The sequence below is a fragment of the Coffea arabica genome, chromosome 2e, assembly GCF_036785885.1.
Source record: "Coffea arabica cultivar ET-39 chromosome 2e, Coffea Arabica ET-39 HiFi, whole genome shotgun sequence".
NCBI classification, from domain to species: Eukaryota; Viridiplantae; Streptophyta; class Magnoliopsida; order Gentianales; family Rubiaceae; genus Coffea; species Coffea arabica.
In genome coordinates this window covers 53,310,095-53,382,183 of record NC_092313.1, presented here as the reverse complement: position 1 = coordinate 53,382,183, position 72,089 = coordinate 53,310,095, and the positions used below count along the sequence as shown (strand labels likewise).

Below are 72,089 nucleotides of genomic sequence, written 5' to 3'. Positions count from 1 at the left end.
AGAGCTCACGTATCCTTATTGATTGTGCTTTACTGTTATTTGTGAATTTCTTGAACTTTCTAGCTATATTTCTTGTACAAGTATATTGTTACTTGAACCTATGTATTTGCATGCTTTTCTTGGTCTCACAAAGCGTTAGCTCACCCCCGTAGTTTATTTTTCTTAACAGGGATTCGGAATGGAAAGATTTTGGCGAAGCTGACTTAATAGTATTTTGATTTGACTTGGATGTAAATGGTTTAGTCAATTTTTGGTTGGTTGTATTTTTGGGGAAAATTGATGCCTCTTTTGGAAACTTATGATGTAAGACTTGAATGATTATATAATGAAGCAACTTTTCTTTATATGGACCTTTATTATTGGTTGATAACCTTTAAGTTTAAATTTGACTTGTATTGAACCCTGGCGAGAGTTAGGCAGGCGGCCTGCCGATACCCTAGGGTTCGCTTGAAGGAGAAGTGGGGTCGTCACATCAACCTTTGGCCTTAATCTTGCTCAAAGATCCACACCCAACCCTCAAAACCTTTGGATATTGCTCTAGCTAGAGGAAAGTTGCAATTTTGTGGTGGGTTTGGTGGATTGTTGGTGAATGTGATGCCCCCACTTCTCCCAAACTTCTCCCAAGGGCGAACCCTAGGGTATCGGCGGGACGCCTGCCTAACTCGCGCCAGGACTCAGAACACAAAGCTAATAAAACTATATAAATCAAAAGAGTACTATTACAAACCAAACTTAACTATACTAGTGATGGTGCCAAAATTTCCCCGCGTCGGCCCCTGTTAAGGAAAACAAAAGGAAAGGGGGTAAGCTATAAACTTAATGACTAACCAGGGGTAAAAATATAATTTTTACATGCCAACATTTGCCCAGTGAGAGCAAAGCAAAAGAAGAAAAGTAACACCACATGGTAAGGATACGGGTGGCTCCAAAACCAACTCATTTGTCGAGCTTGATCACTGGTTGACCTTTGAGATCCTAAGCCACACAACTCGCTTCTCTTAAAGGATCCCACATAGAGAGACCATGAGCCTCAGCTCAAGTCACGAGCAATAAATGCTCTAAAATATTTTTCAAGCAATAAATGCTCTAAAATCGTGGTTCAAGCAATAAATGCTCTGGTTCAAGCAATAAATGCTCGAGTTCAAGCAATAAATGCTCCCAAATTGCGTCACAAGCAATAATTGCTCCGTAAATGTTTCACAAGCAATAAATGCTCCATAACAAATCACAAAATCATATTTCACAGATATCAATAGCAACTAATGGGGTTTAGGTCGAGTGCGATAAAGTACACCCTCGCCTAAGTGCCCATTTTTCATAGTAAACTCATATTAGTATTGAGTTACACAGAAACCCGGATTACTCACCTAAAGAGCAAGTATAACGAGAGAAAGTACAGAAATGAATTCAAGTCATCAGTTAGTAGGCCCCACCGGCTCCGTCTAACCCGTCACTGCCCATAGCAGAAGGTTGAGCCATGCGTAAATTAAGCAAAATGGCAAAATTGGCACATGCATGTGCGGAATCGGCAAACGGAAATAGAAACGGGCGGCAAACGGAAATGGGCATAGTTACTGTCCCAAATTGTTTTGACCATACGTTGGGCTAGGAATGTCATATTAAAATGTATGAGATACCGTTGCGAAGCTAAGAGGAAGGACTACAATTTTCATGAAGACACCTTAATCTCGATCTGAATGGAAGCAGGTCGAAATTATGGAAAACAGTACCAGAAGTTTGCACTTTAGGGTGACGGACAGGGTCTGTTTGCCGGACCATAACTCACATCTCGTAAATCCAAATCAAGAAATTCCAAAGGCGTTAGAAAGCTATGTCATAATGCTAAAACTTTTATGTTTTGGCCAAAACCTGAATCCATACAGAGTAGGGTAAAACATGGGTCCAATGTTCCTGTCAGAATTGTCCAAATTCAAAGGCAGTTCTGACAACCGATCTTGTTTTGGTTATAACTGGAGCTACGGAACTCGGATTTGGACACACTTTATACTGTTTCTTTTGGCTATAACTCGGGTTACACTGATCCGTTTAACTTGAAATTTTGTAGGAACATTAAGGACTTAAGAAACTACAACTTTCATGTTTTGAGAAACCTCTGAATCCACACGCAGCATAAAGAAAAATAGAACCCAAGTTCGGATTTGTGGACTGCCCTGTTTCTAGTTTTGCCGGTTTCGAACGTCGCAAACGCATGGTCTGTTTCCAAGGTTTCCATGCAAGTCTTCCAACCACTTTCATACCAAATAAACACACATATACTAACTTCTAAATGACCTACAAATGGTCTGAAACTTTTCCTCTAAGTCACTACAAAATTGCCAAGACTAACCATAATCCTTAACCTAACTTTATTTGCATCAATAAAATCTAACAACCTACTAACCAAACCCTAACTAACTAAACATTAGCCAAGCTAAACTAACCTAAGGAAGCCTAGGGTTTCATGGTCAAATCTGATTTTGCTAAAAGCTAACCATACAAGAACAAGTAATACATCAAAAATTCCATTTACAAGCCAACAACTAACCCAATCAATTTAATGAACCATGAAGCAACAACTCTAACCTTTCATAGTCTTGACCGAAATTTAGGCAACTACATCTCAACAAAATAAACCATGAAACTTCAATATAAACATCACATCCACCATACAAGTCCATAATCACAACAAAATACATCACTTCCATGGTTTCCAAAAGTTAATCACCCAACTTAAACCTCCAAGAGAGATGATTTACCTTTCAAATAAGCTTTGTCGTTGATCAAACTTCAACAATCAAGTACCCAAGTTGTTCCCTTAAGCTCCAAAAGCAAGATGGAAGCTAGAAGTTGAAGAATTTTGAAGGAAATCTCTCCCCCTCTCTTGCTCTCTCTCTCTTGCTCTCTCTCTCTCTCTTTCTCTTTAGTTTTTGTTTTGTTGATTTCTTATGATTATCTTGCAAGTCTAAGGTAATAAATAAGTCAAAGACCATAGAAGATATTTATCACTTCCACCAATCAAATAAAAGCTTGGTTATTGCCTCCTAGCCCTTACAACCTTTACTTTCTCTTTCTTACTCCTTTTCCCTCAAACATTGATAATCTTTCAATTAACTCCATAAATGATAACTTAATCTAGTCTAAAGCACTTTGTCACACTTAATCATGTCACTAATCACCTTCCTATCTTAACCTCCCATACTTAATCATACTTTCTTCATAATAAAAATAATGAAACAACAACCTTTATAATATTGGTAAAATTAGGGTTTTAAACCCAACTTAAGCTTTCTAATGGATTGTAACACTAGAGGTTTGACTAGTTTAGGATTTTCTAGCTCTCAAACCTACCTAACCTTTACTAAAAGAATCGAATCCTATACTTACTTGCACGATAACATATATTAGCATGCCTATTAATATAATAGAACAAACTTGCAATTCATTACAAAAACTAGGGTTTTAGTAATAACCCAAATTAGGGTTTTCATAGTATATAGACGAAATAACCTTTTTAAGCATTACCACCAACCTTAAAATCAAATTTTATTACAAAATAACGATAATACTCCTTATTCAAATAATATCAAAATTAAGCACTAACCGGGGTCTCACAGTGAAAAACCTTTGTGACAGCCCCACCTCCCCCTAAGGCGAACCAGAGGGTTCGACGGACCGCCTGCCCAACTCTCGCGGGACTCAGTCGAATCTCAATCAAATCCGAAATAAAACCACAAGATCAAATGAAATAACAATCCAAAACTTAAAGCGAAACTTATATACATTTCTATCTCAAAAGGAAGTACAAATATCGAATATACAAAAGTTCTCAATTCATCATACATCCAGCCCGTGCCAAGCACTAGGGCGAGAACCATTACAAAACACAAAACTAGACTAGGCTAACCTACACTGGGCTCTTGTCCTTGCTCGCATCCCCCTGTTAAGGAAAATAAAACTAAAGGGGTGAGCTAAAAGCTTAGTGAGCTTCCGAACACATATTCAACAACAAAGCCAATACATTAACCATCGATAATCAATAATTCAAGAAACATTTACAATGGAAAGCGATAATAACACATACATTAAAAGGATACGGGCTCACAGGGAGCCATTTGTTCGTTCGTTCGTTCGTTCTCCTGCCATTCCCCTTATTCCTCCAATCATTTGAAAATGCATTTTTGTAAGTAAACCCCTCGTTCGATCGTTCATTTCATTCACCCCCTCCTGGACGTTGGCCAGGCTCCACCAACCTACAAGGTAATACTCGAGTATACCAAACGTTCACACCCAGGGTCACCATATCGCTCGACCTAGTCCGCTTCTGGCTCGAGTCGATCGGTAACGAAGGGCAAGACCCAATTCAGCCAAAAGGCTTACATCATGCACAACTAACGTTTCAATCATTAAATCATTGAAAATTTCACATTCATTTAGGTCGAGTGCGATAAAGTACACACGCGCCTAGAAAGCTCGTTTTGATAATCATTAAAAGCACTTAACACGTTATCAAACAATAACACAAGTCATGAAGTCAAGAAAAATATAGCAAATAAGGAACACTCACCTATTTAAGCAAAATAATGTCCAAAGTATTCTCCCGGATAACACTCTCAATCGCCAAGAAACCCTAATAATAGCCATGAGAAAATATTACAGTTAAACCCCTCTAAAGTTTAAGGGAACCCAAGAAAATCCGAATAACTACTAGTACAAAATATAAGTATAGTTTTGGAAGTGAAAAGAGTACATTTAAACCAAAGGCTATGAGTAAAATATTTGTAAAACTTATGCTTGCTCGTCAAACTTTGAAATCTCCATTTAAGTCGAAGTGACAAAGAAAACGTACTCCGAGCAGTCATTATTTTATTTCTCAAGGGTATAAGTTCGACCAAGTCCTTACTTATATACCTCGGTAAAAGAAGGTGCAAACATCCTAGATGGTTCAAGTGATATTCACTCTTAACCCTTACTCAAGTTGCAAGTATAGTTCTCTAGTTCTTGAGCATAAATTTGGGCAGCACGCCCTTTGTGTTTACCTAATTTTCCAGCCATTTATGGCTTCATTATTTTCCTCAGCCAATCCCAAAGTTATACACAATATAAATTCATCACAATAGCCATTCAATAGGCTCAAAGTCATATGAGTACAAAATCAAGTTAACAACATGTGCGGAAATGAGCTTTAGTAAAAGACAGATTTGATAGGGTTTTGCGGAATGGACACATCCGAAGCTACGCTTATCGGATTGGGATGTAATTTATACCGTTTCGAAGCTAAGACAGAGGGCTACAATTTTGATGAAGACCACTTAGTCCAAATTCCAGTGTAACCTAGTCAAATTCCCAATTCCCAGAACCAAGTTCCAACTAATCGGCTAATTAACCATACTACCTTTAAATGGCCATATCGCAGGCTACCAAAGTCCGTTTAAGGCGTTGTTGGAGGCGTTGAAAAGATAAGACAAAGTAATAAAACTTTCATGAAGACCACTCTGTCCAGTTCTCACCCTAACTAGGTCAAATTTACCAAAATAACTCCAGATTTTCCAGTTCGAAATTCACTGCAGAAATCAACTAGCAGTCCTGCTTTATTCACTCATATCTCAGAACACACAACTCCAATTCAGGTAATTCCAAAGCCATTTGAAAGCTAAGATATAAGGCTATAATTCTTAAGAAGACATAATCAACCAATTCGGTAATATTCCTGGTCAAACTAACCACTTACATAGGCTGATTTTCATTTTCGGACAGAAGCAGGGCAGCAGGGGTATTTTGGTCTTTTCACAGGCTACGTTGCTCCGATTGAGCTGAAATTTTGTAGGTACCTATAAATATTCATTCTCTAAAACTTTTATGTTTTATACGAAGTCTAATTCGGCCTCTATCATGATGAAACATAAAACAGGCAAAATGGTGTTTTGTGAGAATTTAAACCTGGAATTAGAACTTTGTTGCTAGAATTTCATGTTTGTTAGGTTTAAATCATCAAAACCTCCAACTAGCAAGTTCATAAAATCAATTAAAGGATCTTTGATCATAATCAAAGCTGAAAATGAAACCCTAGCTAATCATCCCCCCAACTCCAACAAAACCCACTAATTAACCGTTGTAACTCAAAATTAAAAGCTTCTAGCCATATTTAACCAAAATTGGGAAACAAAAAAGGGTGAAAAGCCATGATACCTTCCTAGGATGCTTGTAGGAGAAGACCACAACCTTTCCTTCAAAATCTTGCCATACAAAGCTCTAATCTTCCCTAAAGAGTAGTTTTGGTGAAGTGATTCACAAGATTTATGGTTGGAGTTTAAGATTAGGCAAGAAATTTAGTTGATGAAGATGAAGTTTCTCTCCCCTTTTTCTCTTTCTATTTTCAGCCAAGGTGGTGAAGAAATGGAGAAGATTTGGTTAAATTCTTGTTTTATGATGGTTGATACAAATTAGTCAAAGCTCCTTCCAATAAGGGCTTGATATGTGTCCTTTCTAGAGTTTTCTTCCTTCTTCCTTTGGCCCACCATGGTGACTCATGTATAAGATATTTTGAGGGCTAATTAGTCAAAATAGAATGAGGAGATTAAAGAAATAAAGTAGGGTTTAATCAGTGCACTCACTCGGTAACGAACGGTACACGTCAGTTCTAACCGTTTTCCTTAAATTACACGTACTAGGGTTTTTACTTCCTATTCACTAACTTTATATCATAGCTTCTAATCACATATTATTTCTCACCTAAAAGTCACTCTTAAGCACCAAATTTGATCCTTACTCCATACCGGATAATTACACTACGGGTACACGGAAAACCCTATTTCACTTCGAATTGAAATCGGAAAGGAAAACCCTAATTTCCTATGATCATTGGCATTTTTTCTAGGGTGATTGAGTAGTAAGATGGTATAGAATAGTATTTTCCAAATAATTTTCAAATAAAAGGAAATTTTCAAGAAATATATAAGGAATTTGCAAGTCTTCACAACCTTGGCTCTACCTAGGGTTTAAGAAACCTTCAAGAGGCAACAAATTTTACTCCCTTTGATCTTTAATTTTTCAAAGATTAGTAATGGGGTAGTGGTTGTTGCATAGATTTGGAAACCCTACCCAAAAATCTAAGCTAGAGGACTTGAGGAAAACCCTTATTTCTTGCTTTATATCCTAGGTAGTGGTCTTGAGGTGAACTTTTAGGTCGAGGACTTGAGGATTCTTGCTTGTTTGATTATATTGTTGTGGATTATAGCTTGGTTGTTGGCTTGAAAGTTGAAAAGAAACTTGAAGGTGAAGGGGAAGGAGCTGCCAAAATTTTTCTGAGTTATTTCCTGGATTTAATTTCAAATTTTGATGCTTAAATTATGTTAAAATTGTTGGTATGAATGTCATACTTAAGTGTATGGGTGGTTTGAATAAAAGTCTTGTGGTTTTAAAAGAGAAAAATGAGTTTTTTCAAGTGAAAAATGAGTTTCCAGATTTTCGGATTTCACTGACCAGTCTCAGTAAAATGCTTATGTCTTGGTGTAGAAAAATCCAATTGAGGTTCAATCAGTGGAATTTGAAACTAGACTCATAGGCCTTTGTTCTGTAAAAATTTCATATTTTTCCTCCATGTGTACTGCTGTCTGTGACTCGTCAAAGTAGTCTGTCCTGCTTGAATGTCCTGTTCTTCAGGAAAATGAATTTTTGACTTGGATCGAATATTTGGCCTACTTGTGATTTGAATCTCTAAAAAGTGTCTTCTAAGATGTTATAGTACTAAAAATCTATTTTCCAACGGTCTAAAATTTCCCTGCTAATTCGTTTTGAGTGAGCTGTAACGAATCGGCAAAGTGGACTGACCTGTTTTACCTGGTTGTCCGAGAGAAACTGTGTAGCTGCATCTTGTGTCTCAATTTCGTCCCTCTTGTAAAAGGAGTTTGGAGACGATGTGTTCTGATGATTTGAAGCATTTTGAATCTAGTTTCTAACACCATAAACCATTCTTAATTTGGACTTGTGTAGAGTTAGATATGGTCTGATTTCAAACAGGTTGTGAAATCCAGCCATCTTCAAACTGTTGTATCTTGCTGTTCAAAAATCCGAATTTAGTTTCTCTTGTTGTGTTTGAAACTTTACTTGAAACTCTTTCTGTGTTATAAATTTTAGAGGTTAATTCAGTACCTGTGAATTTTACCAAATTTTCAAACTTTGCTGAAAAACAAGAACTGGTTCTGCCCTGTCTTCATGAAACAGTAACTTTGAGTTGAAATTTGAATGCTTTCTGTTTGGAATGTGGGAAAAGTGTATTCAGGAAATTTTTAGTACTTTGAATCTAGTTTCCAACGGTATAAAGTTTCCCATTTTTGAACTTGCCAAACTCGAGATATGATTTTTCAAGTATTGTCGCGTAAAGCTGAAAATTGCTGGTTTCACATGAAATGAACTTTTAAGAACTCCCAATTTCCTTTTGAGATTGATAGTCCGTTTTAAACTTGATTTCATGGATGATAGAAGTTTCCCTTGTCACTTTAAATCCTCATTTTTGAATCTCGATTTTCGATGAATTAAAACTCTTTTAAAGTGTTGTTTAAGTTTTAAGCAAGTGCATTTTCTTCCTTGAATGTAAAGCGGTCTAGAGTATATATGAGTGATAGTTGGTCGCTATTTCTTCAGGTGCTCAAGAGGGTTTCGAAAGGAATCCCGGTGCGGACAACTAAAGGGCTTTATTTACTCACTTGCTTTTGAATTGGTGAGTGTCAAGTACATGAATTGTTGCTAAATACTTGAATTGTTTCTTGTTAATTAAGTGATTTGGACTTGTCGAGACGAGTGTGTACTTTATGCACTCGTTCTCTTTTACCTGACGAGACAATTGACTTGTGTGAATGTGACTTGACAATTGAATTGCGTGAACTTGGCAAATTGTACTTGTACACCTAGGGACGCCCAAAACTCATTGACTAACCTTGCGACTCGAGCCGGCATGGGCTTGGTCAAGAAGCCTGGTGAACCATGAGAAAATTATAAGCCTGACCTTTTGAGGTCTTGCTTGGCATACTCGAGTAGTATTGCCCTCCTAGTGAGTGTTTGGTTACGGATCCGAGAGGGTGAAATGATTGATGGAGGAAGTAAGCGGGGTTGCAACGGACTTGTTACCTACCCGGTTGACGGAGTGTCATCACGTGGAGGTATTGGATCAAGTCTTGGCAAAGCAATGGGAATTTAGCTCCTGAGAGCTTCCGTATCCTTATTGATTGTGCTTAACTGTTATTTGTGAATTACATGAACTTTCTAGCTATATTTCTTGTACAAGTGTTATTGTTACTTGAACTTATGTGTTTGCATGCTTTTCTTGGCCTCACTGAGCGTTAGCTCACCCCCGTAGTTTGTTTTCCTTAACAGGAGCTCGGAATGGAAAGATTTTGGAGAAGCTGACTTGATTACTTTTTGATTAGAATTTGAATGTAAATGGTTTAGTCAACTTTGGATGGTTGTTTTTTTTTTTTGAAAAAATTTGATGTAGTTTTTGGAAACTTTGTGATGTAAGACTCGAATGATTATATAAGGAACCGACTTTTCTTTATATTGACTCTTATTATTGGTTGATTACCTTTAAGTTTAAATTTGACTCATATTGAGCCTTGGCGAGAGCTAGGCAGGCGGCCCGCCGAAACCCCAGGGTTTGCCTTAAGGAGAAGTGGGGTCATTACATGAGAGGACCTCCCACTCGAATTGAGTGTGGTACATGCTACCGCTCAGCACTTACAAGTCAAGCACAAGCACAAGTCAATCAAGTTCAAGTAAGTACATGATCATTCAAGAAGGAGAGGACGAGTGTGATAAAGTACACCCTTACCTCATCAAGTTCAATATTCAAACACATAACACGTGGCAACATGTATCATTCAAATCAAAATATCAAGAAACAAGCACTTGACACTCACCGACGAGTTACTGCTTAACAACGTCAAGGTTAGACCTTACACCTTGGTCACTCTCGAAATCTGTGAGTGAATATTATACAGCAAGTTACAATCAAACAGTGTTTCCAAATGCCTAACTTGTCTCGTCAATATCGAAGGAAAGATTTATGAAAAGAATAACCCATATAGCTTAGCAAAACAAAAATGAGGCATACTCACTATTTTGGTAGAAAACCAATTAGAGTGTTCAAGTTAACCATTGGATACAAGTTACTTGAACCCATCGTTTTTCCCTCCTTGTGAAAAGGCATAATTTTGGTACACAAAATCAATCTTATGGTTCAAACAAGGTGAATTCAAACAACCTCAAACAAGCTTAGGCCAAACCAGCCTAAATCCACACCACAACCCTCGTCTTTACTCATCTATGCTGCATGAATGAAAACGGACAGCACCTCCCCTTGTTTGGCCTTAACTTTCCCTTCCAATTCCAAGGCTAAACATCATGGTAAAACAGTCCCAACTAAAGCCACAAATGATAAGAGGCACTTGACACATATTCTAGGTTACAAGACTATCCAAGTTCACATATATATATATGTTACACAAACAACCATACCAAGCTGGAATTTTGCAACTAAGGATGGAAATTTGGTACTAAAGCTAGAAAATCCATATTTAGAAGCTAAAAAGTCATATTAAAGCAAGAAATCCTCATACCAACTCATTCAAGTCCATATCAAAACTACATATCATTATATTGTGGCTGAAAATACAAAGCAAAGCTGGAAATTTCATTTTGAGGAAAAAAAATGCATACTCTAGCTAGAAGTTCCCATGTTAAACTAAAAGAGCAAATCAAGGCTGAAAGTATCATCCCCAAGGCTGCCATGTGACGACCCCACTTCTCCCTAAAGCGAATCAGAGGGTTGGCGGGTCGTCTGCCTGGCTCTCGCCAGGACTCACGCTAGTAAACTGGCTAAACCTTCCCGACGTATAGCTTAAACCATTACAAAACTCGTTACCCGAACAAGCCAATCCTAAAAAAAAAAACCAAAATACTAGAAACACATTAACTTCAGAGATAACATTACCACTGGACGACTGAACATCCACTCTTAAGTACACCTCCAATCAGTTTACAACACAACTACATTCACACGTTACAAACCACAAAGTGAAATCATAGAATTCAAACACAATCCTACAAGCCAAACAAAACTCAGGGTTTGCACTTTTCCAGCTTCAAGTGGCAACCCAAGACGAAAGATACATAGTCTGATTCAAAACAACATTCATAAAAGGTAAAGGCAGGCTTCAGGTCTCTCAAATGCCAGAACCTGTTAAGGAAAACAAGTGACGTGGGGTGAGCTAAAGTTCAGTGGTGCCCCGAACATGCAATCATATAAACAAATAGCAAATAATAACTCCAAACTAAAATTCAACAAGTAGGAAAGCGTATAACAGCACAGGGTAGGATATAGGGCTCTCAGGAGCCATTTTCCACGAACTTGATCAAAATTAATCGCAGTTGACCCTCCGTCAACTCTCACTATCTAAAGTCCACGTAGTACTTTTTTTATCTTAACACGCTCCAACCAACTTACTCCCACCGGGCCCGTTCTTCTCACTAGAGAGTTTGGTATTACTCGAGTATACCTTTTTATAGCCTAGTCGAGGGATTCACCGAACGACGTCATAACAAGTGGTTACCAAGTCAGGATAAGAGGCCCTCCCACCCTAAGGTGTGGTACATTCCCCTGCCTGGTGGTTTAGTTGACGAGTCCACGCTCCAGTCAACAGTTGCAAGGTTTTTGGTACTTGAGTTAGGATAAGAGGCCCTCCTACCCTCAGGTGTGGTACATTCCCCCACTCAGTACTTAACTAGTGCGAGCAAGATATTCGAGCAAAACATTTCAAGCAAGTCACCACTCGAAAGGTTAGCGCGATAAAGTACACAGTGCCCATTTCGATGGATCAGGAAAACCACTATCCGATTATCACATAACAAGTCAAGAAAGCGCCTTAACAAGATAAACATAGAACAAGCAAGGACACTCACCAAAAGTGAAGCTCAAACGTCAAGCTGGAAATCGAAGTCCACGTCCTCGCTAAACCCTAAAAGACCAAGTTTTAAAACTATAAGTTTTACTATACAAGTTCTTGGTTTATATATAAAAGATTATCCGGTATATAACTAGTTTATCTTCTCAAAATAAATCCACAATTCGCTTAGAATTAAAACTAGTAAAAGTGATAAAGTATTTCATATGGTTTCTTTGAAGGTACTTTCTTTCTAGAGGTGCAAACCGGAATCAACTTACTTTAAATAAGTTTTCTTGCCAAACAAGTTTTCTCCGCCTTTCATTTAAAGTTATTAAAATCTCGTGTTTTTGACAATTTTCTTTTAAAACAACTAGCCAGGGTCAGCTTTACGAAAAATTTTAGAGTTTGAAAGTTAGTGCAATCATTTCCTAAAAGTAATAAGACTAGTTTAAGCAAAGGAAAGAATTAACTAGTTGGCAAGGTTTTTAAAGTCCCGACACTCGAATTTTAGCATTATCGCACTATACACAAATCCCATAGCTTGATACAAGGACAATATATTCCAACAAAGCTGTTAACAAGTACTCGAATTCAAAGGACCAAAACGGACTTCACGATTCCAATTCACTTGTACATTATATTCCAATTTGCAAATATAGCAAAATCACAATTCAAACATCAATTTTCACTAGGGCTTCATCAATCATTAGCCCTAGGTCTTAACAAGTTCAATTCTAATCAAAGTTAAACAAAGGAAGTCCACGACATCAAAACAATTCCAAACCACCATTCATGGACTTTTCCAAGTGCCTTTCGACCAAGTCACTTAAACAATTCCACCAAAAATGCAACTCTTGTAAAAATTACTCAAATGGCCAAGAGCTTCATCGATCATTAGCTCTTGGCATCAAACAATCACTCCTTACAACAAATCAACCAGAAATTTAACCCAAAACATAAAAGAAAGTCACGGCCAGCTTAACTCACAAGCAACTCTAGAAATTCAATTTTTTTTCTCTCATCCACGGCTCAATCAGCAACATGCATGACCAATTAATTAATTGACTATCAGTTTTAATCCAAAGCCAGGTTCGGACATCATCAAGGTCACCAACCAACCAGAATTTCATCTAAGTCTTCTCGGTTGGCTTGCATGCAAGCAGATTATGTATCACTTTGATTTTCTTGCTTAATCAAAGCTGATTAACCTCATGCAAAGCTTAATCATCCAGTTTTTATTTGGCTAAACACACATCTAGGCTCAGATCACCTCAAATTGACAAATTAAAGCTGCATTTCCCAGCTCAAGCTCTCGGCAATTCCCATCCTCTTCATAATCAGATTTCTTGTGACTTAATTCATCATCCAACTGCACAACCATCACATGCATGCTCATAACAACATCATCTACCTATAATTAACTAGTCTAAGTCCAGAATTTACCTTAACTTGAAGCTCAACACACGCGACAAGCAGCTGCAATTTTTTTCTCTCCTCTCGGCTTGCTAAGGAACTCGGGTATAGCTGGCTGAGCTCAGTTTGGGCAGGCTGTGGTGTTGGTTGTTGGGCTGATCGCAACTGGTTGAAGATGAGGAAGGAAATGAACAGCTCGGTAGTGATGGAGGAGATGAAGACAGATAGCTCGCACACTACCCCTCTCTCTCTCTCTCGGACAGTTCAGAAATGCAGCTCACCGACTCTCTCTCCCTTGTTCAAGCTTACAAACGGAATGGTGTAAGTGTTGGCTCTCGGTCCTCTTCACCAGCTCACGGATGAAATGAAGGAAGAACGGCAGTTCTTTTTTTTTTTTCTTTTTAGCTTACGGACAGAGAGAAAGGAAAGAAAATAAAGAGCTCGGCTCCCTCTCTCTCTCACTTCACTCTCGGTTCACGGCAAGAGAAGGAAATGGACATGGAGTGTTGTGGTGAATTGAAGCTGATGTAGTGGAGTGTGTGTAGTGGGGGTGAGTCGGCAAAGATGGAAGGTTGAGTGTTGATGTGGAGAATGGAACCGGCAAGATGGAAATGCTTGGATTTGAAGCTTACCCAAGGAGGTTCCATGGCTACATGGTTAATTTGATATGGAGGAAGGCTAATTTGGTCTTTTAACATCTTGTCCGACCTTCCACTTAAGTCCTCACTCGTAATCAAATTCCAAAATTTTACCCCAAATGAAATTTGATAGCCTACTAGTATACTAATCTCGCCAAAAATTCAATTATCGAGATTTTAATGTCCTAAGTGAAATTATAAAGGGTTTTGACCTAAAATCGATTTCGTCTTAATTCTAGGTTCCTGTTGACACTTAACATTATTAACACTTAATATTAGCTATCGGAATTCAAAGAATTAATATTAAAGTAATAAAAAAATCTACATCAAGAAATATTAATTTAACTTGGCAAAAATCAAATAATTTAATATTTTGCACAATTAAATTATTTGTAATCTAGAAATTATTTTTACATACTTATTTAAGAACAACTAATAATAAAATTTATTAAAAGTCTAAAATGCAGTTGCAACATGTATATATATATATATATTTTTTCAAGGTTCTCACATCCTCCCCCCCTTAAATGAATTTTGTCCTCAAAATTCTTACCTTCTAAAGAAATAAATTGCGGTATTTTCTCTGCATATCCTCTTCTAGTTCCCAAGTTGCCTTCTCTATTCCATGATTTCTCCATAGAATCTTTACCAAAGGAATTTTCTTACTTCTCAATTCTTTCATTTCTCTTTCCAAAATCTTAATTGGTCCTTCTTCATAAGTTAACGACTCATCCACCTCAATTCCTTCCAATTGCAACATATGGCTTGGGTCGGAGTGATATTTCTTGAGCATAGAAACATGAAATACATTGTGAATCTTGGCCATGCTCAAAGGCAACCTCAACTGATACGCCACTTTACCGATTCGTTTCAAAATTTCAAAAGGTCCAATATACCTCGGCTTTAGCTTCTTACCCTGTTTGGACACTACTCCGCCCTTCACGGGTTTAACTCTTAGGAAAACCTTGTCTCCTACTTCGAATTCCAAATCTTTTCTCCTTGTGTCGGCGTAGCTCTTTCGTCGACTCTGGGTAGTTTGAAGCCTTTCCCTAATTAGTTTCATTTTCTCATGAGCTTCTTCCATCCAAGGTATAGCCGTTGGGTCTAAAATTTTCTTCTCTCCCACTTCATCCCAATGAATCGGAGATCGACACCTTCTCCCATACAATGCCTCATATACTGACTCCATTTACCTCCAAAATCCAATATACACGACCTCAGCATATTCTCCAAAGTCTGAATTGTCCTTTCTGACTGCCCGTCTGTTTGGGGATGATAAGCAGTACTAAATCTTAACTTGGTCCCCAATGTCTCTTGAAATTTCTGCCAGAACCGTGAAACAAATCTTGGATCTCGATCAGACAGAATGCTTATAGGGATACCATGCAATCTCATGATCTCTTCTGTGTACAACTTGGCCAGTTTCTCCAAAGAAAAGCTCATACTCACAGGTAGAAAATGTGCGGACTTGGTAAGCCTGTCAACTATCACCCAAACCGCATCAAATCCTTTTTGACTTCGAGGCAATCCTGTTACAAAATCCATGGTTATGTGTTCCCATTTCCATTCGGAAATTTCTAGTGGCTGCAATAGACTAGAGGGTTTCTGATGTTCAGCTTTTACTTGTTGGCATTTCAGACATTTTTGTACAAATTTTGCCATGTCCTTTTTCAAACCGTCCCACCAATATAACTCTTTCACATCGTGATACATTTTGTTCACTCCTGGGTGTATAGTATACCTTGATCGATGTGATTCTTCTAGAATTTCTTTCCTTAACCCTTCATCAACTGGAACCACAATTTTCTTTCCTTAACCCTTCATCAACTGGAACCACAATTCGATCTCGCAACCTTAACACTCCTTCAGACCCTAATTTAAAGTCTAGGGTTTCTCCTTTTTTCACTTTCTCCAACTTTTTCTGGATTATAGGGTCTGTTTTCTGTGCATCCTTAATACGCTCCAATAATGGTGACTTCAATGACAAGTTCCCAAATAAAATCTTCAATCTCTCCAAGCGAGAATTCCAAATACTAACCTCTTCTAACATGTCCCATTCTTTTACCATTAACCCCGCTACTTGGGCCTTTCTACTTAGAGCGTCTGCTACCACGTTGGCTTTTCCTGGGTGGTAGTTGATAGAACAATCATCATCTTCTAAAAATTCTACCCACTGCCTCTGTCTCAAATTCAATTCCTTTTGGGAGAACAAGTACTTAAGGCTCTTGTGGTCCATATAAACTTCAAAGGTCACACCATACAAGTAATGCCTCTATTTCTTTAAGGCAAAGACCACTGCAGCCAGTTCTAGGTCATGCATTGGGTAATTTTGTTCGTGAGGCTTCAATTTTCTAGAGGCATAGGCAACTACCTTACCCTTTTGCATTAGTATGCATCTAAACATTCCCTAGAGGCATCGGAGTATACGACATAACTTTCTACTCCGTCAGGCAATGCCAAAACAGGAGCTGATGTTAAGCGCTTCTTTAACTCCTGAAAGCTTGACTGGCACTTTGGAGTCCAAATGAACTTATTATTTTTCTTTGTCAGCTCTGTCATAGGTCCATCAATCTTCGAAAAGTCCTTGATGAACCGCCTGTAATAACCTGCTAAGCCCAAGAAACTTCTAACCTCTGTTGGAGTTTCTGGCTGCTTCCACATTGTGACCGCCTCAACTTTTGCCGGATCCACGGTAATTCCATCTTTAGAAACTTTGTGCCCTAGAAAAGAAATTTCTTCCAGCCAAAACTCGCACTTGCTAAATTCAGCATACAGCTTATGCTCTCTTAGGATCTGCAGAACTAGCTCCAAGTGTTTAGCATGTTCTTCTCGAGTCTTAGAATATACTAGAATATCGTCAATAAAAACTACTACAAACTGATCCAAGTACTTTTTAAAAACTCTCTGCATTAAGTCCATGAAGGCAGCTGGTGCATTGGTTAATCCAAATGGCATGATTGCAAACTCAAAATGTCCATATATTGTATTAAAAGCAGTCTTAGGTATGTCCTCCTTCTTAATTTTCAACTGATAATACCCTTGCCTCAAATCCAGCTTGGAGAAAACTACTTATCCTTTCAACTGGTCGAATAAGCTGTCAATCAATGGTAGAGGGTATTTATTTTTAATTGTACCTTCATTTAATCCTCGATAATCAATACATAACCTCAAACTCCCATCCTATTTCTTAACAAATAGAACAGGTGCTCCCCATGGCGAATCACTTTCTCTAACAAAACCTCTCTCCAATAAATCCTGTAATTGAATTTTCAATTCTTTTAGCTATGCAGGAGCCATTCGGTACGGAGTCTTAGAAATCGGAGCCGTTCTCGGCACCAGTTCAATCTTGAACTCCACTTCTCTCTCTGGAGGTAATGTTTTTAATTCTTCGGGAAAAACATCTGGATATTCCCTTACCACTGGCACATCTTCCAACTTTACTTGGTCACAGGGAGCGTTAATCAGGAAAGCTAAGAACCCTTGCGCTCCTTTATACAACATTTTCCTTGCTCGAACTCCCGAAATCATAGCAGACGGTGCTAACCTGCCTTTCACATCCACTTTCAGGGTTGCTTCCCCGAGAATCCAAAATTCTAACACTTTTGCTCTACAATCAAGCTTAGCATGGTAATGAGCTAGAAAATCCATTCCTATAATAACATCATAACCTTTTATGTCCAAACTGACTAGATCTACTAGCATCCTACGATCTCCAATCCAGAATTCGCAGTTCTTATAGGCCAGGCTAGTGATTATGCTTTTATTACCCATGGATGTCCTAACTTCAAGATCAAAGGGTAATCTAACAGGTTTTACATCAATTCCGGACATAAAAGTTGGATTCACAAATGAATGAGTTGCGCCAGGATCAATTAGTACTCTAGCTAATCGGTGAAAGATTGGAAGAGTACCTTCCACGACTTCCGAGGAATCAGGTACGGGTTGGTCGTCTATGGCGTACACCCTGGCAGGAACTTTCGGCCTACTTCCTCCAGAAATGGCTTGTCTAGCACTCGGGGTACCACCTTCTAGGGTTTTTGGACAACTGGCAATCTGGTGCTCGCTGCTTCCGCACCTCAAGCACTTTCCTTCTTTCCTCCAGCATCCGTCCTCAGTATGACCAGCCTTCCTGCAATACCCACAAGTTGCCTGAGGGGTTGTCACACGACCTCCTTGCGAGGCGTTCCTAGGTTGACCCCTTCCACTTGGTCCTCCTCTAGCTCCGATATCTCTCCCCCCGGCACCTCTTGGCCCAGCTCCTCTCGCTAGAGCGCCTCGTGGTGCTCCAGGACTATTTACTCCACCCGTTCCTCGACCCACTTTGGCCGGTGGAGCATTTGCATAAGTCGGCTCCCGACTGCTGCTTGGGGCAAATCTTTTCTTGGCCTGGAAAGATTTTACTTGAGCTCTGGCAACTTCAACCCTTTGAGCTCTCTCTACAGCATCAGCAAATGTGTCTATCCAAACAGCAGCTAATCCCTCCTGGATCTCCACGTTTAATCCCTGCACAAACCTCCTTATACGTCTTTGCTCCGTGGCTACCAATTCAGGAGCAAAACGGGACAATTTCGTGAATTGAATCTCATATTCGGCGACACTCACCGCCCCCTGCCTACACTTGATGAAGTCATCCTCTCTTTTCTCTTGAATGAGAAGGGGAAGAAACTTGGCGCTGAACTCCCTTGTGAAGTTCGCCCAGGTCCTAGGAATATGGTTCCTGTCCCAATTAACCCTAACTAGGTTCCACCAGGAACGAGCAGCTCCCTCAAACTGGAATGCTGCGAAAGTCACTTGTCTCTCCTCCGCATAATTTAGAGCTGCAAAAATGTCAGAGATCCTCTCCCACCAACCTTCTGCTACCTCCGGTTCTGGTCCTCCATAAAACTTAGGAGGTCCAAACTTCAAGAATCTCTCTAATGCCCGATCCTCAGTATCGATTGGGCCTCCTTGGTGATGCACTGGTCCTAGGGCTCGGTGCTCAGTCATGCGCTCTAAGACATCAGTTATTCTATTGATCGCGGTGGCCACTGGGTCTCCGGCCACGCCCTCTTGACCATGGTCTTGATTGACCTCAGGTTCCCTATCACCACCAACCTCGGGGTGTTGTCTAGTTGATCTCCCACGTTCTCTACCTCTAATGTGAGGCCCCAGTCCGTTCTTAAGTTTGATATTAGGTTATATTCATTATTTGTGCGGTAACATTAGGTTTTGGGACTAATTCGAAAACCCTAAGTTGGGGTTAGGATTGAAACCCTAGTTTTTGTATTACTTATAAGTTTGAGTGGTGATTAAAGCTACTTATGCTAGTGTGTGTGTGTTTTAGTACAGGTACGTATAAGATTTGATCTATTTTAGATAGGTTAAGTGGGTTTAAAAGTTAGGAAATCCTAAACTAGAAAAGTTTCTAAGTTTAAATTCCTAATTTTGCCCTTGACAAAAAGGTTGTTATTTAATTGCTTTTATGTGAGATAAAGTATGTTTAAGGATAGGTGATTAATATAGGAGGGGGATTAGTGAAGTAATTAAGTGTGGTTAAGTATTTTAGATTAGATTAAGTTATAACCTATGGAGTTAATTGAAAGATTATCCAATGTTTAAGGGCAAGAGTGGAACAAAAGCTAAGTTGAAGGTGTAAGGGCTTGAGAGCAAATTGGGAGCTTTTATGTGATTGGTGTAGTAGAAAATATCTTCTCATGTCTTGACTAGGCTTATGACTAAGCTTATATCTAGAAGATCCAAGAGAAACTAAGCTATTAAACAACAAAAATACGAAAGAAATAGAGAGAGAGAGAGGGCCGGATTTGAGAGAAAGAAAAGGGGAGAGAAAAGCTTTTGTTTCTTGCATTTGTTTTGTGAGGACTCGTAAAAACTATTATTTTATGCCTAATTTATGGCTTAATAAACTATTTAATTGGATTTTTGCCACGAGGAATATTTTCTAGCCTTATTAGACCTAAATACATGGAAATATAACTTCGTTATATTTTTAAAGTGACTCGTTCTGAAAATTAATTTCCTGGAGTACGTTTAGTAAAAATAGTGAATAGTACTTGGAGATTTTATCCGCGTAGTAGCACAATAAGCTTGGAATATTGGAGACTTGTACTATGGTCCTAAAATAGGTAATCTTACGAATAAATACTCAAGTGATAGTTAGTAGTGCAATCGTTATAAGAATTTCTCGGAAGTTTCGCGTTATATCGTTAAAATTGACGGTACGCGTTTTCACACGCGCGACTTTATTTGAGGGACTTTAGACCCTTATTTCGGGACAATTAAGAGTGAATAATATTTACATGAATATATATGCATTGGAGGTTTAGTGCATTAGTGAACCAAACGCGCGAGAAAATCGAGCCGTAATCGCACCAAACGGCCCCTAATGAGAGTTGACTTTTGGGTGAATTTCCACCACTTATTTCACCTTCTCTTGGAAGCTAAAGGAAATCAGATTTCTCTCCATCTTCTCTCTCGTCATAGCCGACCAAACACCCTCCTCACTCTAACTCCATTGCTTCAAAATTTCTGCTCACTAATCTCACTCAAAACCACCCCAAATCATCTCCAAATTCAACCAAACTTGCACCACACCTAGCTTGACACTTGAGGAGCATTTTAAGCTGCAAACAAGGGCTGGAAATCACGGTTTTTCTGGGGTAATAGAGGGCCGAAAATTCTGCTGAACATCAACCCAAAGTAAGTGATGATCCACTCTTGAAAACTTGAAGTTTGGAAGCTATCTTACCTTGTTAAGTTCATGCATGCATTTGGTTAGCTTGATATGGATGTAAAATGTGATAGTGGGCTCTTTGTATTCCCACACTTGGGTTGTTGTTGCTGATTTGAGGATCAATGTTGGATTTAATGGTAGTTTAATGGTTATAATGATGAATTTATGGAGTGTTATTGTTGGGAACTCAAGTAGAGGTCATGACCAGAAATTGCCGAATCTGCCCCTGTTTTGTTCGGCCATGATAAGGCCCATTTTTGGTGATTTATTGGCATGATCCTGATGTGTATATGTTATATTATGTGTGTAGAAATTTTCGTTGGAAAACATTAACGATTGGATGGGCAAATGAATTTATTCATGAACTAGGCATGCTGGAAAATTATTTTCGGGTAAAACTGTCCAGTGGTCGTATTTTGGCCATAACTCTGTCCTCGGGTGTCGAAATCAAGTGCCGTCGGTGGCGTTTAAAACTAGACATTCCTAGATTTAATTTGAGATAAAATGTACGTTCTGATTCTTTGTGAGTGATCCGAACCAAACGTTTTAAGTTAGCTGTCCTGTCTCTCGGATTTGCTGGAATGGCTTGTTGAGGCAGCAACTTGAGGCTCAATTTTGAGCTGGTTGCTTGCCGAATTTCAGAACATTTCCTTCTGTGAACTTTTATTCCCGTGAATTTATTTTCTAACGCCATAAACCATGCCTCATTCCGAGTTAAATTGATTGAGTTGTGACTAAAACAAGAGGACTACCCTGTTTTGGAAAAACGTAGTATTTGGACTGATTTGGGGCAAAATTGGGAATGATTTTATTAATTGAAGTTCTTGATGCTCATCACTTACCAAAGGTATCATGGATGTGTCTTAGACCTTTGTTTCACAAATGAACCATGTTCGGATAGTTTTCTTGGTTAAACGATTTGAAATTGTGAAATGAAAGTCACAAGGCAGATTGCCTTAGAATTTTTCCTGAACTTTGGTTGACTAATTAACTACCTTCCCGAGGGTATTTTTCCCTGAAATTTGATAGAGGAATACCTTTCATATAGGAGTAAAATACTGCCAATTTTGGCACCAATTCAAGTTCGTTTCGATACCAAATTAAATTGCTAGTGTTGGAGGTTCAAAACTGGAAATTCTTCTTCAGTTTTGAATCTTCCTCAACTTTGAGCTACCGTATCTCGGTACTCGAAACTCCGATTCTTGATCCTCTTGTTTTGTTATAAACCTCACTTGTAACACTAATTGAGATGTAAATTTTAGAGGCCGGTTTGCAACATGTGAATCGTGCCGAATTTCCAAAGTTGGCCGAAATCCAACTTAATTCTGCCTTGTACGCCGAACCTGTACCTTCAAGCTCATTTTTGAATACCTTCCACTTAGATTCATGGAAAAGTATCTTTTAAGAACTTTTAGTACTTTCTAAGAGGTTTCCAACGGTACCAATTTTTATAATTTTGGACCTACTGAGTGCAAGATCTGATTTTTCTAAATTTGACGCGCAAAGCTGAAATTTGCTGATTTCTTAGAAAATGAAAATTTGAAAACTTGTTACTCCTTCTTGATGATAATTGATCGCTTTAAACTTGATTTCATGAAGGAAATCAGTTTTTCTTGTGTTAATAAAACCTCACTTTGGAACCTTTATTTTGAGTGGCTAAGGTTCTTGGTTTGAGGTATTGACTAGTCCAAATAAGCGTAACTCCTTTCTTGATTAATACGTGATTGTGAGTGAAAAATACTTGTTAATTGCTTCAGGTGCTCAAGCGAGTCTTGAAAAGAATCCCGGAGGGGACAACTAAAGATTTTCTCGCTCAATTACTTTTGAATTGGTGAGTGTCAAGTGCATGACTTGTCGTGTTTACTTGATTTACCTGCTTATATACGTGAATATCACTTGATGAGACGAGTGTGTACTTTATCGCACTCGCTCTCCTTTACTTGAACTTTACTTGTATTAACTTGGTTTTCAAAGTCGATTGAGTGAATCTCGTCGACTAAAATATACCCGTTTTCGTGTGCGTGTCGTGTTGCCAGGCATGTCGTGTATGTCGTGCATGTCTTGTTGTCGGGTGGAGTGAACCTCCTCGACTTATGGGGATGCCCAATTCTCTTAACCAATCTTACAACTCGAGCCGGCATGGGCTTGGTCGAGAAGTTTGATAAACCAAGAGAGTAACAAAACACAACTTGATCTTTTGAGATCTTGTTCGGCATACTCGTGGAGTATCGCCCTTTCCGTGCGTGTTCAAAAATCAAAACTTGATCTCTTGAGATCTCGTGTGGCATACTCGACGAGTATCGCCTTTTTCGTGCGTGTTTGGTTTCGGATCCGAGAGGGTGGAATGTTGGTCGGAGGAAGTAATAAGTGAAGTTTCTACGGATAAAATACCCACCAGGATAACGGAGTGTCATCACGAGGGGGTATCGGATCGAGCCGTGGCGAAGCAAGAGGAAAATAGCTCCTGAGAGCTCCTATATCCTTGAATTGTTTCTGTTTATTTTTCTCGCTCGAATTGTAAATTACTTGAATATTGGGATTGTTATTTGGACAACGTGCTTGCATGTGTGTTTTCTTGGGCTCACGAGCGTTTCGCTCACCCCGTAGATTTGTTTTCCTTAACAGGAATGGATGGAATGAAACTCGTTGGAACCCTTTGGATGTACTTTTGTATTAGGGTTTCAATTGTAATTGACTAGACATTTTGGCTATTGTATATATTTGGGAATTGATGTATCTTTTGGATCCTGACGTAAGAATTGGATAACGGATGTATTTTGAACACGTGGTACAAGACTTGGATATTCGTTTATGGAAGCGATTTTTCCTTATTAGACTGGTATAAATTGTTATATATTGTTAAGTTTGAATTGATTTGTCTCGAGTCCTGGCGAGAGGTAGGCAGGCGTTCCGCGGATACCCTTGGGTTCGCCCTTGGGAGAAGTGGGGGCGTCACAGTTGGTATCAGAGCTTAGGCTTTAGATCTTTGTAGTGTATCCTAGGCTTAAAAGTTTAGGATACCGGACTGTGGGACTGGTTTGAAAGTTAAGTGACTACTTGTAGAAAAAAAATCAGAGTAACTTCGCGTGGCCTCTGCACGGAGTGAGTTTGGGCCAAGACGTGATATGGTCCCAATTATGTGAATATGTATAAAAGACTAAGTACTCTTCTTGTGCGTAAGTTGTGAACTATGAAAGTGGTAAGTGTAAAACCTTTATCATGCTATTTGAGGTAGATAGATATGTACGTCAGGTAGGGATCTTAAACTTTGTTAATTTGCACTTGGGAGCGTACGGCCTGAGTTGTAAATTCTCTTAGTTCTGGATTCTTGTACTTGAGTACTAAATACTTTTTCTGAGAGAATACTTGTGACTTCGAAAGGGATATAGTCTCGTATATTATAGTGTGAATAAAAATCATAAGTGGTTTTGAGATAAATTCTGATGGCAAAGGTTAGAGCCCGGAGGATTCTTGTATTGGACTTGAGATCTCCATTATGGGAAATGAACGAGAAAAAAAAAAACTAGACCCTTTTGACTGATATAGTTAGAATTGTCAGGGGTGATGCTAAGTGTTGAGGCCATTGTATTTTGCATGACTGTATGGCCTACGTTTGGGGCACTTGTTTGACTTTAGTCTTCTGTGAGTAAAAGTACTTTTGTGGCACCTGTGTACTATATTTTTGTGATCTTCCCTGACTTGCTAATTGTATGGATTGTGACATGTTAATGAATGTAAATTATTATTATTTTCAATGTTTTCGCAATTGGTCCTTGTTTCAAGTATTTTCTCGCGTAATTGATTTATTTCTTGCACGAGGCATACTTAGGTTATGGAAGGGCTAAGAAGGGGTCGAGGCCGTGGTCGAGGTCGTGGGCGAGGGACTGGACAAACCCAACCTCAAGGGGATGAACAAGGATCGGCCACTAGACCGACCCAAGGACAAGAAAATATGGAGGTTAACCAAATGGCTACTGCCATTAATAGGATGACTGACATCCTAGAACGATTAGCTGAGAGACAGGAACCAGTGCCAGTTAACCAACCTGGGGGCCAGGATAGAGGGGAAGATAGAGCCTTAGAGAGATTCTTAAAGTTCAACCCGCCTAAGTTCATTGGTGAGCCTGATCCTGAGGTAGCGGAGAATTGGCTAGAAAGAATGACTAACATTTTCGCAGCCCTAGATTATGCGGAGGAGAGACGAGTAACTTTTGCTGTCTTTCAGTTTGAGGGTGCAGCACGTGCTTGGTGGGATATGATAAGGGGAAAGTGGGAAAGAGCACAAACCCCTTGGACTTGGGAAAATCTTTTAGGAGAATTTAATGAGAAGTTTCTCCCGCCCTTAGTTCAAGAGAAACGGGAGGACGAATTCATAAAAGTGAAGCAGGGGGCGTCTAGTGTGGCTGAGTATGAAGGAAAATTTACTAGACTTTCTAGATACGCCCCAGAATTGGTAGCCACTGAGAGGAGAAGGATAAGGCGATTTGTACAAGGACTTAACGTGGAGATTCAAGAGGGGTTAGCAGCGGCCCAAATCTCTACTTTCACTGAAGCCCTAGAGAAGGCGCAGAGAGTCGAAAGTGCAAGGCTGCAAGTTAAGGATTTTCATGCCAAGAAAAGGGGCACTTCTAGTCATCCTCTTGGACAAGCAGATAAGGGTGCCCCACCTTCTAAAAAGGAAAAAGGAACGGGAGGAGTAGAGACATCTGGTACACAAAAAAAGACTCAATCAAGAGGAGGCCACAATGGAAGGGATCAACCGAGGGAGACTCCTCCAAGTGGTCAGCCTGTGGCTCCTCAAGTTATTTGTGGTTATTGTCGCAAGCCTAACCATACAGAGAATGAGTGCTGGAAGAAATCGGGAAAGTGTTTGTATTGTGGCAGCACTGAGCATCAGATCGCGAACTGTCCAAGTATACCGAATGAAGGAGGTAGTACTCAAAGGCTTGAAAAGTCAACTGCAAAGCAGTCTAGTGCTGGAGGAAGTCGATCTAAAGCACCAGCTAGGGTTTATGCATTAGGCTATCAACAGGTTTCCAATCCCGTTAAGGTCATTGAAGGTATGATTTTTGCTTTCTATTGTTTAGTTAAGGTTCTAAGTGACTATAGTACGACGCACACTTTTACAAAATCCTAGATTCATGAGATAGAATCAAAATTTGACTACTAATTGGGTGAGTAGAAATTGTGAAATGGGTTGCAGAAGGTAAGTTATTGTTTGACCTGATAAGTGTGACTATTAAGGGGTATGACTGTTATCCTAAGTGTGAATTTCGAGGACGAAATTCTCTTAAGGGGGAGAGGATGTGAGGACTCGTAAAAACTATTATTTTATGCCTAATTTATGGTTTAATAAACTATTTAATTGGATTTTTGCCACGAGGAATATTTTCTAGCCTTATTAGACCTAAATACATGGAAATATAACTTCGTTATATTTTTAAAGTGACTCGTTCTGAAAATTAATTTCCTGGAGTACGTTTAGTAAAAATAGTGAATAGTACTTGGAGATTTTATCCGCGTAGTAGCACAATAAGCTTGGAATATTGGAGACTTGTACTATGGTCCTAAAATAGGTAATCTTATGAATAAATACTCAAGTGATAGTTAGTAGTGCAATCGTTATAAGAATTTCTCGGAAGTTTCGCGTTATATCGTTAAAATTGACGGTACGCGTTTTCACACGCACGACTTTATTTGAGGGACTTTAGACCCTTATTTCGGGACAATTAAGAGTGAATAATATTTACATGAATATATATGCATTGGAGGTTTAGTGCATTAGTGAACCAAACACGCGAGAAAATCGAGCCGTAATCGCACCAAACGGCCCCTAATGAGAGTTGACTTTTGGGTGAATTTCCACCACTTATTTCACCTTCTCTTGGAAGCTAAAGGAAATCAGATTTCTCTCCATCTTCTCTCTCCTCATAGCCGACCAAACACCCTCCTCTCTCTAACTCCATTGCTTCAAAATTTCTGCTCACTAATCTCACTCAAAACCACCCCAAATCATCTCCAAATTCAACCAAACTTGCACCACACCTAGCTTGACACTTGAGGAGCATTTTGAGCTGCAAACAAGGGCTGGAAATCACGGTTTTTCTGGGGTAATAGAGGGCCGAAAATTCTGCTGAACATCAACCCAAAGTAAGTGATGATCCACTCTTGGAAACTTGAAGTTTGGAAGCTATCTTACCTTGTTAAGTTCATGCATGCATTTGGTTAGCTTGATATGGATGTAAAATGTGATAGTGGGCTCTTTGTATTCCCACACTTGGGTTGTTGTTGCTGATTTGAGGATCAATGTTGGATTTAATGGTAGTTTAATGGTTATAATGATGAATTTATGGAGTGTTATTGTTGGGAACTCAAGTAGAGGTCATGACCAGAAATTGCCGAATCTGCCCCTGTTTTGTTCGGCCATGATAAGGCCCATTTTTGGTGATTTATTGGCATGATCCTGATGTGTATATGTTATATTATGTGTGTAGAAATTTTCGTTGGAAACCATTAACGATTGGATGGGCAAATGAATTTATTCATGAACTAGGCATGCTGGAAAATTATTTTCGGGTAAAACTGTCCAGTGGTCGTATTTTGGCCATAACTCTGTCCTCGGGTGTCGAAATCAAGTGCCGTTGGTGGCGTTTAAAACTAGATATTCCTAGCTTTAATTTGAGATAAAATGTACGTTCTGATTCTTTGTGAGTGATCCGAACCAAACGTTTTAAGTTAGCTGTCCTGTCTCTCGGATTTGCTGGAATGGCTTGTTGAGGCAGCAACTTGAGGCTCAATTTTGAGCTGGTTGCTTGCCGAATTTCAGAACATTTCCTTCTGTGAACTTTTAGTCCCGTGAATGTATTTTCTAATTCCATAAACCATGCCTCATTCCGAGTTAAATTGATTGAGTTGTGACTAAAACAAGAGGACTGCCCTGTTTTGGAAAAACGTAGTATTTGGACTGATTTGGGGCAAAACTTGGGAATGATTTTATTAATTGAAGTTCTTGATGCTCATCACTTACCAAAGGTATCATGGATGTGTCTTAGACCTTTGTTTCACAAATGAACCATGTTCGGATAGTTTTCTTGGTTAAACGATTTGAAATTGTGAAATGAAAGTCACAAGGCAGATTGCCTTAGAATTTTTCCTGAACTTTGGTTGACTAATTAACTACCTTCCCGAGGGTATTTTTCCCTGAAATTTGATAGAGGAATAACTTGCATATAGGAGTAAAATACTGCCAATTTTGGCACCAATTCAAGTTCTTTTCGATACCGAATTAAATTGCTAGTGTTGGAGGTTCAAAACTGGAAATTCTTCTTCAGTCTTGAATCTTCCTCAACTTTGAGCTACCGTATCTCGGTACTCGAAACTCCGATTCTTGATCCGCTTGTTTTTTTATAAACCTCACTTGTAACACTAATTGAGCTGTAAATTTCAGAGGCCGGTTTGCAACATGTGAATCGTGCCGAATTTCCAAAGTTGGCCGAAATCCAACTTAATTCTTCCTTGTACGCCGAACCTGTACCTTCAAGCTCATTTTTGAATACCTTCCACTTAGATTCAGGGAAAAGTATCTTTTAATAACTTTTAGTACTTTCTAATAGGTTTCCAACGGTACCAAGTTTTATAATTTTGGACCTACTGAGTGCAAGATCTGATTTTTCTAAATTTGACGCGCAAAGCTGAAATTTGCTGATTTCTTAGAAAATGAAAATTTGAAAACTTGTTACTCCTTCTTGATGATAATTGATCGCTTTAAACTTGATTTCATGAAGGAAATCAGTTATTCTTGTGTTAATAAAACCTCACTTTTGAACCTTTATTTTGAGTGGCTAAGGTTCTTGGTTTGAGGTATTGACTAGTCCAAATAAGCGTAACTCCTTTCTTGATTAATACGTGATTGTGAGTGAAAAATACTTGTTAATTGCTTCAGGTGCTCAAGCGAGTCTTGAAAAGAATCCCGGAGGGGACAACTAAAGATTTTCTCGCTCAATTACTTTTGAATTGGTGAGTGTCAAGTGCATGACTTGTCGTGTTTACTTGATTTACCTGCTTATATACGTGAATATCACTTGATGAGACGAGTGTGTACTTTATCGCACTCGCTCTCCTTTACTTGAACTTTACTTGTATTAACTTGGTTTTCAAAGTCGATTGAGTGAATCTCGTCGACTAAAATATACCCGTTTTCGTGTGCGTGTCGTGTTGCCATGCATGTCGTGTATGTCGTGCGTGTCTTGTTGTCGGGTGGAGTGAACCTCCTCGACTTATGGGGACGCCCAATTCTCTTAACCAATCTTACAACTCGAGCCGGCATGGGCTTGGTCGAGAAGTTTGATAAACCAAGAGAGTAACAAAACACAACTTGATCTTTTGAGATCTTGTTCGGCATACTCGTGGAGTATCGCCCTTTCCGTGCGTGTTCAAAAATCAAAACTTGATCTCTTGAGATCTCGTGTGGCATACTCGACGAGTATCGCCTTTTTCGTGCGTGTTTGGTTTCGGATCCGAGAGGGTGGAATGTTGGTCGGAGGAAGTAATAAGTGAAGTTTCTATGGATAAAATACCCACCAAGATAACGGAGTGTTATCACGAGGGGGTATCGGATCGAGCCGTGGCGAAGCAAGAGGAAAATAGCTCCTGAGAGCTCCTATATCCTTGAATTGTTTCTGTTTATTTTTCTCGCTCGAATTGTAAATTACTTGAATATTGGGATTGTTATTTGGACAACGTGCTTGCATGTGTGTTTTCTTGGCCTCACGAGCGTTTCGCTCACCCCGTAGATTTGTTTTCCTTAACAGGAATGGATGGAATGAAACTCGTTGGAACCCTTTGGATGTACTTTTGTATTAGGGTTTCAATTGTAATTGACTAGACATTTTGGCTATTGTATATATTTGGGAATTGATGTATCTTTTGGATCCTGACGTAAGAATTGGATAACGGATGTATTTTGAACACGTGGTACAAGACTTGGATATTCGTTTATGGAAGCGATTTTTCCTTATTAGACTGGTATAAATTGTTATATATTGTTAAGTTTGAATTGATTTGTCTCTAGTCCTGGCGAGAGCTAGGCAGGCGTTCCGCGGATACCCTTGGGTTCGCCCTTGGGAGAAGTGGGGGCGTCACATGTTTTCATTAATCTTGAGTTTGGATCTTGGAGGAACAACTTGGAGCTTGGGTTTTGGAAGATTAACCTAAGAAACTTGCAACTTGAAGGTAAGTTATCTCTTTTGAAAGTTAAATTTTGGGGGTTTTAATCATGAAGTCATGAAAGTGAAGTTTTTGTTGTAATTATGAATTTGTATCATTTATGTGGTGATTATTGAGTAGTTTAATGGTTAATTTTAGTGAGTTATTGCTGCTGGAATTTCGGTCAAGAGATGAATGAATTAGGGTTTCTTGTTAAACATTTTAGTTAGCTCTAATCTTGTGTTATTGAACTTGTAGTGGTTGTGTTTGATGATTGGTTTCATTGGTATGGTGAGTGAGTGGTAAAAACTGATTTTGGGTTAAGAAACCCTAGGCTTCCTTAGGTTGGTTTAGCTTGGCTAAGGTTTGGTTAGTTAGGGTTTGGTTAGTAGATGGTTGGATTAAGTTTGGTGATGCAAATGGAGTTAGTCTAAGGATCATGGTTAGTTTTGGCAATTTTGTAGTGGCTTAGAGGGAAAACTTCGGACCATTTGTAGGTCATTTAGAAGTTAGTATATGTGTGCTTAGTTGGTATGAATTTGGTTGGAAACCTTGCATAAGAACCACAGAAATGAACCATCCGTTTGCGACATTGGAAACCGGCAAAACGGGTAACCAGGGCAGTTCAGCATCTGAACTTCGGTTCCATTTTTCTTGCTGTTATGTATGGATTCGGGGTTTTCTCAAAACATGAAAGTTGTAGCCCATTAAGTCCTTGTTGTGCCTACAAAATTTCAGCCCAATATGATCAGTAGATCCTGAGTTATGGCCAAAACCTTCACTTCTGTTCTAAACCCAGGATTTTGCTACGTTTTTGGGTTTTGCATCTGACCATGTTTTGTCCGTCTTTATAACGTGCGAACTGGGTGTTGATCCCTTCATAAGAAATGTATCTCTTGGTCTTAGCTTCGAAACGGTATAAAGTGTATCCAAATCCGAGTTCTGTAGCTCCAGTTATGACCAAAACAAAATCGGTTGTCAGAACTGCTTTCGAATTTGGACAGTTCTGACAGGGACGTTTGGACCCGTTTTTCCCCTATGCTCCGTATTGATTCAGCTTTTGGTCCAAACATGAAAGTTATAGCCGTATGAATGAGCTTTCTAACGCCTCTGGAATTTCTTGATTCCAATTTCTGAGCCGTGAGTTACGGTCTTTCAAATAGGGCCTGTTTGGTAAACCGAAATGAAATGGCTGGAACTATTTTGTGCAAATTTGACCAATACCTATTGAGATATGGGTTGAGATGTTTAAATAAAAGTTGTATCCCTTCCTCGTAGCTTCGAAACGGTGTCTCACCCACCTTGATCCGATATTCCTAGCCTAACTTTGGATCAAAACGGTTTGAGATGGCAGATTTGGCCGTTTCCGTTTGCCGTTTCCGCACTTGCGTGTGTCCAACTTGCCGTTTCCGCACTTGCATGTGCCGATTTTGCCGTTTTGCTTGTTTTGGGCATGTTAGTAGCCGTTTTTGATATAACGTGATGCAATCTTCCATTTCAGACCGTGGTGAGTTAGGCGGAGCCGGTGGGGCCTACTACTAGCTAAAACGCACGAAGTGATTTCCACTCTTGTACTACTTTTGTGTTTTGGGTAAGTATTCGGGCCATTTTGTATATAACTTGCTTATGTGTTTAAGGTGAATGAAAGGGTACCTAGGCGAGGGTGTACTTCATCGCACTCGACCTAAACCCTAATTTACGTGCATATTTATATCGGACATGTCTAAATGAATTATTTTGGGTTTGAACCCCTTGAGCTTGGAGCTCGGGGTGACTTTCGTGAGTTCGTGAAATATGTTGAAGTTGTGGGCCCGATCTCAAGACCTAGATGGACTATTCGAGCCGGCCGGGGCTTGGTCGAAGCCAGTCCAACCTAGTCTGAGGTCACCAAGTTCGTAGGTTCAAGTTATGAACCAAGTTTGTGACCCGAGCTTGTGATTCAAGCTCAAGTTTGTGATTTCGTTCGCTCGAGCAAGTTCGTGAGGTGACTGGCCAGTGAGGGTGATAAGGTGTTAGGTGGGTGTACAAGTGGAGTTCTACGGACCTTATTCGTGGTCGACGGAGTGTCGACAGGAGGTCACGCATGGCAAACGACTTGGCTTTAGAGCCAACCTGTATCCTCCCTTTGTATTGTTACTTTTGCACTTGACTTGGCATTTTGTGAAATAGTTGTTTATTTTCATATGAAATTTACGTGTTTACCCCCGTGTACTTACTAAGCATATAGCTTACCCCGTTTCCTTTGTTTTCCTTAGCAGGGGGCGACGCGAAAAAACTTTTGGACACTGCCACTAGTATAGTTAGGGTTAGTTGTAATAGTTGGTCGGTTAAGATGTTCCTTTTTGTTTTGGTGGTTTGTATAAGGACCCACCTTAGGGTCCACCTTCTGTTGATTGTTATTATAATGTAATATGGTGGTCTGAATAGATACTTTTGAAGATGTAAATAGAACTCTTTTGGCATTAAATATATTGTGAATAGTATTTTTTGGTTTAATATAGTTTTCTTAACTTTGTGTTTCGAATCCTGGCGCGAGCTAGGCAGGCTTCCTGCCGATACCCTAGGGTTCGCCCTTGGGAGAAGCGGGGGCGTCACATCTAACTTGTCGATCCATAGCCTAGTTATGCCAAGTGATAAAAATAAAGCAATTAAGCGAGGTTATTTTTATTTTTATTTTTATTTAATTTTTATTTTAAAAAAAAAACAACATGAACATTGAGGGAAAAGAAAATAGAGCACTTAACATATATTCACGTACCGAGGTTCATACAAATAGCAAGTTAGGGTGCTTTCCGAAAGTATGGCATACAAGTTTAACAAATATATACAAACAACCCCTTAAACCAAAAATAGGGATGTAATGCCTCAAAAGTAGGCCATCTAACTAGACAAAATGTTATGGCCTAAATTAGTGTCACCCTATCTAACCCTGAATACCTAGTTAGAAGCAAATCAAACCTAGTCTAACCCTCAGCAGGGCTGCCAGGGGCAACGTCCTCCTCCGAATCCTCCTCCAGGTCCTCCTCCCCAACACCCGCCTGAGCAGTACCCTGAATGATACCCATGACCTCGTCTATCATCATAGTGGCGTCAACCATGATACCAGCACTCCTATCTCGTACCTCCTCAGCTACTCAAGTCAACCGAGACCTCTGTCTCTCTAACTCCTCACGAGCAGCCTCTGACCTAGCCCTCTCGGCTGCTAACCTCTGCTCTAGATCAGCTATGCGGTCAAGTTGAGTATCAACCATGATGCTCAACTCCTCAACGTCCTGGGTCAAAGTATGATTAGCGTCCCTCAGCTGGCGACGCTCGTCGTCTAAAGACAGCACTAACTCGTTAGGGTAGGCATATGTGACCCTACACTGATATCGGGGGTACCTATCAATTGGTGTGTAACATATACGAGATCCTCCGCCTCGTGGCCTATAGGAGATAGACTTAAGAGGCTCTACATGTCCATTAGCCAATCCGTTACCATTAGCATGTCCGTTTCCGTTTTCCATACCTGCAAAATAACCAAAATCCAAAATTTAATGCTTAAATAGCTAACCTGCTCAAGTACTACTTAAGATGTGTCTAATTATCTCACTTCTTAACTCTAAACAGGTTCAGGGTTTCTATCACATCTAATATATCTTTCAAATAATTTTTCTAACCTAGGCTCTGATACCAATTGTGACGACCCCACTTCTCCCTAAGGTGAACCAGAGGGTTGGCGGGTCGTCTGCCTGGCTCTCGCCAGGACTCACGTAAGTAAACTGGCTAAACCTTCCCGACGTATAGCTTAAACCATTACAAAACTCGTCACCCGAACAAGCCAATCCTAAAAAAAAAAAACCAAAATACCGGAAACACATTAACTTCAGAGATCACATTACCACTGGACGACTGAACATCCACTCTTAAGTACACCTCCAATCAGTTTGCAACACAACTACATTCACATGTTACAAACCACAAAGTGAAATCATAGAATTCAAACACAATCCTACAAGCCAAACAAAACTCAGGGTTTGCACTTTTCCAGCTTCAAGTGGCAACCCAAGATGAAAGATACATAGTCTGATTCAAAACAACATTCATAAAAGGTAAAGGCAGACTTCAGGTCTCTCAAATGCCAGAACCTGTTAAGGAAAACAAGTGACGTGGGGTGAGCTAAAGCTCAGTGGTGACCCGAACATGCAATCATATAAACAAATAGCGAATAATAACTCCAAACTAAAATTCAACAAGTAGGAAAGCGTATAACAGCACAGGGTAGGATACAGGGCTCTCAGGAGCCATTTTCCACGAACTTGATCAAAATTAACCGCAGTTGACCCTCCGTCAACTCTCACTATCTAAAGTCCATGTAGTACTTTTTTTTATCTTAACACGCTCCAACCAACTTACTCCCACCGGGCCCGTTCTTCTCACTAGAGAGTTTGGTATTACTCGAGTATACCTTTTTATAGCCTAGTCGAGGGATTCACCGAACGACGTCATAACAAGTGGTTACCAAGTCAGGATAAGAGGCCCTCCCACCCTAAGGTGTGGTAAATTCCCCTGCCTGGTGGTTTAGTTGACGAGTCCACGCTCCAGTCAACAGTTGCAAGGTTTTTGGTACTTGAGTTAGGATAAGAGGCCCTCCCACCCTCAGGTGTGGTACATTCCCCCACTCAGTACTTAACTAGTGCGAGCAAGATATTCGAGCAAAACATTTCAAGCAAGTCACCACTCGAAAGGCTAGCGCGATAAAGTACACACTACTTATTTCGATGGATCAGGAAAACCACTATCCGATTATCACATAACAAGTCAAGAAAGCACCTTAACAAGATAAACATAGAACAAGTAAGGACACCCGCCAAAAGTGAAGCTCAAACGTCAAGCTGGGAATCGAAGTCCACGTCCTCGCTAAACCCTAAAAGACTAAGTTTTAAAACTATAAGTTTTACTATACAAGTTCTTGGTTTATATATAAAAGATTATCCGGTATATAACTAGTTTATCTTCTCAAAATAAATCCACAATTCTCTTAGAATTAAAACTAGTAAAAGTGATAAAGTATTTCATATGGTTTCTTTGAAGGTACTTTCTTTCTAGAGGTGCAAACCGGAACCAACTTACTTTAAATAAGTTTTCTTGCCAAACAAGTTTTCTCCGCCTTTCATTTAAAGTTATTAAAATCTCGTGTTTTTGACAATTTTCCTCTAAAACAACTAGCCAGGGTCAGCTTTACGAAAAATTTTAGAGTTTGAAAGTTAGTGCAATCATTTCCTAAAAGTAATAAGACTAGTTTAAGCAAAGGAAAGAATTAACTAGTTGGCAAGGTTTTTAAAGTCCCGACACTCGAATTTTAGCATTATCGCACTATACACAAATCCCATAGCTTGATACTAGGACAATATATTCCAACAAAGCTTGGTTAACAAGTACTCGAATTCAAAGGACCAAAACGGACTTCACGATTCCAATTCACTTGTACATTATATTCCAATTTGCCAATATAGCAAAATCACAATTCAAACATCAATTTTCACTAGGGCTTCATCAATCATTAGCCCTAGGTCTTAACAAGTTCAATTCTAATCAAAGTTAAACAAAGGAAGTCCATGACATCAAAACAATTCCAAACCACCATTCATGGACTTTTCCAAGTGCCTTTTGACCAAATCACTTAAACAATTCCACCAAAAATGCAACTCTTGCAAAAATTACTCAAATGGCCAAGAGCTTCATCGATCATTAGCTCTTGGCATCAAACAATCACTCCTTACAACAAATCAACCAGAAATTTAACCCAAAACATAAAAGAAAGTCACGGCCAGCTTAACTCACAAGCAACTCTAGAAATTCAGTTTTTTTTTCTCTCATCCACGGCTCAATCAGCAACATGCATGACCAATTAATTAATTGACTATCAGTTTTAATCCAAAGCCAGGTTCAGACATCATCAAGGTCACCAACCAACCAGAATTTCATCTAAGTCTTCTCGGTTGGCTTGCATGCAAGCAGATTCTGTATCACTTTGATTTTCTTGCTTAATCAAGGCTGATTAACCTCATGCAAAGCTTAATCATCCAGTTTTTATTTGGCTAAACACACATCTAGGCTCAGATCACCTCAAATTGACAAATTAAAGATGCATTTCCCAGCTCAAGCTCTCGGCAATCCCCATCCTCTTCATAATCAGATTTCTTGTGACTTAATTCATCATCCAACTGCACAACCATCACATGCATGCTCATAACAACATCATCTACCTATAATTAACTAGTCTAAGTCTAGAATTTACCTTAACTTGAAGCTCAACACACGCGACAAGCAGCTGCAATTTTTTTCTCTCCTCTCGGCTTGCTAAGGAACTCGGGTATAGCTGGCTGAGCTCAGTTTGGGCAGGCTGTGGTGTTGGTTGTTGGGCTGATCGCAACTGGTTGAAGATGAGGAAGGAAATGAACAGCTCGGCAGTGATGGAGGAGATGAAGACAGATAGCTCGCACACTACCCCTCTCTCTCTCTCTCTCTCTCTCTCTCTCTTTCTCGGACAGTTCAGAAATGCAGCTCACCGACTCTCTCTCCCTTGCTCAAGCTTACAAACGGAATGGTGTAAGTGTTGGCTCTCGGTCCTCTTCACCAGCTCACGGATGAAATGAAGGAAGAACGACAGATCTCTTTTTTTTTTTTTGTTTCTAGCTTACGGACAGAGAGAAAGGAAAGAAAATAAAGAGCTCGGCTCCCTCTCTCTCTCACTTCACTCTCGGTTCACGGCAGGAGAAGGAAATGGAAATGGAGTGTTGTGGTGAATTGAAGCTGATGTAGTAGAGTGTGTGTAGTGGGGGTGAGTCGGCAAAGATGGAAGGTTGAGTGTTGATGTGGAGAATGGAACCGGCAAGATGGAAATGCTTGGATTTGAAGCTTACCCAAGGAGGTTCCATGGCTGCATGGTTAATTTGAGATGGAGGAAGGCTAATTTGGTCTTTTAACATCTTGTCCGACCTTCCACTTAAGTTCTCACTCGTAATCAAATTCCAAAATTTTACCCCAAATGAAATTTGATAGTCTACTAGTATACTAATCTCGCCAAAAATTCAATTATCGAGATTTTAACGTCCTAAGTGAAATTATAAAGGGTTTTGACCTAAAATCGATTTCGTCTTAATTCTAGGTTCCCGTTGACACTTAACATTATTAACACTTAATATTAGCTATCGGAATTCAAAGAATTAATATTAAAGCAATAAAATAATCTACATCAAGAAATATTAATTTAACTTGGCAAAAATCAAATAATTTAATATTTTGCACAATTAAATTATTTGTAATCTAGAAATTATTTTTACATACTTATTTAAGAACTGTAGACACCAAAATTTTATTGTAATTTCTTTTACTATTTATTTTTACTTATTATTTTGTCGTGTCAGTTTTACTCACTTTTTAGTTTTTATTTTTATTTTTATTTTATTTTTGGAGTTTTAGCATAGAATTTCTCGAAAAAGAAAAAAGAAGAGAAAAGCATTCAAAAATATGCTTTAGTTGTTTTTTATTCAAATTCAACGCTTTCTTGAAAAGGAAAAAAAAAAGAGAAAAATGATGAAAAATGAAAAATGATGAAAAGAAAAATAATGAAAAATTGCAATTTTTGCTATTTATTATTTCTAGTTCATTTTTTATCTTAATTAGCATTTCTCCATTAGTTATTTTTTATTAATTAGTTATCTATATTTTTTGTTAAGTTATTATTAAAAAAAAAAAAAAGATGCCGCGGCATGCAAGCTGCGTATTTTTGCAGCTTGCAAAGAAGAGTGGTACATGGCCATCGGATGGCCTGGGTTGAAGAGGAATCTCCTCTTCCATCCTCACCCTTGAGGTGAGGGTTGGCCTGGTATAAATACAAGAAAGAACAACAGCCGCAAGCAGGAGAGAGGATCGGGGAGATAGAAAACATCAGAGGAAAAGGAAAAGAAAAGCTGGGGGTTTTCCGTGTGGGGAACTGAAAAAAGAATGTAAGAAGGGTTCGTGAGAGGTTTTCTATCTGACGGAGAGGAAAAATTCTGAGGAGGACTGGCGGCTGTTAGCAGAGGAGAAACGAAAACGAAAAGTGAGAGGGAGCTGGGGTTTTGACAGAGGTTTTGAGAGAGGATAAAACAGAGGGCAGTTGACGGCTGTAGAAGGGAAGAAGGCTACGGGGGTTTCTGGGGAAGCTGAAGGAGGTTTTGGGAGCAGCAGCTGAGAGAGGAGAGAGACCGAGAGGGTTGAAAAGAGAGCAAAAGAAACGGGAAGAGGGAAGAGTGAATCAACGAACAAAAACTAGACAAAGGGAAAAGGTCAGAGGATGGTTTCTGGTGGCGGTTGTGGACTGATGAAAGAGCAAAAGAGAGAGGCTGAGTGACGAGACAGAAAGAGACCAGAAACAAAGCAGCAAGGAGGGAGCCTGTGAGAGAAATATGGAAAAAGGAAGATCCATAAGGAAGGACGAAGGAAGATTGAGGTTTTCCATTGCTCCCTGGGTCTGCTCAAGCGAAGCTATACGCCCCGTTCATCTGCTGGAGTCTGCTACACATCAAGGTCAAATCTCATCTTCCCTTTCATTTTTTACTTGTAAAGACGCTTCCTTTTTCCGTTTCCTTCACTTACTTGGGATGTTTGATGGTAAAGTTAGAAGCTTTCTCTGGAGCTTTTGATACCATCACCATTTTCATCAGAAACAGAAATATTCTCTCGTACATTCGTTCATTGTAATCGTCACTGGTTCATGTATTTGTTGGATGTGGCTGACTTTGATGTTTTTTCGTATGAGTGTTGCCTCCTGCCTTTGTCCCTAGACCCATTATGATAAGCAAGGCTGTTGCAACAAGCCCAAACTCTCGATTTGTTGCTAAAGTTTTCCTTTCTTTGGTCTCTGAAGTTGCGTTGCTGGCCATCTGCCTTTGCATTGCTGCCTTTGCCTTTGCATTGCTGAAATCTCGTTAGTAGATGGCCATCTGCCTTTGCATTGCTGGACCTTGGCTAGGATTTGAGGAACTTGTTTTATTGTCTCCCTGCTCATAATGAAACCCAGAAATTTGCAGAAAAATTCTTGCCAAAAGTTCGCATGTTTGGATAATTGAACTTCTGTGTTTTTCGTTGCTTAGGATCAAAGTCTAATGCCTGGCTCAGATTTTTGCACACTTGCACCGAAAAACCGAGGAATCGGAAGAGAAGCTTCATGTCTTTTTCTGCATTTGAAAAGCGAATTCTATTTCTGTCGAGCTGAGATGTTGCAGCAATATATGCCGAATCTTTTCTTTCCCTGATTTTCTGTTTGAGTCTTAGTAGATGTTCAAGTTACATTGACTGCATTTGTGACCGGAAGTCATTGAAGTTCCCAAGCTTCATGAGCTTATCACTCTTGTTGTGACCTGTTTCTCATTTGCTGTTTGGATTGTGTCGTTCGTGTGGCAGTTAAGGATATAATAAAAGATGATTTGCTGCAGTACCATGAATTCATTGTAACTAGCTGCATTAAAAAGGAAAAGGACTCCCGTGGCTCTGAGTGAAGTTTTGGCTGGATTTCCTTTGCTGCATTTTGCTGCTTTGTCTTTGTTTTGTTTGGCTCGGTTTCCTTTGCTGCATTGCAGAATGTTTCTCACTTCCTTGCATGAATTTGCATGATCTCTCTCTAAGTTTTCCTGTCAGTTGGGATGTCGAAGTTATGAGTTATATTGCTGACTTTAAAGCTGAGATGTTGAAGCCTCGGTTGATTTTCTTTGATTGTCAATGAGCTGCAAAATTGCAGAAAGAAGAAATCAGCAGAAACAAAGAAAGTGCCGTTGCATGCATGAAATGTTTTTCTAAAAATTGCACTTTGGCCCCCCAAGTCTCCCCTTGTTCTACTATGACCCAATCAATTGAATGATTCTCTCAATTTGGTCCTTGGCAGCTTTAATTATTGCAACTTCATTACTTGTTTGTTTTAATTAATTACTATACTTTGTTTCAATTTCACTCAAGTCATGACTTTAGGGGCTATATGATCAAGTGAGCTTGTGTTTGCCTATTTCCTTTAATTTTTCCCAAATAAATTGGTACCTTGACCATTTCTTTTATTTTGGAGGATAAATAAGTGATTTCACTTCATTGGGGCCCAATTGCTAGGGAGGTAACCTCTATCTCCTTGATTTTCATTTCTCCTATGTGATCCAACGTGCTAAGTGTGAATTGCATGTCTACGTTGCTTTCCTTGCCTTTCTTTAATTCCTTTCATTTATTTCATTTTACTCTTGCTTTTTATTTAAGTTATTCTTTATGGGGTATGTGTACACCTCTTGGCTTGTAATAGATAGGGCTTGGAGAGCATTTTTGTCCATTTTCCCTTCCCCTTTTCCTGTTTTAGTTAGCGAATGTAATAGGTTCATTGCTTGCTTTTGTTGCTATGTGTTAATTTGCTTTATTAGGCCCTTGCATCTAGTCGAGCATGCTAAGTGTTATGTGCTACGTGTTTATATGTGATTGGCATGTCTACTTGCTTTCTATAGTCGTATATGAAGGTGATGGATGAATGCACGACGCCACACTAGTCCAACGCTAGTTGTGGCTCGTTGTCCCGTTTTCCACTAGTCCAACGCTAGTAGGAATTCATAGATGGGCTAGTCCAACGCTAGACCCTTAGAGATTCCCCTCGCTAGTTCATATTTGCATGTTTCACTACATTTCATGCATTTTTCTTAGTTTTTAGCATTTGGCATGCCCCTCCAACCTTTTCCCCCTCATTTTAGGCTTTTGCAATCTCATGCTAGTTATAGGGTCCATTTGCTTGAGGGTCCCCTTTCAATAAGGGAAACGAGCGAGTGTGGCTATCCAATAGCCTTAGCACGCTAGTTTTTCCTTCCAATCAAAGGGAAAATTAAAGTCGCAAAGTTAGGAGTCATTCCCGTACCCGACTTGATGCATTCCTCTAGGTTCATGCACCTCCATTTGCATATCCCTTTTCTCATTTTTATCTAACATTTTTCACTACTTATGTTTTTCTCACTCCACATGCCATGTTCACATACTTTTTCCTATCACTTATTTATTTTCTACCTCACAAATTGCACCCAATTGCACTTATATGTATCTACTATTTTATTTTCATTCATTTGCACACAAAAACACCTTTATTTTCTCACACTTGCACACTTGCACTTAAGTCCTCACTTGCATTAATCACGACTTCCTTGAGAGCTTTCCTTATTGGCCACCACAATTCATGTGGTTGGGACCTAAAAGCCTCATGAGAAACATTCTAGATTTAGGATTGCATTTTTCTTTCCTTTTCGCATCCATTAGTCATATCCAACATGCGATACATACCTTGGGTAGAAAAATTAGGAAAAGTGGGGCTAAGTCACGCAACTAGCTTTGGCTAGGGTGAGGGAGTGCCTTAGGCTTTGCCTTTGCCTTTGCCTTCTCCCTTATCAAATGTGACCCCCGATCTCTCGCTTTGGTTACGTAGACCTAAAAGTTCTTAAAAAGGGGATTGTTTACTTCGTTTTTCCAAAAATCACTTTTTGGGTGACTTGGTACACCCTAACTCTATACCAAGTGGCGACTCCATTTTCCATCAAAAAACCCCTTTTGAACTTTGTTTGGCCAAACCGTCGCATTTTCAAGTCCCATGGCCTTTTATTTTCATTTGTACACACGTTCACATACATATTCCACACCACTTTCACACACATCAAAAAGTGGGGCGCGACAAGAACAACTAATAATAAAATTTATTAAAAGTCTAAAATGCAGTTGCAACATGTATATATATATATTTTTTCAAGGTTCTCACATGCCATATACATAACAAGGCTGGAAATCTGAACATATCCTAGCACAGCCTCACCAAACCCTAGCAAATCCCTAAAATTGCCATAGACATGCTTCTTATCCACATATATAGGATAAACAGCCCTAAACAATTGGAGAAAATGAGATTTTCTAGCAAAATACCTCAAACCTCAAGAGTAAGAAGCAAAAAAGGCTGTCTATTCCAACTCTCTTCACCTCAAGCTTCCTTTCTCCCTTGTTGCAAGTTTCTCCAGAGTAAATCAAGAGTTCTTGTGGATTTCTCTCCAAATCAAGCAAAACTAAGATGAAATTCAAGCAAGGGTTTTGACAGGTGTCAAGTGATACGGTTCGGTTCAAGCTTGTTTCCTTATTTCTCTTGTGTCTTTAACTTATGTTTCACTAATATATTCTTAGCACTTTTAATCACATAATTCCTCTTACTTAAAACCCCTCTTGTCCACCAAATTGAGTGCACACACCTCACCAATTAATCACACTACCACTATGCACCATTCCTTTAGAAAAATCATAACTTGAGTTTCGTAAGTCCAAAAATCATAATTCTTATACCATTAGAAAATAGCTTCAAAAGACTACAACTTCTAGAAGACACCTTCATAAAATTCAGCCCATAAATTAGTCAAACCTCAGCCTCAATTCACTGCTCAACTAAGTGCAAAAACAGGACAGTCTTGGATTTTCAGTCCAATTTGAAATTTTGTTGGTATTTATAGAAAGTGAACCAAATCATGAATTTTACACGGTTAAAAGATCTATGAGGCTAGTTTAAAATGCAATAAACAAGATTCAATTCAGATTTTTCTACACCAAGATATATCAGATTTCCCAAGACTACTCAGAGTCTCCTGCAGGAAATATTTTCAACAAGCATCACTTGTTTGAAAAATCATAACTTGAGTTACAAATGTCAAAAAAATCATAAACCTTGCCCCATTCAAAACTAGACTCGAAGCACTAACAATTCTTAGAAGACTACTCAAAGAGATTCAGTTCATAAATTGGTCCAAATTAAGCCGCAAGCTACTACAACATTCCAGTTTTTACTTGTGCAGGGCAGAATTTTCAGTCAAATTTGCTGATTTTCTGGTGTGTGTATAAAATGAACCACAGTCCAAATTTTATTCCATTAGAAAGATCTCTGAGTCTAGTTTCAAACACAATTGACGGAACTCAATTTTTGATTTTTCTACACTAAGTTATGATCATTTTACTAAACCTGACCAGGGGTGACTGTCATCCGAAATGGATTTGACTTGGTATTCCAAGAAGAAGAAAGGCTAATTCGTTTGGACTCTTGGTCAAAGCTTTGGTTACCCATGTGACAAATGGCACAAATACAAATGATACATATCTAATTTTCCAAAATATCTTTGGCCACATCACATCTTTAAGTACAAAATATCTCTTATTGTCACAAAATATCCCTTTTGCACACAAATCCCTCTTTGCCACTCAATTTATGCCGCATGCCCTACTAGTTGGACTAAGTAGTATATCACCCCATGAAAAACAATATGCAATAAATTTTAAAAAATAATGAAGTACAACAATCCTTTCTCATTCACCAAATAAAAGTATGAAATTCAAAGGAAAACTAAATAAAACAATATGTGAATTTTGGGTCCTCACATAATTACTTAGAGAAGTAGACACGTTGATACTTCTTATTCTAGGTGAAGAGGGTGATAATTGTGTTAAATGCTTAAAGAGTTTCGGAAATGTGGTGTGATGATGTGAGAGACTTTGACAAAGAATTATTTGCAAAATATTCTTCATGCCTTTGTCACTTTTTGCATCCTTGACCCTTACCTACTTTATTTGCTATTTTGCATTTTAGGTTGTATTGCTAATGGATTCAAATGAAACTCATGAAGCTTTGAAGCAACACGGACAATGGATTGTAAAGTTTCAATGTTACACATTTCGATAGCAACAATAGGGGAGTATTACTTTCTTTATCTTGGTTTCCCTTTTTACAAATTGAGGACAATGTGCATGTCAAGTGTGGGGGGGAGAATTGAGATTATATGCATTGTATGTGATTAACTTGTTGGTTGCAAATATTGGACTCGTGCTTGGAAATGTTCTTGTGCTTTAATTTGTTCAAAAATTGGATTTGTTGGCAGGGAGTTGAGTCCAGTTATAAGGGGAAAAATTGCCAAAATTTTTCCAAAATCTTGTCCAAAATTATAATTTTGCCCCAAAAGGTTTCAATTTTTTTTTTCAATTTTATCAAAAGGCAACAAGTTCCTTACCATTAGTAACTCAAATTCCTTCTACTTTTGAGATAAATGCATGTGACTTGAAAACTTTTTTTCTCAATTAACTTGAAAATGACTATTATGTGATTATAATTTGTCTATTTGTAAGAAAATATATCTTGTAAAGTGGAGAAAAATATGTCTAAATTTTGCATGTTTGATGAAATTTCTTTTCTTTATTTGATTTTATTAGTTAAGTGATAAATATGAACAATAAGTGCAATACTCTTCTCATGATTATGCTTTTGAGGGACTTACTTTGAGAAAAAAAAAGAAAAAGAAAAAAAAAGAAGAAAAGAAAAAAAAAAAGAGAATAAGATTTTTTCTACTCCAATGGTTCTTGTACTTAGTAACCGGGAGTCTTCATCTACAAATGTCGACTTTCACGTAAAACGGTGCTTGAATTAAGAGTATGGAAGGCAACTTGAGTATGTAGTATGTGAAACGTTGAGTAACCGACGATCTTCATTTAAAAATGTCGATTTTCGCATCAAAAGGCACTTTCACAACTTGAGTTATATATATATATATATATATGATATGAATAAATCCCTCTTTAACTTTGAATAAGAAGAAGATTATGGATTTAGGAAGCAATTCATTGACCATGTGAGTTACTACGAGAGTAGGTTTCACGTACATTAGGAAATTACATCATGACTAGCCAAGATAATAGCATTCACTTAACCGGTAACTTCATTTGCGAGAGTAGTAAGGAATTCTATACCTCTAAGAGATTTTTATTATATTTTTGTTAGTTTAATAGTGTAGACTTAATTACTTGTACTTGTGATAGTCTAAACAATAAAGGAGTTTGAAAATCACTGGTAATTGTCACTCTTCCTAGTGGGATCGACACCTAATATCCCTATGCTCAATAAATGATTCGTATATTTGCGAAAAATCGCATATGGGGTATTTAAGATTTATAAATGTAAAACTTGACTGTGAATTAGCTAATTGTATATGTATACCCCACGCATGTCAGCTACATATTCAAATGATAAGAGAGATGGAAGTGACTTACCTATCTCAAATGATTCATAGATATTAACTTGAATGTGTATCACTTGAGAAATCGCCAAATGAACGTCCGCATGGATTTCTTGGGGAATAATACCTTTAAAACCTATACTCTCAATACATTCCTCAAGAGGGGTGAAAAATGAGTCGTTAGGGCTCACCTCTTGAGATTGAAGGTTAGCTTCAAAGGTACTATCATGTGAAATGGATATTTTCTCATTGAAACACAATTTAGATTCATCATTTTCATCAAAATGCAATCCACTTTTACTTGCAACATACTCACCATTCATGTTAAGGCTATAGTGCATATCATTAGAAGAAATGACTTCACATAACTCATACAATCGGTCTTGTATTCTATAAAAGTGAGAAACTAATTCATCTATCCTTTCCTCAACCCTATCAAAACAGTCAGAGGTTATATTTGCTAACTCTTCTATAGCTGTAGACACCAAATTTTTAAGGTATTTTTGTTTACTATTATTTTTATTTTTGATTAATTTCATTTACTTTTAGTCTTTTATTTTTAAGTCATTTTATCATTTAATTAAACTTTAATCATTTAGTTTTTATTTTTGTTTGTTTCGATTCTAGGTTTTTATTTTATTTGATTTTTTGTTTTGATTCGTGTCTCTTGTCTTGCTTTAATTGAATTAAGAGTTTTTGCACTAAATCTTCGGAAAAAAAGAAAAAAAAGAAAAAGTCAATCAAATGGACAAGAATAAGACACATAAGCCTACTTTGGGGTTTAAAATCTTGGCCTTTCATATTAGGTTTAGTTTTTTGGGGTGCCTTTAAAGATGAAAACGGCCGCAAGCTAAAAGGGGGGGAACAATTAGAAAGGGGAAGCTCTCGGTTGAGGACTAAGGAGGAGAAAGGAGGAAAAGAAAAAAAGGCAAGGAAGCTACGGGCTGAGGGAAGAGCAAGAAAGAAACTGAAAAAAAAAAAAAAGATAGCCGGAGGAAAATAGGGGGGACAGACCAAAAAAAGAAAGGAAGGAGGGGCTAGGTGAAAGGGAGTTGGACGGAGCAAAAAGAAAAAGCTTCAGAAAACAGAGAAAAGAAAAGGGGCTAAGGAGGGGTGACGGCTGAATCTGGGGAAGAGAGGGAAAAGTGCGGCGGACTAAGAAAAAACAGAGCTAAGAAGGAAGATAGAGAGAGACATAGAGAAGAATCGAGAAGGAGGATGTTGCCCGCCAATGGATCTGATGAGGTCAGAGCCGATGCAGCTGGTCCAACTCATCATCCTTGCCGAGTCCGCTCACCTCACCATAGATTACCGTGGCGAACTCGACCTTGTTCAATTTAAAGACTTGAATGCTGAAAAGAGCCCATTCCGGCAGACATACGCAACTCAGATAAGAAGATGTCTATCCAAGCAAGGGAGCAAGCAAGAAAGGCTTCGGCAAGAAACAGAGGCTGCGAAAAATAGAGCAGCCGAGGCTGCTGCACTAGCGAGGAGCCACCACCCCACCTCGTCGGAGTCCACCGCCATCGGCAAATCTTTGCCGAGAAAATATGTGCGGTAAGAGATCCTTTTTCTTTGAAATTCATTTTTCTGTTCAAGTTCATGTTTTTGAAGCTTAAAACAGAGGATGATTTCTTGAATTTTCTTTGTGGATTGTCCACAATTTTGACCGAGCATGCTTTATGGATTGGTTGGGATATTTTTGTTTTGTTTTCTGACAAAAATTTTTGGGGCTAGTTATGGCATCAATTGAACAAAAAATCACTGAATTTTTCAATACCCGTCTGGTGTTCGATGAAATGCTCGATTGAAACCCGTAGTTTATCTCTTTTTGGTGTCTCCCATTCATGTGACGTATATAATTTCTGCTGTGTAAGAGTAATTTGATTGGGTTTGCTGAATAATTTTTGGGACGGATTATAACATCAATTAGGAAAAAGGACAGTGAAATCTTAATGTCTATTTTTATGTTCAGCGAAATGTCACATTAGAAATTCTTCCTGAAAGCGATTCATCTGCAGTTTTATGTGAGGAAAAGGAACAAGTCATCAAGTTCAGTTCCTTTCCTCACATTTGAGAATTTTTGGTGCATTGCTGCCTTACATTTTGCCGTTCCTTTCGCTTCCATCATATGAATTCGAATTAAGGTTGGGAGGGGAAATTCTTGTGGGTTTCATTGTCTGATTGAGAATGCTTGGAATTGAAACTAAATTTCTGATGTTGCTGACCAAAAGAAAGCTGAAATGCGGTCTGATGTTGAGCTCATTTGGAGAAGATGATTAATTTACAACTCTCGTCCCCAGTTTTCCCCTTTCTTTGTGATTTAACCCCAAAGTTTTTACGACTTCAAATTTGACCCTAAGACTTTTATAAAGGCACTCAATTAGGTCCCTGCTACAATTTACAAATTGATCCTTGAGCTTTATCTTTCCTTCAATTTTTGCCCCAAAAGTTCTGGAAATTGTGATTAGACCCTAAAATTTTCTGATATGTGCAATTCAGTCCTTGGCAGCTTTAATTTCGCAACTTCATTGCTTGTTTGCTTCAATTAACCACCATGCTTTGTTAAATTGCACTTAATTCATTATTTTAAGGGCTTTGTAACCAAGTGAGCTTGTGTTTGCCTATTTTCTTTAATTTTCCCAAATAAATTGGTACCTTGACCTTTTCTTTTATTTTGGAGGGCAAATTAGTAATTTCACTCCATTAGAGCCCCGACTCAAGAGAGGTACACCTTACCCTTTATTTTTGACTTTATTTGGCCTATGTGCATATATGTGCCTTATGTGTGCAATTGCATGACTTTAAGTGTTTCATTTCATTTTCACTTTCTTTATCTCTTTAGTTCTTTAATTTCGCTTTAGTTTTAGTTCAATTTTTGATCATTTGGGAAGGCACTTGAATGCCACAATTGTAATAGTTAGATTTATTTTAACTATTTATTTCATTCCATTTCCCCTTTTAGATTGTAGTAGGCCTTCCCCTCTAAAAATGTAATAGTTAGGGCCTTAATTGCCTTATGTGTTTTGCATGCTTAGGTGCTATGTGTTTAATCGCTTTCTTAGGGTTTGGCATCTAGATATGCATGCTTATGTGTTACGTGCTATGTGAAACTATGTGTTAAGCATGCCTATTTGCTTTTAGTATTATATCTGATTGTGTGGGTGGAATGCACGTTGCCGTGGCTAGTCCAATGCTAGTCATGACCTTCCCCTCGAGTTCTTACAAGTCCAATGCTTGTAAATGAGCGTTAGTAAAGGGCTAGTCCAATGCTAGACCCAATAGAGCCCCCTCTCGCTAGTACATACTCGCATGCCTTCACTACATCTTCATTCATTCTTTCCTTTTAGTTTTTACATTTTTGCATGACCCTTCACTCCCTTTCCCTTACACATTTAAGATTACATTTTCATTTAGATTAGCTCATTTGCTTGTATAGGTTAGGGAGTCACCCCTTGGATATGGGATATGGACGAGTTTGGCTTTCTAGCCTTAGCACGCTCGTATTCCCTCTATTAAAGGGAAAATTGAGTCATGGACATTAATTCCCCATACCCATCTTGCTTGCATTCCTCTAGGGCTCATGCATTTCATATTGCACATAACGCTTATCTTACACATTCTCACTCTACCACTAGCACTTTATATACTATCACGTGCACACACGCACTTCATACTATCACTTTACTCACCTTACTTTGCACGTCCATTTGCACACTTCCACTTACACACTATTGTTTTTTTTATTACTTTTTCACTTCACACAAACTCATATTTTCACATTGCATACATACATTCCACTCATTTTTACGTCATTAGCATTATTCGTGACCTCTCCAAAGAGTCATTATTAGGCATCACTATTAATGTGATTGGCACCATTCAAACTTTGAAGAGAAATTTTGCCCCCCGATACCCCCCCTAGGTCTAGGATTTGCATTCATATAGCCCGTCCAAATGTGATAAATCTTTTGGTTAAAATAAGAAAATTTTTGACTAAATCACGCAACTAGCCTTGGCTAGGTCGAAGGGGTGCCTTGGATTTTTATCCTTGCCTTCCCCTTCGTCAAATGTGACTCCCGAACCTTTCCTTTGATTTTCGTTGACCAGGAGTCGTTTAAAAGGGGTTTTTCTACGTTTTCCTTTGAAAACTCTTTTTAGGTGACTTGGTACAACTTAACTCTATACCAAGTGGCGACTCCGATTTTTATTTCAAAAACCCTTTTTAAACTATATTTGGGGTCAAATCGTCGCATTTTCAAGTCCCATTTAGACCCATGTTTTTCATTTTCTTTTTCAAATCAAAAATTCACTTTTTAAACCATTTATTTATTATTTTTATAAAAATGGGGCGCGACAGCTGGCGACTCCACTGGGAATTTAGAGAGTCCGAGCAAATTTGATTTAGTCAATCTTTTTCTTCTCTTAACCTTCTCATATATCGCATTTGGATGTTTAGGGTTGCATGTTTTTGTTTTAGGGGTTTTTGCATTTCGCGCGTATCAACTCACTCCCTCACCCATTTGGCGTACGATTGTTTTGACGGATGGTTTATTTATGAGATTCCTCGCTTTGCATTGCATTTGGGTGGGGGACATTACCCTAGAGCCTCGCGTTGGTTCTTGATCCCTCCCCTCCAAACGAGCACTATCATACGTGCATACGCTTTAATTTTTCACCCCTCATTTATTTTTTCTTTTAGTGGCTTGTCACGCCACTCCACCCTATTAGGATTTTAGGCGACTCACTTGGGCTTGTGATCGCGACACGATGTGTGCGTAGCATGATCCGAGGGGTCACTCAATCTTCCATTTTAAGCTTTGGGTTTATAACCTTTAGCTTTTAGTCGAAGGTTGAGGATTTTTGATAGATTCACTCATGACATGTAGCCGTGACACGATGTGTGCGTTGCAATGTCTGGGGAATCGCTCGAGCCACCGACAAAGAACCTTGGGATTGATGACCCTTGGTTTCCAAGTCTGAAGGCTCGGGGACCTAAAACCTATCGAGTCTAGATGCATTAGCGAGCCAATACTTCATGCATCCATGATAGCTTGCCTAGGGTAGAGTCTGCCTTGCCTTATTAGGGACACTACTCACGAGGGGAGGGATCCAACCCCTTTTTCCCTTTTATTACTTTATTTCTTTTATTGCTTTATCTCGTTGCTACAATGTGTTATGTGTATTTATCTGGTTGAACTAACTTTTCTTGGTTTTGTCCCCATTGCATTCACAAACCCTAGCAAATAAGAGGTCTGGCATGACCTTCTTTTGGAACCTACTCTTGAAATGGACTATTGCACGTTTAAAGATTTTGGATTAATAATTGCATATCATCCTAAGCCTACCCTGGCGTATAAACCTTTTTAGGTCATGATTTCATTTAAATTATATGTTTTATCGTTTTAATAAACTGGCATCATGCATGAGCCGTAGAGGGAATGCCATTTAGGAGATCCCACGTTAGGAATAAGCCACCCTGTGTCTCGGATATTTAATCCAAAGAGACTTGCACGTTTATATTTTTGTACCATCCAAAGGGGTAGTGCACAAGGTAAGGTAGGATCCAATCTTTTCCATGATCCTGGGGCGATCTTTGGTACATTAGAATATGAGCATCTAACAATCAGTCTTTGGCCATTTTTAACATAATTGGTAAAACTCCCTTGTTTAAAGGACATTAACTTGAAGAAATTTACAAATAATTCCTCACTACTGAGATGATAAATAAATTGAGGCCAAAATTTGATTTTAGAAGGCTCATAGACTAATGCATCGCAATAAAATTTTGAAACTACCAAAGGGGAGATAATTCCATCAATTTTTGAATAAACCATCGATTCCATTCAATTCATTTGATCAAATTATTTATCAATTTCATTTTGTCAATTCTTTCATTTTAGGACAATTTAGTCAATAAATCATCAATTCTATTCAATCCATTGGACCATTTTATTCATCAGTCTCATCCAATCCATTTTATCAAGTTGTTCATTTTTTAGGGCAATCTAGTCGATTTTGAATAGATCACTAATTTCATTCAATTCATTTGATTAGTTTACCCATTCTTAGGGCACTCTTATCGATTTTGAATAAATCATCAATTTCGTCCGATCCATTTGACCAGTTTACCTATTTTTAGGACAATTCGGTCGATTTTGAATAAATCATCATTTCACTCGATCCGTTTGATCAATTGATTTCATTCAATTCATTTGATTAGTTTAATTCATTTTCAGGGTTATCCATTCAATTTTCAATAAATAATCAAATTTCATTCAATGCATTTGACCATTTTACCCCTTTTGTACATTATGTGTTGATCAAAACAAGCAATACATTCAGACTTTGTCCTCATTCTTGGGACAAGTGTCCCCTTCCCACTCCAATTGGTCAATTTTCAAATTATTTTCCGCTTCATTAGTTGATCGGATTCATCAGGTATTGTATGATGCCTACCCTAGAGGATTGCATTTTCATGCTAGGCCTACCCTTGGCATAAAAGGGTTCCCCCATAGGACATGCATACCGATTTTACAATTTTGCTTACTAACTCTGGGTATTTTTCTTTTATTTTTCCCCCTTCCCCCTGCATTCATAAGAATATTTCAATAAGGTGAAAATATCTTTCTATATCTGATAACAATTTTGATCTGGTAAAGTTTGAAAATTACTTGATTCTTGGGCAGGCCCTACAGTGTAAATTTGGAAATTCATCTAAAAGCGCTCGTGTAAAACCTTTAAGAGGTTTCATTGCTCAAAGAAAAAGGGGATATTAAGAGAGAAAATTTGTATACATGTGCAAAGGAGTTTTTTAGGATTTTTCTCATATGTATCGCTTTTAAAATTTTTCAAACATTGGCAATAATGAAGCTTTTATTCAGACAATTATTTGTTTTGTATATACTCGTGTACATTTATTCTTTATTGAGCTCATTAAGATATTTCATGATGAATTTTAAGAAATAAGCTCAAATTGAGATTTTTCAACCTCTTGCCTGAAAATTCACACTAGATTGGTTATCTGAGGTCTTTCAAACTGATTGGTCTGTCTCGAAAATCCAATGCAATACCTTTTTTTTTCTTTCCCTTCCCTTCACTGTACAATTCTTATTTTGCCCACTTCTATGGACCCCCAGAAATCAGTCACATTGATTGATAAATTGCAAAGTGGGACGATCTTTGCTTGAGAAATGTCCACTGTGTCTAGTTATATTCAATTCACATCTAAGTGAAAGCAAAAATGTGCATTATTCTTGTTTGTTTTGAAAATTTGGAATGATATTTCGAGCGTTCGTTTCTCTACCTATACAGATTTTATCATTTGCCCTCCCATTTGAGCCTTTAAAAGAATAATTTCGTTTCAAATAAGTGCCTTGATGATCACTACCCTACATTGGAAAATTTTCAAATATTAAAAAGGGGAATGGATTCTCAATGACTATTTCGTTACTTTGGTTGTCATGAGGTGTAAGAATGATACTTTGGCCATCGTTTCTACAACCTAAACACCATTTATCCCTTGCATCCTCATTTGAGCTAAAATTGGTGGTTCTTTTCAAAAGCACTTACGATCGCACCCCATATTGGGGAGGGAGATGGGAGAATTTTCCAAAAAGGAGAAAATGCTAAAATTAAAAGAAAAGAGGGAATCACAAATTGGAGAAATTTGATTCCACTTGGGTTTCAATTTTGGGAAAAAGAAGAAGAGAAAAGAAAAAGAAGGATTTTTCCGCGCGGATCGCCTATGTTTCACAGATATGGATGAACAAGGGTCTTCCTCAATTAGTTAATTCAGATACATGCAAGAAATTTGGCATTAATGAAAGTTTCCTTTCAGAGTTAATGTAAGGAATGGAATAAAAGTCAGGCTCTCTTCTTTTCCAATCAGACATTCTATCCCTAGTTATCCTTTTTGAGCCTTCAGAATAAATTATTTCGTTTGGCAACCCTGAGAATCGCAAACCCCACACTGGGGCAAGTTTGAGTAGAAAAGGGAAAAGTTTCAAGAAGTGAAAAGTGATAATGCAACAAAATCAAAAGACAAAAGAAGAAAGGAGAACCTCAGTCCAAAAATAAACTGGGGCAAGTTCTGTGAAAGTTCAAAAGAATGGCAAAAGGCCGAAAAATCAAAAGAAGAAAGAAAATGAAAGAGAAAAAGCATCAATTGAGCATAAACTGGGGCAAATGCTGATTTAGCCCTAAAATAGGCGCAACAATGCGATCTCGGACTACTTAAACCACTTTTAAATCTGCCTTCAAGCCTCAACTTTTATAAGCACCCCACCTGACCCCCATTACAAAAGCCGAAAGTCCTGACTTCTGTTCTTTGCAATATCTCTGCCAAGAAATTTTCTAATTGGCAAGTGATGCTCCTATACTGATGCCAAGAAATTTTTTTAGATGTATTTCTGAATTGATTAGCTGTGAAGTTGACAAACATCTGAAAATCCGCCAGGCCACCTTTGAAAAGAAAAGGAAAAAAATGAATGCAAAGAAAATGAAAAAGATTTGATGGTGAAGTCCCCATTAAGTGATGATGAAAGTCACAAATCTGAGATCTTTGAGTACAAAATAGGGGCAATTTTGGAAAAATGCGATCTTCGGTGCCATGTCCTTGAAAGACTCATTCTTTAACTATCGTTTTCAAGCCACATTACAAGCTCATAAAGTCCATTGCTGACTTATCCTTTATGACAACCCAAAGTGAGGATTATACTCGTAAGAAGTCCATTCAATCATTTGTGATCATAAGGGTATAACCAGTTTTCATATGTTTAGCTATCGTTTCTGTCCATACGTTGCAAGTTTAAACTTATATGTTGACTAAGTTGTCTTAAGAAATGAGGGTAACAAACTATTTGCTTTCACTAAGATGTGATATTGAAGGGATTACATACAATTTGGGCACAAAAATGAGACAAATCTTGACCTCCCATTTCCTTTAGCCACTTCCAAATCAGAAATAACGTCCACTTGATTAGTCCTGAAATATGAGCCAGCAAAAAGTGGTGACCCGTTACTCTAAGCACCGATGTTAAAAGTGAGGAGGAAATCTTCTTGAATTTGGTGTTACTCTGAAGGATTCATCATGAAATTTCTGCATTAGTTCAAACTCGACGTTTAAATTTCTTCACATTGTATATATGATTATTTTCTAAAATTTAGAAAGTGCAATTTCTCTTTGTTGAAATAAATAGGGAATCATCTGAACAAATTTTTCCAATCAAAGGAGCCCTCACTGGGGCAAAATTTTTATTTGCAAGATTTCGCAAAATAAGCCCACACTGGGGCAAAATTTTTATAGTCCATTTGAGGATTTCGTCAAAGAGTCAAGCAAGACTTTCAAATCAATCACGCTGCTCTTTCCATGAGTAGTAGTTGCAATATTTTAAAATAAAGTGCATGTTGTACTTTGGCAAGCCCCCTGTGCAGGTATCCATGGCTGAAATCGATGAAGAAGCGTAAGTCAAAATCTTACGAATCAAGGTCTCAAGGAGGAGCAACCATGCCGTAATGCAAATCAATTGATCGGTTGCACAATACTTCGTGGAAACTGGGGCAAATCATTTTTGGAAAAATTCTCAAAAAAAATCAAAATTTAATTTCTTGTTCCTTGTGTCAATTTCTTGTTGATGAAATTTCAGCGTATGCCGCGCACCCTTCTATCCTCTCTTTCTTGACAATCACACTTAATTTCCAGATTTCTTGACCAATTGGATGGTAGGACTGGGTCTTATCCCGCTGACCATTCACAAAAATCACGTTGGGCCTGGATTTTGTGCCGCCAACTCCACAAAAATCACATTGGGCTTGGTTTTCGTGCCATCAACATCACCAAAATCACGTTGGGCCTGGAGTTGATGCCGCCAACATCGCAAAGTTCATGTTGAGCTTAGTTTTTGTGCCACCAACATCACCAAAATCACGTTGGGCCTGGATTTTGTGCCGCCAACATCACTTCATCACGTTGGGCCTGGACTTGGTGCCGCCAACATCGCAAAGTTCACGTTTGGCCGCCAACATCACATTGGGCTGCCAACATCGCAAAGGTCACGTTGGGCCTGGACTTGGTGCCGCCAACATCACAAAAATTACATTGGGCCTGGACTTGGTGACGCCAACATCGCAAAGTTCACGTTGGGCCTGGATTTTGTGCCGCCAACATCACAAAAATCACATTGGGCTTGGACTTGGTGCCGCCAACATCACTTCATCACGTTGGGCCTGGACTTGGTGCCGCCAACATCTCAAAGTTCACGTTGGGCCTGGACTTGGTGCCGCCAACATCACAAAAATCACATTGGGCCTGGACTTGCGGCACATCGTAAAGTTCACGTTGGGCCTGAACTTGGTGCCGCCAACATCGCAAAGTTCACGTTGGGCCTGGATTTTATGCCGCCAACATCACAAAAATCACATTGGGCCTGGACTTGGTGCCGCCAACATCACTTCATCACGTTGGGCCTGGACTTGGTGCCGCCAACATCGCAAAGTTCACGTTGGGCCTGGATTTTGTGCCGCCAACATCACAAAGTTCACGTTGGGCTTAGATTTTGTACCACCAACTAAGGCAGGCTCGGGTTTAATCCCACTGACCAATTCATCACACTGGGACAAATCTTCGGATAATTTTTCGAGCAAGTCTTATACAGTCTCTTCATACGTACCAGCATTTCACGTATACTGCCACTAGCCATTGGGTCAGTCCCACTAGTGTGCATTTCATTTTGCACCGCCACTAGCCGTTGGGTCAGTCCCACTAGTGAGCATTTCATTTTTCACTGCCACTAGTCGTTGGGTCAGTCCCACTAGTGAGCATTTTAGTTGCACTGCCACTAGCCGTTGGGCCAGTCCCACTAGTGAGCACTTTATTTTGCACCGCCACTAGCCGTTGGGTCAGTCCCACTAGTGTGCATTTTCTTTTACACTGCCACTAGCCGTTGGGTCAGTCCCACTAGTGTGCATTTCTTTTATTCTGCCACTAGCCGTTGGGTCAGTCACACTAGTGAGCATTTCATTTTGCACCGCCGCTAGCCGTTGGGTCAGTCCCACTAGTGAGCCTTTCATTTTACACTGCCACTAGCCGTGGGTCAGTCCCACTAGTGTGCATTTTATTTTTCTACTGTCACTAAACATGAGTTAGTCCCACTAGTGAGCATTTTAAATTTTGTTCGGGTCAGTCCCGATTTTAAATTTCATGTTGGGGTCAGTCCCCTCGGGTCAGTCCCGATTTTAAATTTCATGTTGGGGTCAGTCACCTCGGGTCAGTCCCGATTTTATTTCATGTTGGGGTTATCCCCTCGGGTCAGTCCCGATTTTAAATTTCATGTTGGGGTCAGTCCCGATTTTAAATTTCTGTTGGGGTCAGTCCCCTCGGGTCAGTCCCGATTTTAAATTCCTGTTTCGGGTCAGTCCCGATTTTAAATTCTCTGTTGCGGGTCAGTCCCGATTTAAATCCCCTTGTTAAGGCCAGTTCCATGATTTTAATTTTGTTCGGGTCAGTCCCATGTTTTTAAATTTCTTGTTCGGGCCAGTCCCATGTTTAAATTTTCGTTCGGGTCAGTCCCATGATTAAATTCTCATTCGGGTCAGTCCCATGGTTTAAATTTTTGTACAGTCTTCAGTGCAAAAGCGTCAGTCGTTCGAGTCATTCGCGGCCAAATAACACAGGTAAGTATTTGGTGTCTGCTTCTTTGTCTCAAGTTTTTCCAAAACTCAGACAAAGAGGGGCAAACTGTAGACACCAAATTTTTAAGGTATTTTTGTTTACTATTATTTTTATTTTTGATTAATTTCATTTACTTTTAGTCTTTTATTTTTAAGTCATTTTATCATTTAATTAAACTTTAATCATTTAATTTTTATTTTTGTTTGTTTCGATTCTAGGTTTTTATTTTATTTGATTTTTTGTTTTGATTCGTGTCTCTTGTCTTGCTTTAATTGAATCAACAGTTTTTGCACTAAATCTTCGGAAAAAAAAAAAAAAGAAGAAAAGGAAAAAAAAAGAAAAAAAAGAAAAAGTCAATCAAATGGACAAGAATAAGACACATAAGCCTACTTTGGGGTTTAAAATCTTGGCCTTTCATATTAGGTTTAGTTTTTTGGAGTGCCTTTAAAATGAAAACGGCCGCAAGCTAAAAGGGGGGGAACAATTAGAAAGGGGAAGCTCTCGGTTGAGGACTAAGGAGGAGAAAGGAGGAAAAGGAAAAAAGGCAAGGAAGCTACGGGCTGAGGGAAGAGCAAGAAAGAAACTGAAAAAAAAAAGAAAGATAGCCGGAGGAAAATAGGGGGGACGGACCAAAAAAAGAAAGGAAGGAGGGGCTAGGTGAAAGGGAGTTGGACGGAGCAAAAAGAAAAAGCTTCAGAAAACAGAGAAAAGAAAAGGGGCTAAGGAGGGGTGACGGCTGAATCTGGGGAAGAGAGGGAAAAGTGCAGCGGACTAAGAAAAAATAGAGCTAAGAAGGAAGATAGAGAGAGACATAGAGAAGAATCGAGAAGGAGGATGTTGCCCGCCAATGGATCTGATGAGGTCAGAGCCGATGCAGCTGGTCCAACTCATCATCCTTGCCGAGTCCGCTCACCTCACCATAGATTACCGTGGCGAACTCGGCCTTGTTCAATTTAAAGACTTGAATGCTGAAAAGAGCCCATTCCGGCAGACATACGCAACTCAGATAAGAAGATGTCTATCCAAGCAAGGGAGCAAGCAAGAAAGGCTTCGGCAAGAAACAGAGGCTGCGAAAAATAGAGCAGCCGAGGTTGCTGCACTAGCGAGGAGCCACCACCCCACCTCGTCGGAGTCCACCGCCATCGGCAAATCTTTGCCGAGAAAATATGTGCGGTAAGAGATCCTTTTTCTTTGAAATTCATTTTTCTGTTCAAGTTCATGTTTTTGAAGCTTAAAACAGAGGATGATTTCTTGAATTTTCTTTGTGTATTGTCCACAATTTTGACCGAGCATGCTTTATGGATTGGTTGGGATATTTTTGTTTTGTTTTCTGACAAAAAATTTTGGGGCTAGTTATGGCATCAATTGAACAAAAAATCACTGAATTTTTCAATACCCGTCTGGTGTTCGATGAAATGCTCGATTGAAACCCGTAGTTGATCTCTTTTTGGTGTCTACCATTCATGTGACGTATATAATTTCTGCTGTGTAAGAGTAATTTGATTGGGTTTGCTGAATAATTTTTGGGACGGATTATAACATCAATTAGGCAAAAGGACAGTGAAATCTTAATGTCTATTTTTATGTTCAACGAAATGTCACATTAGAAATTCTTCCTGAAAGCGATTCATCTGCAGTTTTATGTGAGGAAAAGGAACAAGTCATCAAGTTCAGTTCCTTTCCTCACATTTGAGAATTTTTGGTGCATTGCTGCCTTACATTTTGCCGTTCCTTTCGCTTCCATCATATGAATTCGAATTAAGGTTGGGAGGGGAAATTCTTGTGGGTTTCATTGTCTGATTGAGAATGCTTGGAATTGAAACTAAATTTCTGATGTTGCTGACCAAAAGAAAGCTGAAATGCGGTCTGATGTTGAGCTCATTTGGAGAAGATGATTAATTTACAACTCTCGTCCCCAGTTTTCCCCTTTCTTTGTGATTTAACCCCAAAGTTTTTAGGACTTCAAATTTGACCCTAAGACTTTTATAAAGGCTCTCAATTAGGTCCCTGCTACAATTTATAAATTGATCCTTGAGCTTTATCTTTCCTTCAATTTTTCCCCAAAAGTTCTGGAAATTGTGATTAGACCCTAAAATTTTCTGATATGTGCAATTCAGTCCTTGGCAGCTTTAATTTCGCAACTTCATTGCTTGTTTGCTTCAATTAACCACCATGCTTTGTTAAATTGCACTTAATTCATTATTTTAAGGGCTTTGTAACCAAGTGAGCTTGTGTTTGCCTATTTTCTTTAATTTTCTCAAATAAATTAATACCTTGACCTTTTCTTTTATTTTGGAGGGCAAATAAGTAATTTCACTCCATTAGAGCCCCGACTCAAGAGAGGTACACCTTACCCTTTATTTTTGACTTTATTTGGCCTATGTGCATATATGTGCCTTATGTGTGCAATTGCATGACTTTAAGTGTTTCATTTCATTTTCACTTTCTTTATCTCTTTAGTTCTTTAATTTCGCTTTAGTTTTAGTTCAATTTTTGATCATTTGGGAAGGCACTTGAATGCCACAATTGTAATAGTTAGATTTATTTTAACTATTTATTTCATTCCATTTCCCCTTTTAGATTGTAGTAGGCCTTCCCCTCTAAAAATGTAATAGTTAGGGCCTTAATTGCCTTATGTGTTTTGCATGCTTAGGTGCTATGTGTTTAATCGCTTTCTTAGGGTTTGGCATCTAGATATGCATGCTTATGTGTTACGTGCTATGAGAAACTATGTGTTTAGCATGCCTATTTGCTTTTAGTATTATATCTGATTGTGTGGGTGGAATGCACGTTGCCGTGGCTAGTCCAATGCTAGTCATGGCCTTCCCCTCGAGTTCTTACAAGTCCAATGCTTGTAAATGAGCGTTAGTAAAGGGCTAGTCCAATGCTAGACCCAATAGGGCCCCCTCTCGCTAGTACATACTCGTATGCCTTCACTACATCTTCATTCATTCTTTCCTTTTAGTTTTTATATTTTTGCATGACCCTTCACTCCCTTTCCCTTACACATTTAGGATTACATTTTCATTTAGATTAGCTTATTTGCTTGTATAGGTTAGGGAGTCACCCATTGGATATGGGATATGGACGAGTTTGGCTTTCTAGCCTTAGCACGCTCGTATTCCCTCTATTAAAGGGAAAATTGAGTCACGGACATTAATTCCCCATACCCATCTTGCTTGCATTCCTCTAGGGCTCATGCATTTCATATTGCACATGACGCTTATCTTACACATTCTCACTCTACCACTAGCACTTTATATACTATCACGTGCACACACGCACTTCATACTATCACTTTACTCACCTTACTTTGCTCGTCCATTTGCACACTTCCACTTACACACTATTGTTTTTTTTATTACTTTTTCACTTCACACAAACTCATATTTTCACATTGCATACATTCATTCCACTCATTTTTACGTCATTAGCATTATTCGTGATCTCTCCAAAGAGTCATTATTGGGCATCACTATTAATGTGATTGACACCATTCAAACTTTGAAGAGAAATTTTGCCCCCCGATACCCCCCCTAGGTCTAGGATTTGCATTCATATAGCCCGTCCAAATGTGATAAATCTTTTGGTTAAAATAAGAAAATCTTTGACTAAATCACGCAACTAGCCTTGGCTAGGTCGAAGGGGTGCTTTGGATTTTTATCCTTGCCTTCCCCTTCGTCAAATGTGACTCCCGAACCTTTCCTTTGATTTTCCTAGACTAGGAGTCGTTTAAAAGGGGTTTTTCGACTTTTTCCTTTGAAAACTCATTTTAGGTGACTTGGTACAGCTTAACTCTATACCAAGTGGCGACTCCGATTTTTATTTCAAAAACCCTTTTTAAACTATATTTTGGGTCAAATCGTCGCATTTTCAAGTCCCATTTAGACCCATGTTTTTCATTTTCTTTTTCAAATCAAAAATTCACTTTTTAAACCATTTATTTATTATTTTTATAAAAATGGGGCGCGACAACAGCTAACTCCCAAGATAATTTAGAATTATTTGCTAATGGTTCATTTTCTAGTTGCCAAGATAAAGGTGCATTAACTAACCTTTCTATTGTCAATTTCCGTGATGGTTTTGATTCATATTGGACACATTCGGGTTGGTAATCATAAAAATATGGGAAGAATTATATGCACACTAATTATCCCAACCATAAGCATAAGAGTTATCCCACTTAGCACCATATTGATCAAAACAAGGATTATAATGCCCTAATTCATCATAATAATCCACATTTTGTGCTTGCATACATGTATGAGTAGCATGATAACCTCCACACAATTCACAAATCATATGATTAGAATTAAAAGTATTAACATTTCTCTTTTGCTCAACCATATGCATAATGATGTCCAATTAAACTTTTAACATTATAACATCAAGTTTAGCCTTTAAGCACCTCAAACTATCTTCAAATGACATACCTTCAGTAATTTCTTGGTTACCTCTATCCATGGAGCTTTGCACGTGATAACCATTCATTGCTGATCTTCCACTTTTCAAGTATTGCCTCCTCATGTTTTCTATTCTCCTTGAATCCCTAAACATGTTTTCAAAGTAATTTAAAAATAAGTTTAGTCAAGAAGAATAGATGACTCGACACACAAATGAAAACAAACAAATAAAGACTCAATAAAACACTAAACACCACAATTAAGACACTAGACACAACAAAAACAAGAAAAAAAAGTAAAAATGTCTAAACTAATAAAGTTGTTCTTAGCACCAATATTGTCAAATTTTCCCCGACAACGGCGCCAAAAACTTGACGTGCGCGGTGTATACACATATCAATTAGCTCATCCACAATTAAGTTTTACATTTGTAACATTCTAAATACCTCACATGCGATTTTTCGCAAGAATACGAGTCACGATTGAGTATAGGGTATTAAGGGTCGATCCCACAGGGAAGATTTTATACTACCGGTGTTTTTCGATCTCCTTTATTATCTAGATTACCATAAACATAAAAGTGATGAAAATAACACTAGAAAGCTCCTAAAGATATGGAATTCCTTACCACTCTTGCAAATGAGATTACCAGTTAAGTGAATGCTATTATCTTGGCTAGTTATGGCGTAATTTCCTAATGTATGTGAAACCTACTCTCGTAGTGAATCAACTATACTTATAGTTAAACCATGTCTACTCTCATGGTTATGACATTAACTGCAAGTTCATTTCTTCTATGAAATTACATGAAACAAGCCACTAAAGCCACAAAGGTGCACCTCTACTCTCATGAGTGCACTCCCTAGGTTTATCACTTCCTTGAATTAGTGTTAAATCCAATTTTCATTGCAAACTTAACACCTTAAAATTATCACAATTAATGGCCGGTTAATCATGATTAGAAAAGCAAAAGTGATAAATAACTTGCTCAAAATAATATCATCAAATAACCAAGTAAACATCACTAACAAGATATAGAAAGTTCATCCATACTCTAGGCATAAACTTTAACTAAACATAAAAAGCAAGATCCAAACTTGTATTATAGTTAAACATGAACTTAAATACAAAAGAGAAAGTGATAGGAGAGAAGTCACCCTTGTCACATGAGCTCCAACTCTCCATCTTTGCTCCTCCAATCTTCATCCAAATCTATCTACAAATACAAGAAGGAAAAAACTACACTAACTATACTATACTACTCTCTAACTAATGAAGTAAGGAAATTTCAGTGAAGACTACATTTTTGTGGAGTTTCTCTAGCTTTCCAAAATTGTGAAAATGTCCTCCAAAGGCTGCTATTTATAGAGGATTCAAGAGCCAAATTAATTGTTTCTAGTTGTCATTTTTGACTCTTGAAACTCCATGAGTTGTCTTTCCAACTCTCCACACTTTTCTTGATTAGATACAATCGAAATTGATAGTTGGAATTGAGTTGGAAAAGTTGTGTGAAAGCAGGGTAAGTTGATGAGCAAGTTGCAGAAAACAGAAGAGTATATGCGACCTCAGGAATACGCGACTTCAGGTCGCGTATTGATAGCTCGCGTTTTTGCTTATTGTGCATTTGGCACCAGTTCAACTGCTATTTTCTCAATGATGGAGGCCGAACTAGCTCATTGTGGAAAACATGAAAGTTGTAGTTCTTTGAGTTAGCTTTCCAATGTCTAAAGAAGCATCTAATTTCCAACTTTGTAGACAGAGGAATGACCAAAATAACCTCTACTGGTCAGAGCTCTGTTTCAGTGTTCGACAACAGAGTTGTACTCCTGTATTTCAACTTTTTGACTATGATTGAACTAGACTTCGATGTCTTCATACCAAATATAGATCTATCTCTTAGGTTCAAAATGGTATAAGAATCACCTCAATTGGATACCTTTAGCTTAAGATATAGCTGAAATATCACAAGGTGTCAAAGCTGTGAAACTTGCTTCCTTTTATTCTTGATTGTATTTCCTCATTTGCTCTTTATATTCTCTTTTTATCACTTCAAACCATCATCAATTCTCCAATTATCTTCTTAATTCATGCCATTTGATAATTGAATCTGTGAAGCCCTTAGGGCACCTGCCCAACTCTCGTCAGGACTTACGTACTCATTCTAACTTAGTACAAAACCACAAGTCAACCATTGACTTAAAATTGAGAAGTACATCGAATATACAAGTCCAAAAACTCCCAAGGTTACCATTTCAATTACAATCCAAAACACCCAAGTATAACAAAATTTACACTTTAAAAGTCTCCAATATCATACATAAGATATGCCAGATTCAACCAAAAGCTGCTAGTCTAAAATCTCCAACTTTCACCTCCAAAGCCTGTTAAGGAAAACGAACTTAAAGGGATGAGCTAACGCTTAGTGAGACCAAGAAAATCAAACAAGCAAGCAAGTAGCACCAATCAAACGAATAGCATACTTGAAAGCAACTTTAACATGAACTTTCGTTTAAGTGCACAAGTAGGAAATAAACACACATGGAAAGATACAGGATCTCTCAGGAGCTATTTCCACGTCTCGACCGATTCAAGCCATTTGGGATTGACTCTCCGTCAACTCAAGAAGCAACATGACCGTAGCGCTCCACTTACTTCCTCCATCCAACATAACACCCACTCGGATCTGAAACCAAACACGCATTAGGTGGCAATACTATTGAGTATGCTAAGCAAGATCTCAAATGATCAAGCTATAATATTTTCCAAGGTTCACCAAGCTTCTCGACCAAGCCCTTGCCGGTTTGAGTTACGAGGTAAGCCAAAGGGGTTTGGGCGTCCTCACAAGCACGAGTGGTCGATGAGACAACGCTCCAATCGACTTAAAATCAGTCATAGTACTAAGTCAGTATGAGAGGCATCTCCCACCCGAATAGGGTGTGGTACATGCTGCCACTCAGAGAATCAATTATAGCGCTGAGTCGGTATGAGAGGTACCTCCCCCCCGAATAGGGTGTGGTACATGCTATCGCTCAATGCTCACGAGTTAAAACAGGTTCGAGTACAAGTGCAAGTGCAAGTCATACACATTCATTTTTCAAATAACGAGCATTCAAGAGGTAGAGAACGAGGGCGATAAAGTACACCCCTGTCTCGGCAAGATCACAAGAATCACATAGCACTTGTACCATTATCATTTCAATCATAATAATAGGAAACATGCACTTGACACTCACCAAAAGTCAAGGCAAGGCAAGGACAAAAACAAGAGGTCAGACAAGCTCCTCGGCATCCATGAGACCACCTGAGAAATGCACAACCACTGTTACCTAGGTACTCGACCAAGGTTAATAAGAAAAATATCCTCCTGCTATCCACACTCGAAAGCCACATGTTCAAATCGAAATAAAAGAGACTTTCTCGCTTAATCATTGAAATAATACTCAAGCAAAATTCAAAAGTCGCTTTCGAGTCAATTCGTGGCAGGAAATCTCAATTCCAAAGAGGAAAGTATCATACTTAATTTCGGCACGAAAATTGAGAAAAGGGAAGATGGTTTTCATATTTTTGAAAACTTCTAATCCTATGCCCAAGTTTTAGAATATAAAGGAGCGTTCATGTTTTCAAATCTTATGGAGTCAAAATCCATCACAATGCTACTAATTGTCATAGTAAATATTGTGCCTAAAAGTTTCAAGTTTAAAATATGAAGCTAGTGAAATCCTCAAGAAGTACTCTAGCTAAAACGCTCCATTTTATGGTTCATTTTCATGAAAATCTAAGGACATAAGACTAGGAGTGAAATCCATTTTCAAAGTATGAAATGAAGTGCAAATAACCAAGAAAGGTATGCTTGTAACCTAGAAAATGTTTCCAAGTGACTTTGGAGTGTTGTCACTTTCCAAGGAAAAATTCAGTTTTGGGCAACCTTCTTTGAAAAATCATAACTTGAGTTCCATAAGTCCAAAATTGGCAAATCCTATACCGTTGGAAAATAGACTCAATGAACTAAAATTCTAGAGGACATTTTTCCCAGATTCGAATCCAAAATCAGTCAAATCTTATCTCCAAATCACTATTTCAGTAGAAACAGAGCAAAACAGTCTTGTATTTTCAGTGAAATTTGAAAATTTGGCAAAATTCATAGAAATAGAATCAGACCTTGAAATTTTTACCACTGAAAGAATTCCAAGTCTAGTTCCAAACACAATAAGCAGAATGCAATTTGGATCTTTCTACACCAAGATACAACAGTTTTATGAAAGCTGATTTTTGACACCTGGTTCACGAATTTCTAGCTTTGGAACACTCGACACAGTTTTGAAATCAGGTCATAACTAAGGCTACACAAGTTCAAAATTATCATGATTTATGGCGTTGAAAACTAGATTCAAAATTTTAATAAACATTAGAAGAAACTATCTTCAAATTCATTTCACATGGGGGACAAAAATGAGCTACAATCTGCAGCTGTGCAGGTCTCACGGGTAAAACAGTAGGAGAAAATCAGTCAATTTTGTCGGTTCACTACGGCTCATAGAAAATGAATTAGCAGGGGTATTTTATACCATTAGAAAGCCCTCAGAGTCTAGTTTCAAATGCCACAAACGTTACTTGATTTTGAATCCTGGACGAAAAATTATGGCCTGTTGAGTGTACACTGGACGGCTATACTGATAAAAAATTTTCCAGGTTTTCTTCCTCACTTTAACCTAACCTTCTCTCAACCACATGAAATGCTTTTTGGGAGATAATTTACACACATATACACCAACATATAACAAGCATTTTGGCATCAAAATAACCACAAAATTCGAAATTAAATTGAGGAAAACTGAACCAGCAAAAATCAGACAGTTCATGCTCTTCTTTCTCTTCAAGTTTTCTCTTCAACTTTTACAACCAAAACCATGATACAAATCACTAAACAACAACCAAACAAACAATAATTCCTCAAGGCCACTACCTAAGAATCCACCTCAAGACATCTACCTAAAGTCAAGGTTCAAGGAACCCATCAACAACCCAAGCTTAACTTAGTTAAAACTAACCAAAATCTAACTAAGAGATGAAAGAAAATGAGGGCTTTGAGGGGTTTTACCTTCTTCCCAAGAGCAGTGAGCAAGACTACAAGAAACAAGCTCTAAACCACCAAGTATCTTCCTCTTCCAATTCTTCTTTTAAGCTTGAATGATGGTCCAAGAAGATGAGCAAGATTAGAGTGAGGTTTTGGGAGCAAAAGGAAGAAGATGAAGCTGAAATTTTTTTTGGTTAAAATTGGAGAAGGGATGGCCGGCCAAGGGAGAAGAAAAATTGAAACTTTCTTGGCTAATTGGGAGATGAAGTGCACGGCCAAGGAAGAAGAAAGAAAGGGAATGAAATGTTTGGTCAATTTTTCTTTTACTTAAAGGCTAAGAGTAGTCCAAGTCAAGGTCAAAGTTCCATGGATTTTTGTGACAATTGTCCCTCCAAGATTAATCCTCATCCTATTGTCTTCTAATCACTAAAATATCTAACCAATCTCTAAATATCTCTTAACACCTTATAAAATAATATTCCTTTGTACAAAACTCCTATTAATTTTCAAAAATGTATCGCACTTACCGCATTAGCGGATCCCACTTCCATAATGCACTTCAAACTGAACATGCACTACTTATACATGGAAAATGATTTAAAATGTGATTCACTTGTAAAAATATCTTGGAGATTAAGACAATAAAGTAAAGTATAAAAAATGTATTTGAAGAAATAAAATAAAATAATATAAAATAAGAAAATTCTCGGGTCCTCACAGAATCTTTAAGCCTACAAAAACACAAAGTTTTTACCATTAAAATCTATAGAAATGCAATTTTTACCACTTAAACCACAAAATGTATATTTTCACTAAAATCCTAGTTAATTAGCTATCAAAATAACTAAAACACACCAAAACTAACCAATAAAACACACTTAAAACACATAAAATATGCACTTATCACATGCAATGCACCATTAATACTTGTATTTGATCTTCTACTTTCTGAATTACCATTGAATCAAGAGCAAATGACTTCGAATCAAATCCATCTCGATCCAACGTTGAGAGTTTACCTCAATTCCTGCAAATATAACCAACTTTTGTACATTAGGTTGCTCAAATGAAACTTGCAAAATTTAGAAGTTTAGGGAGCAAGTTATATCTTAAATCATCCTAATTTATACCAAAAACACACACAAAATGCTATTAATATCCCTATATAATAAACACTTATCAAATTCCCCCACATTTAAATTATTGCTTGTCCTCAAACAATAAGAAAAATTTGCCCAACAATGATTAAAGAAGTGAAACAAATTAAGTAAACTCGAAATTCAATCTCTCTTAGCTCGGCAAGCCTTCATTATGCAACCATTCATATTATTCACAATATTCATCATATTATGTAAGAGAGAGATAATTATACCTAAAATTCAACATAACAAAGTCAATCTCTCTATCTCACCTAATTCCACAAATAACCAACCTATGTAGTCACCTTAGAGATTCTTACTTTAAAATGAAATGTTAACTTTACAAACTTTAATAGGGAATTATTTACTTTATTTCTCTTTTATTTATTCTCAAAAGTGTGAAGGTATCTTTTGACGCGAAAATCGACATTTTAGATGAAAATCCCCAGTTAGTCGACACTTCACTTATTACTCCTTAATTCAAATATCTTTTGACACGAAAGTCGATATTTTTAGATAAAAACTCCCAGTTACTCAGTACAAGAATTTATTGGAGCTCTTTTTTTTTTGAACAATTCCCTCAATAATGTAGATATAAGGAAGAAAACATTTTAGCAACCATATAAATCAATTACATGTAATTCGACGAGCGTGGAATGAGGACATGCAGGGTTCCCCCTTGCGGATTTTGTGTTCTAAATTGCTGGCGACTTGGCGGGGCATTCAGGAGTGGAATAAGCAGTCCTTTGGGAATATATTTGATGCAGCCTGGGAGGTGGAGGCAGGGGTTCTAAGAGCCGAGGTGGCTATGGAGAATGTCGCGCCCCACTTTTTGATGTTGTGTGGTGTGTGAGTAGTGGAATGTGAACGTGTGTAAAATGAAAAGTAAAAAGGCCATGGGACTTGAGAATGCGACGATTTGGCCAAACAAAGTTCAAAAAGGGTTTTTAATGAAAAATGGAGTCGCCACTTGGTATAGAGTTAGGGTGTACCAAGTCACCCAAAAATGAGTTTAGTATTTTTAAACGAAAAAGTAGACAAACCCTTTTAAGAACTTTTAGGTCTACGTAACCAAAAACAGGGATCGGGGGTCACATTTGATAAGGGAGAATGTGAGGCCCCAGTCCGTCCGTAAGCTGAGATGAGGGTTATTCGTTAATCGGTGGGGTGGTTTCGGGTTTTTATCGCCCGCCTTTTCTACATTTTCTTTATTGGAAATTTCCCCAGCTAATTTTTTTCTGAGTAAATATAGGTTTTAGATGATTTTTCAAGTATCGGTTAGGTTTTGAGAAATTAAGAACGTATATCGGACGTGGGACCCACTAGTGCGAAAAGTTCGGAAAAATTCGGCCAATAAGGTTAAGTTTCGGATACTGTGTAAAATTTATCGGGTGTTAAGAGATAAGTAGAGGTTGTGATGTGATTGATGTGAGAGAGAAAAAGGATAGAGATGCTTTGAATGGAGTGACAAGTGTCACTATCTCATTGGTTGGACTTGTTAGACAACTATTTACCTTTTTGACTTTTTACCATTTAGTTAAATATCTCACAAAAAAATTACAAAAATTCACTCTTTTCTTCTCCTCCATGGCCGGCTCTCTCTTGAGCAAAGAAGAAAGAAAACTCTTCCCATTTCTAGCTTCCAGCTAGCTCAAATCTTCCAAAACAATCACATAAACTTGGTTCTACTCCATAAAATCTCTTCATTAGGTGTTATTTAGTAGTTTGGTGAAGTGTTTGGAGAAGCTAAGGTGTCAAGCAACTCTCTCTCTCTCTTGTTTTACTAGGTGAGTAATGAATGAACCTTCTCCTTCATCTAATGAAGCTTAATTGATGCCTAGTGATAGTTAAAGTGATGAATTTTGTGGTTATTTCTTGCTTTTGGATGAATTGATGAAGTTTTCAATTTATTGGTGATTTTTCTGGTTTAATATGATCATGATGGTGTGGCTATCTTTGATGATTGGAAATGATGTTTAATAACTCTAGTAGGTGTAAATGATTGATAATTGCAATCAATTTCTGTTTTGGAATAAATTCTGGAAAATTAGGGTTCTTGGTTCTTCATTCTGTCCGAAATTTTTGGTCCAAGATAGAGGCCGAATTGGCCTTGGATTAAAACATTAAAGTTGTAGGTATTGATGTTTTAAAGGTGCCTGTAAAATTTCAGGTCAATCGGAGTAGTGTAGAATGAGATAAGCCGAAATTACTATTGCTGTTCTGGGTTCATAAGGATGTTAGAACTGCGTCTGAAATGGGTTGTTTTGCCTGGAATTGTTTTGGATTTGGATGTTGAGGTCTTCTGATGAAATGTAACCCTGTTTCTAAGCTTTCGTATGGCTTTGGAATTTCTGGATTTGGCCTTGTGTAGGCTGAGTTATGATGTTTGTATTAGAATACGGTTTGTGACCCTGTTTTGCGATTCTGGTATAGTGTCTTGCATTTTTGACCTTGTTACCTTCAAAACTGGACAAAGTTGCCTTCTTCAACATTGTAGCCCCTTAAGTCCTGAATATTTATGTAAAATTTCAGGTCAAACGGATTAGCGTATTCTGAGTTATAGATAGAACACTCAGGCCTGTTTTAGACATTAGTTTGTGTACGTTTTGAATTTCAGCTTCTGACCGTGGGTTTTCCGTTTTGATCCCGTACGATCTGGGTGTCAAATCCTTCGTAAGAAATGTAGATCTTGGTCTCAGCTTCGAAACGGTATAAAGTACGTCGAAATCCGAGTTCCGTAGCTTCCGTTATGACCAAAACAAGATTGATCGTCAGAACTGCCTTGTATCTGGACAGTTCTGACGGGTACATTGGCACTCAATTTTCGTTCTGTTCTGAGTGGATTCAGGTCTTGGCCAAAATATCAAAGTTTTAGCCTTATGTCTCATCTTTCTAATGCCTTTGGAATTTCCTGATTTGGACTTGTGAGCTAGAAATTATGGTCTAGTAAACAGACCCTGTCTGTCATTCAAAATGCAAACTTCTGGTACCGTTTTCCATGATTTCGACTTGTGTTGATTCGGATCTAGTTTAAGGTGTCTTCATGAGAATCGTAGGCCTTCCTCATAGCTTCGAAAAGGTGTCTCGTTCACCTTGATCCGATATTCCTAGCCTAACCTTTGATCAAAACGGTTTGAGATGGCCGATTTGGCCGTTTCCGTTTGCCGTTCCGCGCGAGCGCGTGTGCCGATTTTTACCGTTTTGCTTGTTTTGGATCTGTTTGTAGTCGTTAGTGATATAATGTGATAAAATCTTCTATTTCAGATAGTGGTGAGTTAGGCGGTGCCGGTGGGGCCCACTACTAGCGAACGCGCGAAGCGATTTTCTTTAGTACTACTTTTGGTATTTTGAGTAAGTATTCAGGCCGCTCTTACGTGTTAGTTGCTTATGTGTTTCGATATACATGAAAATGGTATCTAGGCGAGGGTGTACTTTATCGCACTCGACCTAAACCCGAATTTGTGCACATATTTGTACATGACATATGTATGTGACTCATTTTGGAACCCAACCCCTTGAGCTTGTGGCTCGGGGTGACTTTTGAATAATTTTGTGACGTTTGTGAGTTTGGGGCCCGATCTCGTGACCTAGATGGACTATTCGAGCCGGTTAGGGCTTGGTCGAAGTCAGTCCAACTTAGTCTGAGGTCACCAAGTTTGTGAATCCGGTTCACCGAGTTGTGAACCAAGTTTGTGACCTGAGCTTGTGACTCAAGCTCAAGTTTGTGATTTCGTTCGCCTAGGCAAGTTTGTGAGGTGACTGGCCAGTGAGGGTGATAAGGTGTCGGTGGGTGTACAAGTGAAGTTCTACGGACCATTATGTGTGGTCGACGGAGTGTCGGCAGGAGGTCATACATGGCACATGAATTGGCTTTGGAGCCACCTGTATCCTTATTATGTGATGTTACTTTTCTGCTTTTGCTTTACTCCTACTGTGTAAATGTGGCTACGTGAAATTTACGTTTTACCCTGTTTACTTACTAAGCTTCTAGCTTACCCCGTTTCCTTTGTTTTCCTTAGCAGGGGACGACGCGGGAAACTTTGGGACTCTGCCGTTAGTATCGTTAGGTCTCGTTTGTAATAGTTGGACAGTTAGGATGTTTCTTTTTGTTTTGGTGGTTTGTATAAGGACCCTCCTTAGGGTCTACCTTCTACTGGTTGTTGTTATAGTATATTAGGGAGGTTTGACTTGATGCTTTTGAAGATGTAAATAGAATATCTGGTGGTTGTATATATTATGAATTGTTTTCTTGTGGTTTAATATAGTTTTATTAGCTTTAAGTTTTGAGTCCTGGCGCGAGCTAGGCAGGCGGCCCGCCGATACCCTTGGGTTCGCCCTAGGGAGAAGTGGGGTCGTCACAGAGAAGGTAAAGGCAAAGCCTAAGGCACTCCCTTACCCTAGCAAGAGCTAGTTGCGTGATTTAGCGCCTCTTTTCCTAATTTCTTCTACCCAAGGTATGTATCGCATGTTGGACGAACTATATGAATGCACAAACCTAGACCTAGGGGGACATCGGGGGGAAATTTCTCTTCAAAGCTTGAGAGGTGCCAATCACATTAATTGTAATGCCCAATAATGATCCTTTGGAGAGGTCACACCTAATCCTAAATGACCAAAAAAATGAGTGGAATGAATGCATGCCATGTGAAAATGTGAGTTTGTGTGAAGTGAGAAAAGTGATAAAAACAATAGGGCGTAAGTGGAAGTGTGCTAATGGATTTTCAAGGTAAGGTGAGTTAAAAATGATAATGTGAAAATGTATTACACATAAAGTGCATGTGTGCGAATGGTATTATATAAAGTGTAAGTAGTTGAATGA

The 72,089-nt window shown here is 38.5% G+C and overlaps 2 protein-coding genes across 2 annotated transcripts; both read right to left on the bottom strand.

The window, feature by feature from the left end:
• Positions 1-15,773: 15,773 nt before the first annotated feature.
• LOC140036340 (uncharacterized) lies at positions 15,774-16,223 on the bottom strand. Its single transcript, XM_072077707.1, has one exon. It carries the CDS (start codon positions 16,221-16,223, stop codon positions 15,774-15,776), a length of 450 nt encoding a protein of 149 aa, XP_071933808.1.
• Positions 16,224-16,372: 149 nt separating this feature from the next.
• Positions 16,373-33,019, bottom strand: LOC140036339 (uncharacterized). Its single transcript, XM_072077706.1, has 4 exons — positions 32,890-33,019; positions 18,590-19,119; positions 17,324-18,490; positions 16,373-16,891 (listed from the first exon to the last, which is right to left on the bottom strand). Exons 1-4 carry the CDS (start codon positions 33,017-33,019, stop codon positions 16,373-16,375), a joined length of 2,346 nt encoding a protein of 781 aa, XP_071933807.1.
• Between the last annotated feature and the right edge of the window lie 39,070 nt (positions 33,020-72,089).

Coding starts and splice junctions, on each gene's coding strand:
- LOC140036340 (XM_072077707.1), bottom strand. CDS start 16,223: ATGGACCACAAGAGCCTTAAGTACTTGTTCTCCCAAAAGGAATTGAAT.
- LOC140036339 (XM_072077706.1), bottom strand. CDS start 33,019: ATGGTTGACGCCACTATGATGATAGACGAGGTCATGGGTATCATTCAG. Junction 19,120..32,889: donor CCCTGGCAGCCCTGCTGAGG/GTTAGACTAGGT, acceptor CTCACATTAGAG/GTAGAGAACGTGGGAGATCA. Junction 18,491..18,589: donor TCAAGTGTAGGCAGGGGGCG/GTGAGTGTCGCC, acceptor AGGTTTGTGCAG/GGATTAAACGTGGAGATCCA.